The sequence below is a fragment of the Equus asinus genome, chromosome 18 (assembly GCF_041296235.1).
Source record: "Equus asinus isolate D_3611 breed Donkey chromosome 18, EquAss-T2T_v2, whole genome shotgun sequence".
NCBI classification, from domain to species: Eukaryota; Metazoa; Chordata; class Mammalia; order Perissodactyla; family Equidae; genus Equus; species Equus asinus.
In genome coordinates, this window is record NC_091807.1 from 23,699,811 (window position 1) to 23,751,833 (window position 52,023).

A 52,023-nucleotide genomic window follows, 5' to 3' on the forward strand; every position below is an offset into this window, starting at 1 on the left:
ACCAAGGATGTGGCTGAACTATCATTTGATAAAAAGTTAAAGGGACTGTACAAGCAAAAGCACTGCTAGTCTGAACTGAAAAGGACAGAGACGGGATGAAATGAAGGAAGGCCATTGCACTCATTGGATTTGAGAGGACAGGACAATACAGCCATTTGACTACTCTTTCAAGAAGAGAGGAAAATGACCCCAAAGGCAATTCAGAGATCATCACCGCCTCTGCCTGAAGTCTTGGGGGCTGAACTGCTGACAGAGCCTTGGAGGCAAGGTCGCCCAGAGCCTTGGGGGCAGGACCCCTGCCCCACAGAGCTTCGGGGGTAGGGCCCCACCCAGAGCCAAAGGGGTGACACTACCACCCCAGTGGACCTGGAAGGCAGAGCACTGAACCACAGAGGATTATTCTTGAGCCTTAAGCTCTAGCAGAATTTGCTTTCCTAAGTTCTGGGCTTGCTTGCGACCCCCTCCTTCTCTCCTCTTTCTCCCGATGGCAGTGGGAATGTCTGTCCTATGCCAGCCCCACCATTGTATTTCAGAAGCACATAACTTGTCTGGTTTCACAGGTTCACAGTTGGAGAGGAATTTTGCCTCAAGATGAGTCTTACCTTAACTCTCATCTATACCCGAATCCAGCAATATTTAGATGAGACTTTGGACTTTAGACTTAAGAGTTGATGCTGGAATGAATTAAGACTTTTGGGGCTATTGGGATAGAATGAATATATTTTGCATGGGAGAAAGATATGAATTTTGGAGGGTCAGAGATGGAACACCATGGAATGAATTCTGTCCCCCCAAAATTCATATGTTGAAGACTGAATCACCAAAGTGATTGTATTTGGAGAGAGGGCTTTTAAGAGAGAACTAAGGTTAAAGGAGGTCATAAGGGTAGGATCCGAATGCGACAGGATTGGTGGTCTCATAAGAAGAGGAAGAGAGATCTCGCTCTCTCTTTCTCCAGGTCCATGCACTGGGGAAGGGCCATGTGAGGACACAGCAAGAAAGCAGCCGCCCGCAAGTCAGGAAGAGTCCCGCCAGGAACCAAATTGGCTGGCACCCTGATCTTGGACTTGCCAGCCTCCAGAACTATAAGAAATCGGTGTCTGTTGTTCAAGCCCCCAGTGTATGGTATGCATAGCATGGCAGTTATGGCAGCCCCAGCTGACTAAGACAGTGAGCCACATCAGAGGAGCACTGAGTTTGCAGAACGATTTTAGGTGCCTTGTTTATACACGTTGGTCTTCAGGCAGAAACAACCCAAAAACAGCGCCGGTGCTCAGAGAAGTCTCCCTGGTCATTTCAGGGAGGAAATAAAAAAAAGAAAACAGAGTGGAGAGTAATTTACTACGAGTGACTCATCAATTCACCAACTGAAGCTGAGAACACCGGCCAGGCCAGTAGAGATAAGAACCAGGCTGAGGTCAGATGCTCAGGGAAGTGAGTCCCAGCGGGTGGCGGAGGAATTTTCTCTACAAGTGGTGACCGTAGACAGGGAAGCAGAACAGGTCCCTACCCACAGTGTTCATGAACCAAAGTATTTTCAGAATCTCAGTTTGGTCTCAAGACCCTAACTCTTCCTCCCTTATGTGAAATTTTCCAACACACTTTGACAACCCGGCTTCCCAAAACACAAAAAAAGAAGAAGTGGGCCAAGAGCAAAAAATTTTCATTACCAAAAGGTTTAAACATTAAAGTTATGAAATTAGTTATCTATAGATAGAAGGCATTGTATATACAGACAAAAGGATTCTCCTGAGACAAACTGGTGCATATATATGATTAGACACTTAGAGCAGAGCTAATCGGAAGCTGTAACTCATTGCAATAAACACGACTCTCGTATACAGAAGTTTCACTTCGTTCCACCGTACTTTGGGAGGGAGTGAATGGCAAAGATAAAGTTGAAAGGTTAATTCTCTGTAATTTGTAAACTTCATCTCTTTTGCAAAAGGAGATTTAAAAAAAAAAAAAGCCACTCCTTTATCCTCTAAAGGAAAAAAGTCTCCCAGTATTTAAGAGCGTCGAGTAACATTCTAAACCAGTAACCCATTTCCAAGGAAATGTGGGTGAGAAAGACATTGACTTCAGATTTGAGCTTGCAAGATGTTATAAACATTGAAAGGAATAAAAATTAAATCATAGCAGGGAAAAAAAAACTTCTGATGCTTTGTGTATGAAAAATAAAAACAAACGCTATTTATTAAGTTTAACATCTTATGGAAGCAACATTTTTTGCCTCAGGCATTAATTATGGTTACACCGCTGATGGAGTCTAGAGGAAGCCCATTCAACCCGCTTCACCCCCAGGGACAGAGAGCGTCCGAAAGTTCTCGGAGTAATGAATTATTTTCATTTTATTGTCCAACAGAGGAAAGAGTGAACGGAGACCTTGAGCTACATGAAATAAGCTGGTCAAGCTTGAAATCTCAGTCTGTTTCTTCATCCACCATCTAAAGAGCCTTAGCCGCTCTGGGAAACGTCTCTCTCTTATATTCTTCCAAAGGGCTGAGCTTCAAGACGGGATTAGTTCTAAACCTCCAGGAATTATTTTTTCCATGATTAGTTGTTTAAGGAGAGAGATTGTAGGCTGGTTCCTCATCATTCCCTGTGATTATTGTGATTTCCGCAGAATTTCATGAACTTGTGGTGTGTTTAGTGAGACTTCTTCATTGGTATGTAGTGTGCTGTTGCCACAATCTAGTCATCGTGTCTATAATACGTAATATCAAGAAGTAGCAGTCTTCCTTGGGAGGTCACTGGTCTGACCTGCTCGGCCACTCGTGGGCATGAGGAGTCATGAGGAGGGCTAAGGCCAAATCAGCCCTGGATTAGCTGGCCAGGGCTGCCATAGCAAAGTACCACCAACCGGCTAGTTGAAGCAACAGAAACTTATTGTCTCACAGTTCTCGAGGCTAGAAGTCCAAAATCAATGTATCCACAGGGTTGGTTTCTTCTGAGGGTTGTGATGGAAGGATCTGGTTCATGCCTCTGCCCCCGGCAGATAGATGGCCAGCATCTCTTCACATCAGCTTCCCTCTATGCATGTCTCTTCCCGCACACATGGCTTTTTGTTTTAATAAGGACACCAGTCATATTGGATTAGAGACCCACTCTACTCCAGTATGAGTTCATCTTGTCTAATTACATCTGCCGTGACCCTATTTCCAAATAAGGTCACAATCTAAGGGACTAGGGGCTGGGACTTCAACATGTGAATCTGGGGGAGATGGAATTCAATCAGTAACAATATCCATGGGACAATACCTGGGCCAGCAAATGGCCCTTACTCTCTGAAGCTTTCATTCGGAGCAAGCGTTTGTATCCATCATCCTATATCCCTATCTTGTTCCGATAAGGCTGCCATAACAAAACGCCATAGATGGGTCACCTAAGTAACTATTTTCTCACAGTTCTGTAGGTTGGAAAGTCCAAGATCAAGGTTGAGCAGGATTTGGTTTCTGTGAGGACTCTCTTCCTGGCTGTGGCAACCACCATATGTGCTCACATGACCTCTTCTGTGTACAAATGTGGAAAGAGAGAGTTCTAGAGTCTCCTCCTCTTCTTATAAGGGCACCAGAACTGTCAGATTAAGGCCCCACTCTGATGACCTCCTTTAACCTTTATCACCTCATCATAGGCCCTATTTCTTAATACAGTCCCATTAGGGGTTAGGATTTCAACATATGAATTCAGGGGGACAAAATTCACTCCATAGAAATCCCTAAGGGGGGCTGGCCCAGTGGTGCAGCGGTTAAGTTCCCATGTTCTGCTTTGGCGGCCCAGGCTTCACCGGTTTGGATCCCAGGTGTGCACCTATGCACTGCTTATCAAGCCATGCTGTGGCAGGCATCCCACATATAAAGCAGAGAAAGATGGGCATGGATGTTAGCTCAGGGCCAGTCTTCCTCAGCAAAAAGAGGAGGATTTGCAGGAGATGTTAGCTCAGGGCTAACCTTCCTCAAAAAAAAAAAAAATCCCTAATAGAAGATATTATTATCCTCATTCTACAGATGAGGAAACTGAGGCACAGCGAGCTTAACTCCTACGTCCCACTACTAGAACTAGTATAAAATGCAAGTTACTGTGACTCCAAAAAACCATTTATCTGTCCACCATCAATGGGTGTCCCCAACTAGGGCCTAATATGAGAGAAGGGAAATTGGAAAGGCTTTGCAGGGGTCTATAACCAGCAAAGGGGTATCACCCGCCCTGGTAGAGGTCATGATTCCTTCCCCCGCTGCACGCTGCATTGCTCTTCTCCAGCTCCCGGATGTGACATGGATTCAGCAAGCAGCGAGAGTGGATCATGGAGCCATAGGCCTGGGGGCAGAACTGGGTTTGAATCCCAGTTTGACTTCTTACTATGACGTGGGTGAGAGTTTAATCTCTCTCTGCCTCGGTGTCCCTCCCCCTAATGATCAGAGTGTGGACTGAAAGAGTTAATATATGTAAGGGGTTTTAGACCTGGGCCTGGCACATGGTAAATGCTTTATAAATGTTACTTGTTATCATGACGGTCATTCTTCTTTGAATTATAAGAAGAGGAAAAATATAAGCCTTAAAAATAGACCTTTAAAATGCTCCCAAGTTCTTTAACCAACATGGGCCATCTACAGACTAAGGACTATGTGCTCTGACATGCATTCAGGGGTTCTAGAAACTAATTTTCTGACATGGGCTTAATACAGACTATTCTAAAATGTCTTCTGCCCTTGAGATGGAGATCCAAGTTTAGGAGATGAGCTGGAAACCAGCAGTTGCCCTGTCTTATCTAGAAAAAGGCATGAGTCACACGGTGATGAGGCTAAGTCCATTCCTGACTTCCCTCCTCCTCCTCCCGCCCCCTCATTTCTTCCTTCTTCCTCAAGGCCTACAGGTTCATTGAACTGAGGTTCAAGAATGAGTTACTCGACTAGGCTTGTAGTAGACGCATGCTATGTTTTAGACCTATTTTATTCATTTCTATCCAATGTGTCAAAGGACCTGCTCCAGGAAAATGCTCCCCTTTTGGCAGGATGGGGGAGAGTAAAGAGGGAGGCGATGAGACCAAAATTAAAACGACTGAAGTCTATACGCTCCAGGAAGACATCCTGGGGCGTGGGAAGGGAGTGAGGAGGGAATGATAGTGAGGCCAGAATTAAAGAAGATTCAAGCCCCGTATGCTAGCATCCCCAAGGATAAATGTGAGTAAGAGGCAAGGCGCGAATGCCCTCAAATCCGAGGTGCACATCTCACACCAAACACTGACTCCTGAAGGGGACTGAGGGGAGGGGTCACGTGGAGGAGTCACTTGACCGTTTCTTCCTCCGTTAGGGACCCGCTTGCCTCCAGCTGATTCCGTGGGGGAGGGAAAGCCTTCCCCCTGCTTCTCTCCGGCTCCGTTTTCTTTCTCATCTGCATGGATTTTGTCAAGACACCCCCACGACCCAGTTGCAACAAGTAGCAACTTCCCCTCGGGCCGCCGGAGCGCCCGGGCGACACGTCTGGGGCCGTCGTCATTTGAATGCGTTTCCTTTTCATGCAGAACAAAGGTTGGAGCCCGAGCCTGGCAGCGCGGGGGCAGGAAAGTACACGGCGTGTGTGGAGCGAAACACACACACACACACACACACACACAATGACCCACGAGAAAGGGAAAGGGGAAAACACCAATCCTCGGGGCGCTGGGCTTTTTCGACTTTTCCTTTAAAAAGAAAAAAAAAGTTTTTCAAGCTGTAGGTTCCAAGAACAGGCGGGAGGGGGGCGAGGCGGGGGGTTTTACAGAAAAGGCGCCTGGTCGGTTATGAGTCACAAGTGGGTTATAAAAGGGTCGCCGGTTCGCAGGCGCGGGCTTCCTGTGCGCGGCCGGCCACGTCGGGCCGCCTGCAGCCGGGATCGCGGACCGCGGAGGAGCCCAGCCGCGCGGCGCCGGAGGGACCGGAGGCCGCGCCGCCCGCAGGTACGCCGACTTTGCCCTCGGCCTCCGCCCGCCGGTCCTGCTCTCCGACGAGCCCGGGCTTGGCGGCGGGGCCACCGTCCCCCCGCCGGCGACAGGGGCGGGGGCGGCGCGCACGTGGCACCGAGCACCCGTCGGGGGGCGCCGTCCGCGGGCCCTCCCGGGACCCGGGGTCGGTGGGGATGGATCCCTGGGGGAAAGCGGCAAAGGGAAGGAGAGGCGCTGAAGGCCTGGCACAGCCTCTCCGCAGTGTCCTTACCTGTGACACGGCCCTGGACGCGCTTAGCTATGGCAGCGGCCAGGCGAGTGTGCCAAACACACTCGAGGGACAGGGTGGGTCAGAAGGGACGGCCTTCAAGACACGTGTCTTTTCTGTTTTCTTTTGAAAAGTAATAATAGGCCTTAATTTTATAAAAGAATCGTAACTTATTAGATGATCAACGTCTTCATTTAATAGACGTGAGGACTGAGCGACGGTTCGGGGAGCTGCTGTGTTCCTTTGCTCCCTTCGTGCCGGGGTGCGTTCTGGCCCAGCACGTTGGTTTTCTTTATTCTCAAAATCCTCTGTGGGTGTCTGCCCTCCACAGTTTACAGCTCCCAAACGCAGACCAGGTCTTTTAAATTTTATATCATCTAAAGCAGGCATATTGAGCTGATGATGAATAAAATTTAACGTGGAATTACTGAAGTTGACAGCTGATGAAGATATAAGCAGAGAATCCAATCTTAAAAGTGAGGGAACCGAGGCCGGGGGAGGTGAAGCTACTCTCCAACATCACACAGCAGATCCAGGATCCCGTGTGATTTGAAGAGGCCATGGGTATCTAATGATGTTCATAATTTGGTTTATATCTTGCATCAAGTAGATGAGGTCAAGTGGAGATAGACTTTCTACATGACCTTATGTAGCTATTTCAAAGCCATCGTTATTCCTTTTCATCTCCACTCATCTCTCTGAAGTAGTGCCTCTTTTATATATGGCTTTAACATAAAGTATAATCTAAGTGAACAAGAGCAGTTGAACTTTTAAAAACCATAGGACTGAGCTTTTAAAAAATGGGTACATATAAAGTATTTAATTGCTTATCTATGTGAACAGTAATATAAGCTATAAAGTTGTCAAGGCAATTTTCTGCTTATTGTCTAATTTGATAGTCACAATGATAGGAAACTGGCAGGGTAGGTGGTGGTATCCCCATTTGCCCATGAGGACTTGTGGCTCAGACAATTTGTGTTTTCTCTCTTAAGGTCACTAGGTCCTTAGCATAAAGCCTGCTTTTAGGCACGGATGTGGGATGTGGGATGTGGGATGAGGGGTGCAGACCGCGGGCCTTTGACGCAGTTCAGGCTCATTGCCATCACAGTTTGCTGCCTCCCTGATTTCTCTCAGAGGACCGGAGCACATTTGGTAATCCCTTCTGCTGCGTGGACTCCTCGGTAATGGCCTGTAATAACCGAGTTCCCTCACACGGTGGGTCAGCTCGCCCTGGCACAGGACCAAGCTTCCTAACCACGCATATTAAGAAAGAGAAGTGTGAGCGCTGGCTGAGCCCTACACTGTTTCAAGGCAGAACAGGGTGGCATTTGCACAAATTTCCACTCTTGTTTTTACCTGAGTAATCATGTATAAAATGCATAACTTGTTGGTCTTTAAAAAAAAAACAAAATCCCTGAGTGCCATGCTCTCTTTATGGGAAGGCCATCATCACATTCTATCTGTACCAGATACTACGCTAGATGCTGGAGAGGACGCACAAGTGAGCAAGACGGGCACGGCCCTACCCTCGTGAATCTTAAAAGCGAGAGGAAAGGCCAAGAGAACTTGCTAGGCAATTTGATATCATTTCCATTACAGTAACATAAATACTTAAACTAGTTAGATTGTGCTGTGAATTTTGCCATTCTTTACAATGGCAAACATGGAAAATTAGCAGCCTTCATCTTTCTTCATATCTCATCCAGTCTTCTGTGAATCAAAAAATCCACCCAAAAAAGCCCTAGGTTTTAACTTTTGAAAAGTTTTTTCATCAGCTATTTTATGCCATGACTAAGATCTACCATTCAATTTAAAGGAGGTTTTTCATTTTACAGTAATTCTTAAAAACCTTTAAGTTTAAATTCTTTAAAAAAAAAAGGCTTAAACTTCTTTTTTCCTACCTCAAATTTAATGGAAGTTATGTATGTGTTTCCGTTTCCCAGAAATTTAAAAAAGAAAAAGCATACATCCTCACACACAATTTTGCATTCATGTTAGTCGCTCCACGCTTCCTTGAATCTCTGCCAGGAGCTGCCTGGGGGTGGACGTTCATAATTCCTATTCTAAACCCAGTAGACTAAATCACTGGAACGGTGGAGAGTGGTGTGTGGCCTCTTTACCTTGCACCTAGACTGAGCACCTCTGTCCTTGACTAGTTGGCATCATCTTCGTTTTTGTGAGTCATTCGCTATGAATCATAACTGAAGCTATTGATTTTAACAGCTTTATTGCTTTGATGTGAGGCCTCCAGCCCGCAGCGCAGATGCCTGGTATTGTGGAAAGAGCACCAGCCTGAGAACCATGGCAGGTTTCTAGTCCCAACTCTGTGCAAATGTGCCTCATTGTTCTCATCTCTAAAATGGGTGACTGGGTCTGAGTCATTTGTAAAGTCCCTTAAACTGATGAAATTCTATGATTCCAGCATGACTACCACTTCACTTCACTTTCTTGTATGTTCTAAGACATGGCTGGACTCAGTGAATTCATCTCCTCTATGTCCAAAGGGAGTCAGAGAAAGTAAGTACGAGTATAATTGACTGGAGAATGTGTGTTTGTCTTTCACCGATCTTACTGGCTTCAAAACTGTCACATTTGCTGAAATTGGATAGAATAAGAAAATTGTGAAACAGTTTTTCTCAAGGAAAAATACTAAAATTTTAAAAGCCTCTCTTTTTCCCACCTTTTGACTAACCACATCTTTCTTATATATATATATATCCCTTTTATCTCAGACTCTTAAGGAAATACAACACTTTTAATGTGATCACTGCTGTGTAATTCTCACCTGCCATGAAACACTTAAGCTCTGTCCATCAATCCTGTCTTTGGGTTTACAATATTCATGGCCTCGAGCAAAACCTCCCAAAAGCACATATATCCTCAGATTAGCACATCATGTGTCTGAGCAGTTCACTCACAACTCCAAGACTCTCAGCAATGTAGAAGAACGCTTTGAACAAAAGGCACAATTCTCACCCTTACACGCGATGTCACACTCACCAGAAAATGAGGCTCAACATCGATCAAGTGGTGTGGTTCACGACAGACTGTGAATACCTGTGCTAATTCTGCAAATAGTACCCGTGTGTGGGTAGATGGGGTTAAGGCACTGGCGGGAGGAAAGATGAGTGAAGAATATCAAACAGCTGATTTAATGAAATTGTGAAGCTGATGTTTGGATAAGGGGAAATGACATCCAGTGACGTTTGTGCCATTTCTCCATAAATGAGAATGTTCTACACACAGTATAGGTTCCTGGCTGTCTTAACAAAATGCTGTGTGCCTTCTTGTTGCTTGTCCACCATAAGGCAGGCCAGCGTAGTGGTTCAGAGCATGGACGCTGGTGCCTACCCACTGTTGAATAACCTTGGGCCAGTCACTTCACCTGTCTGAGCCTCCGTGCCCCCGGACGTAAATGGGGAGGATGACAATACTCATTCCTAAGGTCATTATGAGGAATCAGTGAGTTAGTGTATGTCAAACAGTCAAACTAGTGCCTGGCCCTCGGGGTGCCCTGTATAAGTGTTTGCACTATAGATTCACTTATGTTTATGCATACATTTATGATCTTGTACATTTCAAGAAACCAATTTGGAAAGTGAGATATGAAAACAGTCTGAGAAAGTAGAGTATCTATGTACCAAGAAGCCTCAAAATTCTTGACACAGTAAAAAGTTTGGTTTTAAAGAGTTTGAACAGTTTCAAAATGCATTTTTCTCCTTAACCCAAAGAAAAACTAATAAACATGTTAGAAAATTATTTCCAAGGAAATATTTTGGTGCACCTGTTAGCCATTACTCATGACTTAGCGATTAGGATGTCAAAGAATTATTTTGATTTGCCTTGTACTGTTTTTCGATAACCTCTAATTTATATAATGACTCAATTATACAGTAGTAAATGCATCTGGACTTGTACTTTTAAAACGACAAGTGCAAGATGTGACAGATGTACAGATACTTACAGGTACTCAGCAAGTATTCATACTGATGTGAGTACCTGGCTACCATCCACTGAGCCCTGATTATGAGCCTACCCTCCACTAAAATGCTTTACATTCGTTGTATCGCTCCATCTTCACGGAGACCTTTTGAGTAGCTTCTATCATTATCTCCATTTTTAGAGAAGCAGCTAAGACTTAACGAGTTCAAATTGCCAAGTATCACACAGCTAGTAACATTGCTGGGGTTGGGAATGGAACCCAGGCAAGTTGAAAACTACAGAACAATAACACCCTTGGACCTTTCCCTTAGATTCACTGATTCTTAACATTTGTCACATTTGCTTTATTTCTCTCTGCCCCTATCCATCGCTCGCTCTTTGTCTGTATCTATACACAGACCTGGCATCTTACCTCTAAATGCTTTGGCATGTATCTTCTAAGCATAAGGACATGCTCCTACACAGTGAAAATACAGGATTATGACATCCAAATGTGGTTTTAAAAAACAGGAATGGAACCTAGTTTTTATCCACAGCTTCAGATGATTATTTCTGGTCATATTCTCCAGCTTTATCCTATAACGATTATACTTTGTGGACTGAGGTCCAAGCCTGGGATCCCCTAGATGTAAATTGTCCATTACTAATCTGGAATACCAACAAACCTCATTAATATATTTCCACATCTATAAGATGCTGCTACAATAATTCTCCAAGAATCTGCATATTATTTAAATCTTACTGAAACACTGCAGTGCCAAATCCAAGCCAGTTGCGCAGATGGAAATGCCTCTGGAGTGTCTCGAGCAAGTATTCCGAGCGTTTACTGAGTGTCAGCTATTAGCAAGCACTGAGGTGAGACCCGGCTGGTCTCTGCCCCCAGGTACATCTCCACACTAGAGGAGAGACACAGGAAGTAATCACTGTGCATTGTGAGGCGTGCTCTGACAGAGGATGGAGAGAGGACTAACCACCTTCGGGGAGGCAGAGACGGAGGGTCACACCAGGAGCAGAAGAGAACCCCGCCTCCAGGAGTTTGCTATCTGAGAGGGAGAGAGAAGGCAAGGCGGGCAACTCCATAGTTGAGGAGTGATTGGAAGTAGGTCTGCTGGAGCCTAAGAGTATGTATGAAGTTATGTCTAGAGATGACATCTTGAGGAATACCAAACATAAGCCTCATTTGCTGTGTTACGGCATGGAGTGAAATGCTGTGGGGTGTACAAAGAAACAGTATGGTCTTTGCCTTGTAACACAGGGTATCCCATACATGTGGCATCGTAAGAAAACTCAGTTTTAAACAGGCAAAATGAAACCTCTTGTTCCCAGAACTTGCACATTTTGTCTAACATAGTTCTCAGTACACAAATTCTTCCTTGCTTGGAACTATTATGGTGTGCAGAAATAGAAATATATGAACTGTGGCTGGTAGAAATAGAAGAGAGGATTTTTCCTCTGATGCCAGACATATGGGACCCTGTACATATAGCCAACAAAGAGCACACACAGTAAGTTCCAAAGGAGGCATTTTATTGAAATTCAGTGTTGAGAATAAACACTGTGAACTCAAGTACACAGAGGTCATCTCCTAGAAGAGGTGACTCTTAAAGGATAACAAAGCACCCTAGAGTTGACAACTGCCATCACGTTTCCTTTTTACCAAGGTGAGGTGTGGAGGCGGCGGGGGGGAGGAAGAATATTACAAATAAATTATAAACGAGAAAGATAAAACTATTATTCAAATTCTCTTATGGAAGTATAACAGTAAAAGTTTTAAGTTATTGGGCACCTGGAAAACCTTTTGTGTAAATATGAAATAAGAATGAACGGCCATGATTTAAAGCAATAGAATGCACCTCCCCGCTGAGCTGTCCCCTTCCACCCCTTGTTTGTTATCCATGTTTGTCTGATAGCATTGCCCCAAAGTTTGGGGCCTGAAGCTGAGCCAGTGTGAGGTCCAAGTGTTGAGAAAGCGCCCCTTCCACAATGAGCTGGTCCAGGAGCGGGAGCTGGACGCGGGCTGCTCTCCGTCGACTTCTCCTGCTTACTCTGCAGAATGACTCTGGGGGAAATATTTCTAACCTGTTTTTTCCACATCCTTATCTGAAAAGTGAAGGTATTAATCACCGTCCATAATAAAACTATTGGGAAGATTACTTCGCTTGTAAATAAGTTCCACAAGTCGGTTCAGTAAAAACTTCCTGGTTTTAAAATTGGGAAAAGCAGAATAATCCTCCAAGGCTAATATTCTTTCTCATTTGTGAGTTCACAATTAAATGGTCACTCAATATAATGTTGCCATCTGATCCTGTGATGTCCACATTGTCTGTCTTTTGAGACAGTTCAAAAGCATGTTATGTTGAGTTTTATGTGTTAATATCATTCCTGGCATATATCTTTGAAAACACCTATTTTCTGAATTTCAAAATATAGAAACATATGTATTAGAGCTGTTTCATGTGCAAACCAGTCTTTTCAATAAGGAGCTCTTAATTTAGAAATAGTAGGTATTTTCATTAAAGAATTCTTAATTAGATCAAGAGAAGATTTTTGTGGAAGTAAATGAAAGACAATATCATGACATAGTGAGTTCCTAATTTTTTTCCCAGCAATGGCTTATACAGGGAATTTTTCTTAAATGTAAGGTTAATGCTATGAAAAGTTTCTTATTCTTCACCAAGAGGTCAGGATATGGGTTATTCCTACGGAACAATCTATTTTACTTGTAGAAGATGCATTTGTATGCTTCTGAAGATGTAACCCATTAGTTTTGGCCTCAGTCAGTAGCAGGTCACCCCATCAATCGCTTTTTGATGATGGAACTCATGTGAATTCAAGAGGAAACATATTTCTCTTTGCCCCATTTCCTGACAGCACAGGAGTTGACTTGTAAAATCAGTTACTGAGATGTAACAGAATAATACTCTACAGAAAATGTGATAAAAAACTTCATAGAAATAAACACACTTTAGAAAGCCAGTCCCTTGAATGTTCCTTTTTGTCACAGAATATTAAAGGTCTTTATGAAGAATTACTGAGAAATTAAACACTTTTTATGACATTTTATACCATGTAGAGAGGTTCAAATACAGAGAACGAAACTAAAATTCAGGGCATGCTGTTTTAAATACTTAATTTGTGGCTGTTTTATGCTGGACATGAAAAGGATGAGCTCTCACCCTATTTTGGGCACATCCTCATCTTTCCTCTAAATCTCTCTTTATCCCCATTAAAATTTACCCACCCTGGGTCCTCTCTCCTCAGTCCTTCATGTCTGCTTTCAGAGACGACGAGCTAACTTACCTAATAAACCAGTCTAAGTTGAAATGTCAATGAGAGAGGCTTCAACCCCATCCTTTCCTTCCTTCTCCAGATAATTTATTTGTGTTTCAAGAACAGCTTACCTGAAACCTCACCTGCCACCTTGGTTCCCCCACCCAAAGGAGATGGTTCTAATGGTAAGAAATTCTGACTGAGTGGAAGAGAAGGGAAGATGCAGAGTTTTTAGAGGGGCAGGTCCTTGGGGCATCATGTTTGCAGCCACCTTCATCTTTTGATCTTGGGTCAAAAGGTAATCAAGGAACTGTTATTCCAAAGATTAACTATGACAGGTCCAAATTGTCTCAGGATGTTGATTTGTACATCCCTGTGTTCATTGTCACTGCTTACTCTCATGACCTAAACCAAGACCAGGATATAGGGAATCAGAATAAGTTCCAGTGGAAAAGCCAGCTACTAGCTTTCTTATGCAATTATGCACTAGTTACATTTAGTGAATGGATCCAAATAGGAATCAACATTGAAGTCCATTTTAATGATTATTTTTTTGATGGGTACATAAGAAAATTAAATAAAAATGGGAAAACACTTAAAAGAAATCATCTAAACTTAATCATCTTCATTTTCAAAAGCATAATTACATTACTTTTCACCTAAGTAAAATGGCTTTGGGCCAGGAATTTGTATTGCTGTATCAATATAGGATGACGACTTTGAGTAGAAATAGGTGTCCATTCACTTTGTAACAACAAATTAATAGTTTCCAAATATTTGTACATTTCAGGATGAATAAAGTCAGGGTATCTCATGATGGCTTGGTTGTGAAATTCAACCATTGTGACTCTTTTTTAAAGAAAACTTTATGGCATGCAGTTCTTGCAGTATGCAGATATTAAGTGGCTAGTACTGAGAGTAAGCAGCAAAATAAGAAAATATAGAATATAGAAAATTGTGGAAGGATATAACTTATGATTCATATATGAAGAGATACTCAGTGGCAAACTTAGGACATATTTTGCTCTGAATATATAACTGATACCATCTTTCATAGCAAATCAATAAGAATAAAAGGATATATTGAAATCATATGGTCCCCTTCAAAAAAAAATCATCCTTCAGAAAAGCATAATTTAAGGGAAATTTTCACAGAATGCTGCCTTCAGTTTGGTCCTCACTACCCGAGGAAGAATAGGGCTGCCATACAATGAAAGATAGCGGTATTATTATTTATCTAGTATATATCTAGTGCTTCATCTTGGTAATTTTTATCCAAGGTGAGAAGGAAAGGTTTTGACACTCAATTACTGAGTAACAAATTCTTTCAAGTACCAGATTTAATTTGGAACTCAGCTACTAAAAAGAACTGTGCTATATAGTAAAGCTTATATTGACAATGGATATTTCGTGTTGTGGGCCTAAATGTATTGCGGAATGAGGAGGTTTGAAGGATGTCTTTACAACTACCCTAGTCAAGATCCCCACTCTAATTTATATGGTATAATCCATATAAATTTCTCTTGTATTGCAAATTTTGCTTGTTACATTCTCATCAAATCGTTAGCAGCTGTCACTGTTGATGGCTGGGTCTGTACTTGTGCCTAATTCTTCTGCCACTCTACCAGCTGGTTGGCTATCCTGATTCCAGAAAGAGCCACTTCATTTCTTATTACCTCATGACATCCTCCTCTGCCCAATGCCTTGGATAGACTAGGCTTTGTTGTCTTGATCACTAATTTCCACTCAGACACACTAGCAGTTCTCTTGTTGGTTAGCTGGGGTCCTCCTTGCAAGCCCAGTCAAAAACACTGGAAGTGAGCACAGCTTCCACACAAATGGGTGAATGATTGTCTAGTCACCCTAATGTCTAAAAGTCTACTGAATATACTTTTTAAAAAGCTATTCTGGGATATTTTCTCCTTCATTCTGTTTATCAGGGTTAATGGTGTTCACCTCTCATTATGTTTTAAGTGAGATTTCATATTGTGCAGTATGTTTATATAAACTGCTCTTCTCTGCAGTTTTAGGAACTCATCATGGAATTCATCATGCCCGAGAAGTCTTGTCTAGATAACACGGTGGCACAGTTTCTGTTTGAGCATTGAGAACGAAAGGGTACCTGTGTGACGATTTTTATTTCAGCATACCTTTAGAGTGTGAACCAATAAAGACATAAAAGCTGTTAGAATTTTTAATATAGTATAGGATATTTGTCATTTTTCTAAGCACATTTGTCACTTTTCTAAGCACTCTAATTGGGCAATTTGTGAAAAAAGATGAAAGATAAAAAGTCCAATTATTATATTAAATGTATTTCTTTTAGTACCTGTGATCAGATGTCACCTTTAAAGAACAGGAGTAAAATTTATGGGTAGAACTGTATGCGCGCAGTTCACCTTAAACATGAATTAGACATAGCTCTTTAAGATAAGGTTGAAGTATATTGATTGAGGAGGAACAAACAATAGGATATAATTGTGTATTTATTGAGCATTTATTGTGTCCAAGGGACTGTGAAAGGGAAAAAAAACCTTTGTTTTCATAATCTTTATTGACTGAAAATCTGTAACATGAACTAAAATGCTGAATTGACATCATTTAATTTAAAGCTTTTCATCACTGAACTAATTCATCTCAGGAAACAGCAAAGTTAAAAAAAAAAATCACTATCAGTAAGAATGATATATTTCCTTGGTCTGGAAATTTCCAAACCACCATATTCTGCCCTGTCAAAACATATTCATTGGGGAATTTTTAACTTTATACACTTCTTTTGAACTTAATCACAATTTTACATCTAGCTGGTTTCATGATTAAATAAAAGAGAAGGTGATTCCCCTTTTGTACTGAAGGAGACCACACACTTCAATGATAGTCTAACTTCTAGGTTCTGCTGTAGTAACACCGAAACCAGAAGCTTGTGGGAGAAATGTCACTTTATCTGAGAGAGTAAAATCAGACTCTAACCGGAAGTAGCAAATTCATCTTTTTCTTTTTTCAATCCACTCCTTGCTGAAGAGAAGTAGTTTGAGACCCAGTTTAAGTCATACTTCCTTTATGTAGATCAAAACCAAAGCCACTGGGTAATGCTCTCCCCAGAGAATCTCTAAATAGCAGATGGGGACATTTCATGATGGATTCATCTGTGGGTGAGAGCTCCGTTGCCTGTGTCATATCTCCTAAAGAAATAAAGGTGAAACCTCAACTATTTATTACAGAATGAAAATCTAGCCAAAACTCAACCTTTGTAAAACAGGCTAACTCAATTTTAATTTTCATAAATCATAAAATACTATTATGACTATTTTGACCTTTCACTTAAGTTGTCTAGTTCCCAGATGAGATGTAAATCAGAAGATAGCAGTGTGTCAGAACTCAAGATTCCCCCTTTGCATTTTAGCATTTAGGGACTGAAGAGTGGTTCTGTTTTTGTTTTAAAGAAAATGGCACATATGTGTAAATAATTCAAAACTACAGAATAGAATTTAAAACATAAATTTAAAAATAGTCTTCCAATACACGTAAAGGTGAAAGTATCTAATTGCCAATGTATCTTCCTTTTCAACCAATTCCTTCCTAGGATTTAATGAGCTCTTTCCTTTAAAAAGAAAACAAAGAGGACTTTTGCTTTCAGATTTATATTCTGTCACTCCAACCTTATAACTGCCTGTGCATATACAACCATTTCTCTCTCTCTTGCAGGTGGCGCAAACCAGGAAGGGGAAATCTGTGGTTTAAATTCTTTATGCCTCATCCTCTGAATGCTGGAGGCTTGCTGTGGGCCGTATGCTGTTAATGCTAATCGTGATAGGGGTTTTTACCTCGGACTGACTCCTACATGTTAGCATTAACAGGGTATGATGCCTGTTACTAGCATTCACATGGAACAGATTGCTGCCGTGGGAGGATGACAAAGAAGCATGAGTCACCCTGTTGGATAAACTTAGACTTCAGGCTTTATTATTTTTTTAATTTGTTAATCATAATCTGGTCACTGGGATGTTCCGCCTTAAATTAAGTTTTAAGTGTAAGGTCATTTAAAAGATTTATCAGCAGTATTCTGAATGCAAACATTTTTACTTTAATCTTCAAGCCCACATCTTTGTTTTTATCTTTAATGGAAAATGTATTCGTGTCACTTTTAATTCAAAGTTATGGTTTGTTCATTATAACTGTTCATAAGCACTTTTAATAATTCAACCGGAAGAAATATGGACTAAACATATTCTGAAGTTTCTAGAACATCTTTATAGTTAAAAATTAGGACTACTGTCCTCCAGTTACATGATGGATTGTTGGGCAATATTTTTTTAAAAGATTTAGAAATTGGTATTTCCCCCCATGTAACAATTTTCTATTTAGACTTTAGTTTAAAATTAATACTTTTATTTGAATATTAAGGGGGAATTGAAAGGCTATGGCAGTGAATTTGTTTCTTAAAAATGAAAGATTTTTAACAGCATGGTAAATGAAGTTTGAGAGCTAACCCATTTTTTCCCTACAAGAGACAAAGATTTAATCAAAAAATTTCATATTTGAAATTTAAGTCCTAAACCTAGGTTCAAGTTCAATAGCTTAGCCACATAATATAATGTCGTGGGGTCAGAGAATCCACTTTTCCTAAGTCTGTTTCTTCATCCACAGAATGGGGCTAGTACTTTACAAGGTTGGTGTGAGGCTTACATGAGATAGAGAACTATTTTGTAAAATATAAAGTGCTACGTTAATGTCACAGTGAAATTAATCCAAGAACCAGTCCTCTCACTTTGTTAGAGAAGAGAAAAGCTAATGATTTGATTTGCAGAATTTTTAAGGTTTGGATTTCTAGGAAGTTTTTCTCCATAATTAACTATATCACTTACAAATAAATAGCCAATTGTAATTGTTAGCACATTTAATGTATGCTTGCATTAGCAACTCTTTTCAACATTTTGTTGAACAATTATACACTGTAACCAAATAAATCTCTTTAGTCTTTAGTTGATTTAAAATAATTTTTTGTTATGGCCTTTTTTCTTTTGCAAAGTACAAACTGTAATTTCGGAAGTTATTTACACGAAAAAAGACAATGGGAAAAATTATGAGAATACTAAGGGGAACATTCCTGACTCCTAGGACACAGTATTCTCATCTGAGGGCAACCCCTTGGCCTGGTCTTCGTTTCTGTTCAAGTTGTGTGTGCTGCCAAGATAAATTTCTCCTCTTAACCCTTGGAATGAACATTTGGCTCCCGGGAGCCCCCATGTAGGTACATCACATTCAAGGGTGTTTCTTCAGACTATTCATTTTATCTTCAGTGTTTATCTACAAGAGGAGTCCTTGTTTTGAATCCCAGTTCTTCAAACTCTGCTTGCTGCCTAGAGCCACAAAGTCCCAAAATGTTAGGCCTGGAATAAACTAATCTTCCTGCTGTTATAATGAAAGGCTGTGAACATGAAAAAGGCAGTTTAAGAAAAACCGTGCTGTGAAATGCCTTATTTGAAGAGCACTAGACTACACTACATGAAACTTAGGCAAGTTACTTAATCTCTCTAAGCTTCAGTTTCCTCATCAGTAAAATAATGAATATATTTGATAAGGATGGTAGGATTAAAGGAAAGAGTGCATGTAAAGAGCACAATGCTATTATGTATTAAGTGTTAAATAAACACTAGTATTAAAACTCGTAAATTTCAGTCATCTAAATCAAATGATCTACCATAGCAGATCTTTCCAAAGACAGAATAGCTCCAATCTAACAGTCCCATGATGACAACCCAGAGAACCTAGATACTGCAGGGTGCTGGGTTTTCTGATGCCCAACCCTCCTAGGCTCTAGTTCCTGATCTCCTGGTCTCAGATGGAGTCCTCCTACCAAGATATTCAGTCATTTAAAAAACTCTTGGAATGTGAGTAAGACTAGGTGTGTGTTTGGATTGGAGGAAGGGGTAAGTAGCAAGGAGTGTGTGTGTGTTTTGAAGTGACAAACTAGGAGTGGTTGAAGTGAAAGTGGGTTCTGTGATAGATGGAGAAGGAAAAAGGAACCCAATTTTGTCCGTAGAATACTGAATGGAATGAAGTACTAAGTTATGCTGGACATGGTTTCTTTAAAAAAAAAAAAATTAACGAATGACAAGAGGATTGTCTAGGTTCTGACCCACTTCCCCAGAAACTTGCCGAGTTAAAAACCAGGCCTTTCCTAGTCACTGTCAGCAACTAGATAGATCCAGCAGCTAAAAAATAAAGGAATAAAAACTAGAATAAGGGTGGTAAAGTGAAGTCTGGGGATCAAAGAATATATAGAAAACATGGAATATTCGAATTTTTCTGAAAATAAGAGGACCAGTACCTCAAAGAAAGTAGGAGCACTTGAAGAGAAAAAGGAACTTGAAGAAGATTAATAAAAAGAGTCCATAAATATTAAGCTGACTTTAAAAAAGCTGACCCATTATGTGGTTCTCCACTAATAATGACTAGAAAATGGTGAAACCGACAGGTAAAACTTGCTCATAAGGGTTCAGCTTTCCACTTTGGATTTCAAATTCTCTCACAGCAATAAGGATAAAGAAATAATGTTCACATAAAGGGATTTTTCTGTTACTATCGTGTTTTAACAAATCTAAGTGTTCCAGTATTACTCTTCACCTGGCTAACACATATATTCCTAAGCACTTAAGTTACAGATTTTTTTGAGGTGCATTTCTCAAATGTCATCCCAATGATGTCTCCTCTCTCTTTGGTCACTCTCACACCCTTCTCTTCAGTGCTCAGAGATTCCCCAGTTCACTAGCACTCAGGGCACTGTATCATAATGAGCTTGGTGTGGGAATGACTGCACTAGAGGACGTGATACTCTTGAGGGCTGATCCACCATCTTGCATATTCGTATCCCACTCAAATGTTTACTGACTTAATCACACCACTATTCTCCCAAGTCCAATTGTAAAAACAGAAATAAGTTTAAAGACAGTGAACATTTCACTTTAACTATACTGACAGGCTCAAAGAGGTGACTTTTGGTAAAAAAAAAGGTTCATGATAGCCGACAAATGACTGGAAAGTTCTACATGTAACTGAAGAGCTGGGGCAGTGACTCTCACTTTGGAAACTTGTCAAGGTGCAGGTTCCCAGGCTCCCACCCCGAAAGCTGCTGATTCTGTAATGGAGCCAAGGAAACTTCCTTTTACCAGGCTAACCAGGAGATCAGATGCAAGTGGTTCATAAACCAGCTTTGAGAACGAGTGGTTTATACCCAGTGCCACTGCTGATGTGGCAGCTGGGAATGGTGCTCAGCAGAACTGCAACACACAGAGCTACTGTGTTTCCACACTGTTCATGCTGTGTAGAGAGGTTCTGCAACAGGGTTGAGTGATGAGATGCTCTGTCATTGACATCTTTGGGAAATAAGCAGCAATTAAATTTGAAGTCCCATCATCCCTCCCCACCAAAAACACCCTAACCATCTCAATAAAATCCTCCTGACTTGAAAGTCGCCCACTGAAACCAGCTGCCCTGTGTTCTACCACCAGCTGCAAACAACCAACGGCCTGCCCTCTCTAGGCCCAAACTATCAGCTGCTGCTTGGAACAGCAGTAAGGAAAGGTCAGTGAGAAGGGATTGGGTGCCAGTTCCTGCCTTGCAAAGACTAGGTTGATTAATCAAACAGTCTCAAAATACCACTGCCATCCTTTTCACCCTCTCACCCCTGTGCTGCCAAAGCTTTAACAATCATTATACCCAGTCTCCACTTATGAAAATCAGACCCTTTCCTGAATGCTGACAGCTCAACAATTTCTCATCCCTTCGCCCATGCTCAGCACGTAGGAACAGACCTCTGAAAAGGGTTGTACCCAGAAGTGATCTTTCTCCTTGGTCCTCCCAAAGTACAGTTTGTAGCCCTCCTATAAAAGTACTGCATGTTGTGCCCCGCGTTTGTTATTTGTGTACGTGTTGTCCTCTCTTCTAGATCATGAGCTCCTGTAGGAAAGAAAGAATCATTTTAAACTTTTCTGTATTCCACTGTGCTAAGGGCCTTGCTCACAGTTGCTTAAGTGGAATGGGGAAATGCATCCAAGTCTCCACTGCCTTTGGAAATACAGCTTGTTCTGATGTTGGAGACTATCTGTACCTGGCAAATGTGTGTCCAGATTTGAGGGACTGTTTTTCAGGTTGACCTGCATGGACTCATTATAGACAGCTCAAACGTCAATTTGGCTTTTCCTAAATTCTGCAGATCACGAAAGCAGACTCCATATCCATTTGAAGAAATTCCGTTATTGAAAATATATATATGAAAATTTGTCCTTGGTATTTTTCTCCCTACAGGCAGCCTGACATAACAGTACCCAACTTTGAGATCTCTTAGAAATAAACTTGCAGTAGTAGACTCAAATATTTTCCTTTCTTTTAATATATTTAACCACGTACAAATCTAAAATCTGCTTATTGGATAAATTTATCTTTAAAAGGATGTTACCATATTTATCAAAACTTAAAATGCACAGACTCTTTAATCTATGGGATCACCTATAAGAATTTATATTACAGATCCACTAGAACACATGTAGAATCATATATACAAGGTGACTAATTAAAACATTTTAATAGCAAAAATTAAAAATCAATCAACAGGGGACCGAATAAATAATGGTTCGCCTATAAATGGAAAATTATATACTGAAGGAATAGAAACAGAATGTGTAACTTCTAAAATAGAAAGCAAAAAGGAAGAGAAAATAAGGAAGATTGGATCAATCCAATATATGGCAAGAAAGGAGAAAAAAATGCACAGAAATGGTAATCACAGTAGATTGTATATAAATTAAAACTTATCTATTATAAAAGACCATAGTTCCAAGACTAGATTAAAAAGAAAATAACAGTTTTATGCTGTTTACAAAAGGTAAACTTAAAATATAATGACATAAAAAACGTTGAAAGTAAAGGGACAGAAAAACAGATACCAGCTAAATACTAACAAAAACAGTGTAATGACAGAACCAGATTAAAGGAAAAATAGATTAAGGAAACCAGATTAAGATGGAAAAAAACCACTTTGAGGGCTAGAGACAATCTGTATTTAATGATAAAAAGAACAATTAACCAGCAAGTTATAAAAACCTCAAACCAGAACACATAGTGCTAACAAAACAGTCTCAAAATATAACGAGCAAATACTAATTTAATTACAAGGAAAAATTATCAAATCCACAATCATTCGAAGAGAACAGGTTTAAGAAAAAAAAAGATTCCTATGCTTTTTTAAAGAGAATACCTAAAACGTAATGACATGAAAAGTTGAAAGGAATGGAAAAATATTTACCACTAACCTAGAAACCTCATGTAGAAATATCAGTATCAGAAAAACAAATTTTAAGACAAGTTGCTCAGAAGTTGACAAGCTGATCCTACAATAACCATGACAATTTTGAAAAAGAAAAATAAGGACTCATCATACCAGACATTAAAACATGTTATAAAGCTACAGTAACTAAAACCGTGGGACAGTGGTGCAGCGGTAGACACACGGAGCAGTGGAGCTGACCCCGGCATTGAGAGGAGTCAGATACCTGACAGTGCAGTATAACCACTAAGAGCGGGAGAGAATAAACGTTCCAGGTAACTGACTACCCATGGGGGGAGCGGATGGCTCAAAATAAGATCCCGTCCTTCACTCCATCTGCAAACTTAAACTTCGAATATATCATTCAATTGGATATGAAAAGCAATATCATATATACATATATATATATATATATACCTTATAACTTCAAGTCAGGAAAGGCTTTCTTAAATTCCTTAAAACAAATATAAATCATAAAGGAAAAGATGGATAATTCTGACATTAAGATTAAAGACAGCATAAACAAAGGGCCAAGACAGAGAAGATATTTGCAGTGACAAAGGTTTAACTTTCTGAATATATAAAGAACTCCTATTAATATAAAAGGACCAAAGACCCCATAAAAAAATGCACAAAGTTTGTAAACTGGTAACTCACAGAAGAAACCTTATTGGATAATAAACAAACGACGAGATGCTCACTGTTGCTATATACTCAGTATTAAACAAATTAAATGAGATAGGATCACACATATCCAAGCGAGCAAATGTTTGAATGTCTCACAATGATAAACATTTTTGAGGGAGTGGAGAAACAGGAACTATCCCACTGCTGATAGGGAGTAATCTAGTACGACGATTGTGGTGGCTGACAAATAACATTTAGTGAAGTTGAAGGTGCACGCTCCACTTCTAAGTACATATTCTAGACATACTGTCAAATGTGTACAGAAGGAAACATACACAAGACTATTCTCTGCAGTACTGTTTCCAATACTAAAAAGTCAATACCATCCTCACTGGTCATCGCTGAAAACAAATGAATCACAGGACTAATCATACAGTATATGGTGTAGGGAGTACTCCATAGCCCTACATGTATAAACCAGCTCTGCACACAGACTAGGCTCTACACATATCAACATGCTACATGGGAAAACCTAAGGCTGAGCAATAACAGCAAATTGCAAAATAATATGCATAAACCCAATTATGTTTAGTTTTAAAACCTAGAGAATACCATACATTGTAAATCATAAAGGGTAGAGATATGCAAAAACAGGATAGTGGTTCTTCTTGGAAGGAAATGACGTGAGGAAGACTTTCAGTGGATAGGTAGCTTGTTCTTTATTTAAAAACAAAAGGAGGGGCCAGCCTAATGGCTTAGTGGTTAGGTTTGCACACTCCCGGTTTGGCGGCCTGAGGTTCGAAGGTTCAGATGCAGGGATCGGACCTACACACCACTCATCAAGCTATGCTGTGACGGCATCCCACATACAAAAGAGAGGAAGATTGGCACAGATGTTAGCTCAGCAGCAATCTTCCTCATGTGAAAAAAAAAAAAGAAAGATTGGCAACAGATGTTAGCTCAGGGACAATCTTCCTCACAAAAAAAAAAGGGGGATCTGAAGTAAATAAGGGAAAGGTTAACAATGGTTAAATTTTGGTAGTGGCTATATGTCTACATTCTTGGTTGCAAACAACAGGATCTGCTCTAGCTAGTTTAAGTTAAAAAAGGAATGGCTAACAAGTCTCAGGCTGAGATCAGAGTGCACGGCTTGGAAAAATCCCCCTTATTACACCAGAGAGCAGCTGCAGGGGAAAAACTGCTGAGCACAGCCCCACACCTTGCACCAGGACATGGGACCTCTGCCACTGTTGCCTTGAAAGCCACATGTCACCACTCCCCTCAACAAAATGGATCTCACGTTCCACTATGTCTTCACAGCGGTGCTTCCCAGTTTCACACAGGTGTGTCTAATTGGTGAGCCGGGGACACCTGTCTGAGCCTTAGCTGCAGGGAAAGTTAGGAAATTAAGTTTCACTCTTGGTGAGATAAGATCCACAAAGTGGGAAGTCGCCAAACTGGGTGTTCATGCAGTGCTAGGTGCCCAAAAAGCATGAAAGATGTCCACTCAAATAGGGATTTGTTAAATTATTTTCTGTACTTTTCTGTATGCCCAAAATACTTAATCATTTTTTAAAGAAAAAACATTTCAAAGTATAAACCCACAAACAACAAAGGGAATCGGAGAGGAAATGAGCAGCAAACAAGAAACTTTATCAGTTTCTAAAAGATGGAAAGTGAATGACTAATACAGCAGTCGAGGCTGGCGCTGCCTAGAACTCATGTGGAAGGAGTCCATCAGAAGGGAGCCCACCTCCCACCTGGGCCTGGAGAAGCTCAGAGACGGCAGAAGGCAGAGAGGGGCCAAAAGGAAAGGTGTTTATTAAAGGTCCATATACAAACCATATATAATATTTGGAATACCTGAATCCAGGTATCTGGCCCCAGGTAAAATATTGGTGGCATCTCATAAAATAAGTAAAAGAGCTATCTGGGAAGAACGAGGGCAGTCAGTATAGAAATCAGTTGCCAAGACTGAAGATCTCTTCATTCTAGCAGTTAGAAAATCTCCATCAAAACAGCCAGCCTCACCTAGTGTTCCTCAGAGAAGCCAAACCCCACCCATAAAACAGAGCTGCCACTCAAATCTCCTGACAGCACATTTTCAACCATAATGACCAACAATCACTTTTTTCTAATCACTAATTTGAAAAAAAGTCTGAAACATGAAAGACTGATATCAGCAAAAGATCTGCCACTAGAGGAAGGAGATAACTCAGGGACTAGGGAATAAATGAATGAATGAACAAATGAATGAATATAACTCTATTAGTATCTTCAGAAAGATTCACAGAGATACACCGTATCTGATAAACATGAACATGTGGTTAAGTTCGGTGGCCCAGGATTTCGCTGGTTCAGATCCTGGGCGTGGATATGGCACTGCTCATCAGGCCATGCTGAGGCTTCGTCCCACATGCCACGACTAGAAGGACCCACAACTAAAATATACAATTAAGTACCGGGGGGATCTGGGGAGAAAAAGAAAAAACAAGAAGATTGGCAACAGTTGTTGGTTCAGGTGCCAATCTTTAAAAAAAAAATTTAAAAGAAACAAAGAAAAGTTTAATTGAAAAGGTGAGAATATAAATGCAAGAAAAATGAGAAGAGAAAAATACAGAAGACCAATACAGAAGACCCAAAATGCAACTAAAAGGTGTTACAAAAACAGAGAAAGGAAAATGGAATAAGATTTAAAAAAAGAAAAAGAAAAATTTCCTAGAGCTCAAAAGGGATGTTAAACTTAAAAGTACCAAGGAGAATAACTGATTAAAGATCTAGGTACAGATATGAAATTTTAGCACTTTGACACCAAGAGTATTAAGGTCCTAAAAGTGTCTCGGGGGAGGAGGGTGGGCAGCAGGGGAAGTGAAGAGAAAGGCAGGGTTGCAGAGAAGAGATTACATAAAAAGCAACAAAATCAGACTGCTATCAGACTCCTCATTAGCAACATCAGATGCCAGAAGATGACTGAGTTGCTTTCAAAGTCTTGATAGGAAATTATTTTTAATCTAGAATTCTATACCTAGCCAAATCGTTGATCAAATGTCTGTTGCAAAACAAAGCCACTTTAGACATGCAAGCGCTCACCTCTCAGACACTTTTTTTTAGGCTGGAACCTACTACGCACTCCAATACAATGAGAAAGTTAATCAAGAAAGAGGAAGATTTGGACTCTAGGAAAAAGTAGATCCTACCCAGGGAAGAAATAAGATCTTCAGATGAAACCTGTGCAGCAAGCATGGAAAGCAAAGTGCTGAGACTGGGATGGGAAGAAATTTTTTGGCAACATATTTTTACCAGACCGGTAATCAAGACTTGCCCAAGGCCTGGGCAACGGGCACTCAGACACTGCTGTTGAGACTGTCATTTGGCAAACCCCTTTGGAGGCAAGGATCTGGGAGCATCTGTCAGTAATTCCCTACCAGATATCTATTCCTACAAAATTACTTACATGGGGGGCAGTGCAGAGTCTATAAGAGCATGTGAGTGAAACTACCTGGGTCCAAATTCCAGTTCTGCTATTTGTCAGTTCCCTGCTCTCTCAGTTTCCTCCTTTATAAAATGGAAACTCCTTCTCAACTGGTTGCTGTGAGGATTAAATAAGAAGTTCCATGTGAAAGGCTCAGTACAATGACCAGTGTGTAGGAAATAGTTAAATGAGCAAATACTAAGTTAATCTGTCTATCCAGAAAACACTTGCCATTTTGCACAAGGATGTTTACTGTACTGTTTAAAATAGGGAAAAATGGAAACAACCAGTACCATCCTATTTATGTTTTTAAAAGATTACATTTGTATTTGTACATATATGTTTATACATATTGAAAAAAGAACTGAAACAAGAAAACACACCAAAGTATTACATCCGGGGAGAAAGGAGGAGAGGGCTGTTTCTGTGTGAAATTTTTATTGTGAACAACCTAAGTTGTTTTATCCTTTAGAGAACAGAAAAAGTAAACATCAGTATAAATCCTAGGGAGAAAAAGAGAGTTAATCTTTATAAGCACATACAAACATTTCATAGAAAACTTTTATTTTAATTCACTATACATATTTAAATTTCAGGAAGTTACTAGGGAGATGTACTTTCCTCTGTAGGTTTAGTTTGATCTTCAGTTACCTGTAAAAACATGAATAGCTTTACTTTTCTAATAAACACTTTCAACTTTACCCTTCACCCGCCATTTAAAATCATTCCACAGTCCTTCTCTTATAATGACCCTCTGTCTTCTCCTTCAATAATAATTAGTATAGAAAGTTAAGTAGAAAGAGAAGAAAACTTAGAAGGCCAAGTTCTCAATAGAAATTGTCAAGTAAAGTACAACAATTACATTAAAAATACAATCTGAGGCATATATCTAGGCTTCTCAAGTTCGTCATTTTATTTTCCATTTATAAAATGAAATCATTAATACAAGAAGAATACCAGCGGTGCTGCAACAAGCCATTTTAAATGAGTCTATGGTGTTGGGAGAGAGAAATCCATTTTGAACATAGCATATTACAGGTTTAGTAGAAATAGGTATCTGTATGTCCATATTTCTATGCTAGGTCACTCAGAACACATCAAACAAACACAGCTCAACTGTATTCCTCACCACCCCAAAACCTGCCCCATCTCCTGCATTATCTATTCAGTGAAGGGTTCTGCTCAGCTGCCCAAACTCGGCATTAGAGAATCCACAGTTCTTGACCTGCATATTCAATCAACAGTGCTGTTAAGTCTGCCTAAGTAACTCTCACAGCCATCCCCCATGCCATGCCTGAACTGTAGGATCTCACCACTGGCAATCCCCCTAGTAGGATTGCTGGTTTAAGTTGCAGCTATCTTCCACGCTGCCCACAAAATGCGCTTTTAAACAGGAATAGGTTACCAACAGGTCACTTCCTTGTTCAAATTCTCCAGTTACCTCCAATCACCTTCAGGAGGGGAATGCAAACTCCACATGATGGAAGACAAGCCCCTCATATTCTATTTACAACAAACTTATTTGGATTCATCAGCCACACTGTATGTGACTGCACATTCACATTCATCTTACATCCACCATGCTCTCCACTCCTCCACACCTCTAGGCAAACAGCTTCCTCTGAGATAACCCCCAATCCATCCCCAAGCAATTTATCTGCCTGGCCTATTTTTATTAAAACCATCTTAAGAAATACCAATTCCTGGGAACCTTCCTTAACCAACCCCCCAGCTTGGTTTGGGCCCTTCTCTCCTGTGTGCCAGAGCCCCACACGCACATTTGAGCTGTCTGCTTTTAAGTCCAGTTATCCCTTAAAGTAACTTCCCTGAGGGCAGCAAGTAGGTTTTGCTCGTATTTGTACCTAAAGTTCCTGGCATAGAACAAACACTCAGTAAGTCTGCGTTAGCTGAATCAATGAACCAGGTTTAACCTACTCCCTTTGGACAAGCGAAATGGATAGTGGAAGAAGGAAACTGAACTAGAAAAAAATGTTACAAAAACAGTGACTCACTGATTTCTAATAGATTCTCTAGGTTATTGTCTTTACTTCATTTCTTCTCTAGTTTCTTAATCTAAAATGATTACTGTGACCAAGCAAAGAGACAAAGTTATCCTATCCATTCAAAAATACTTTCATCTCACGAGAAAAAGAAAATGACATAACCTTTACATAAGAACATTATGGCTAAGTGCCTAAACAATAAATTCTATCTGTAAATTCATTAATAAAGACTAGGTTTATGCATCATCATGAAAAATAATCAATAAATATTTATTGGGTAACCCCCAAATGTGCCAAATGTTGGGTAAAATTTTGGGTTACACATATACAACAAACCCTGAATGGATTAACAGATCGAATGTAAATGTACTAGCAAAAACAATCAGAAAATATGAGGAGGTACATAATCAAACAGAAATTATAGGAATGGATATTTGTTCAGAGATTACTGAGAATGTTTCACGGAGAAGCTAAGACTTGGGCGAGGTATTGAAGAATGAGTAGGACGTAAATTGACAAAAGGAGAAGGGGAAACGGAGCCTAGACAGAAGAACTGTCATGAAGAAAGAAACAGACTTGAAAATAAGTTTGAGTTAATAATACTGTATTGTATATCTGAAAGTTGCTATCAGAGTAGATTTTACAATTTCTCACCACAAAAAAGAAATTGTAACTGTGAGGTAATGTACGTAGTAACTAACCTTATTGCAACTAGCAAGGGTTTATGAGGCCAGATTACACAGGATAGTTATCAGATAATGTAAGTAAAAGATGAACATTTGGCCTATGAAAGAGAGACCAGGAATAGTCGTGGTCAAGAAATCTAATCATTTCTACTTGTGAAACCTAAATGCTAATGACAGAGAATAAACTACACCAGCACTCAAAATTTGGTTTTTCAGGACATTTGCACATTTAATCTGTCAAGAGTCAAGACAGGTTTAAAATATATCTGACAAATCTTAATCTTTAAATGTTCATTAAGTTTACAAACAAATCATCATAAGACTTAATTACCATCATTACAACCATTAGGGACTATTACTACTATATAGCAATACTCTTATTTCTCTTCAAGTTCTACAGTATCATTTCCAAGATATTAACAAATAACAAAGAGAAGTGCCAAATTACAACTTTTCTCTTACCAAAATACTACTGGGGTCAACAACCACAACATTGCTTTAGCTATTGAGACAACTAATTTACTCTTTTTCTTCCTTTCTTTCTCTCTTTTTTTTTTTTTGGTGTTGCTTAATTTCAATGAAAATTTCTTCATAAACGAGTACTCATTAGCTATCAAAAACACTTACCATTTTCCGAGATCTTTCCAATAGCTTATCCCATATCGTAAAATGTGCCTTGAAAAGAAAAGATTTACTATCAATTAAATACAGCAGTAAGGTTAAAATAAAAGAGGCTGAGTCTTTATATAGTTCTTAACCAAAACAAATACATAAAAAGCTAGGCAGTACTAATGAGGCTAAGTGGTTACAAAGTGGATTAGAGTAGGAGAAAAAGGTACTCTGTGGAACAGCTGCCTTGTTTGGTATTTAAGAAAAAAAGACAAGTACTGAATATGCCATTCTTCCTCTTTTGTCCTTCTTAATCATTACCATCGTAGAAAGCATTCCTTCTAATGAGAAGCAAAAACCTACCCCACTTTCTCGTAGATTTCAGTTTTTGCCTTAAATAACCAAATCCTCAAATCCTAAGTAATCACAGGAAGTTCATTAAGAACCAACTGTGACACCTTCACACTGAAATGACAGACCTAAACGATTTAGAAAATTACTCTAAAGAACAAGTAAAAACGAATGAAGACAAAAGTAAAATTATAGAACCAATTTCCTTAATCTCTAACAATCTTATATAGCAGAGGATTATCATAATGCATAAAGGAAAACTGTGTGAAGCGCATAATGACAATAACAACTTTATTAGGGGCTGGCCCGGTGGTGCAGCAGTTAGGTTCGCATGTTCCGCTTCTCGGTGGCCTGGAGTTCGCCAGTTTGGATCCCGGGTGCAGACTTGGCACCGCTTGGCACCCCATGCTGCGGTAGGCATCCCACATATAAAGTAGAGGAAGATGGACACAGATGTTAGCTCAGGGCCAGGCTTCCTCAGCAAAAAAAAAAAAGAGGAGGACTGGCAGTAGTTAGCTCAGGGCTAATCTTCCTCAAAAAAAAAAAGCAATTTTATTAAGTCAGCTGAAGGTGATACTGAGGGATGTGGGCGGGCCATTGACTATTTCACACTGAATTAGCTCGTAAACCCTAAAATAAAAAGCAAAATTACTAAATATGCACACACAAACCCTTCGGGAGAAAGAGCAGCAGGGTATGTTTGAAGGGAAAACTATACCTGACGCAGGTAGAATGAACAGGTAGTGCAGAGACCTTAAGATATGGCTGGAATATAATGGGTGATGGAGAAAGCAGTACGAGATGAAGTCAGAGAGGCAGGCAGGGGCCAGATAATGTAGGGCTTTGGGAGAAGGGTCAAGGGTTGGGGTTTGTTTACAAAAAGCCACCGGAAATTTTGGGACAGAAGAATTACATGATCTGATTTGTGTATTAAAAAGATCATTTTGGCTACTAAGTAGAGAATGTGCTGTGGGGGGCAAGAATGAAAGCAAGGGAGGGGAGTGAAAGAGGGAGTTGAATGAGGGAAGTAGTAGTAGACGAGATGCTATGCCGTGGATGGATTTGTGACATGTTTTAGAGTTAAGAGTTGAAAGGACTTGCTGATGGATGGCATGGGGATGGCCATCAGGGAAAAAGAATCGAGGATTACCTCAACCATCAAGGCAGATGATGGTGCTACTTACTGAAATGGAGAAAGCTAGGAAAGGAAACAGGTATGTGGAGAAAAATCAGACATGTAAAGGACACATATGCTAAAAATTACAAAATGCTCATGAAAGAGATGAAAGAAGATTCAAATAAATGAAAAGATACACTGTGTTCATAGATTAGAAGACTCAACATGTTAAAGATGTTCATTCTCTCCAAATTGATATACAGGTTTAATAAAATTCCTATCAAATTCCCAACAAGATTTGTTGATATAGAAAAGATTACCCTAAAATTAAATGGAAAAGCAAAGGACCTAGAATAGCTAAAACAATTTTTTTAAAGAATAATAACATGGAAGGAATTATTCTATCTGATTTCAAGAACTATTTATAGCTACAGTAATCAAGACTGTGTGATATTGGCAGGGGAACAGACACATAAATCAATGGAACAGAATAGAGAACCCAGAAATAGACTCACACAAATATGACCAACTGATGTTTAACAAGGGTGCAGAGGCAATTAATAGAGGAAGGACAGCCTTTTCAACAATGTTACTGGAGCAATTTGACATGTACAGGCAAAAAAAAAATGTCTCAACCTAAATCTCACAGTTTATACAAAATTTAACTCAAAATGGACCACAATGTAAAAATAAAACTATAAAACTTCAAGGAAAAATAACAGGAGAAAATTTTTAGCATTTAGGGCTAGGCAAAGAACTCTTAGAATTGACACCAAAAGTATGATCTATAGAGGCAAAAACTGATAAACTGGACCTCATCAAAATTAAAAATTGCTGATCTGCAAAAGCCTGTTAAGCGGATGAAAAGACAGGCAACAGACAGAGAAAATATTTGCAAATTATGTATTTAACAAAGGACTTGCATCTAGACTATTAAAAAACTCTCAAAATTCAACAGTAAAAAAGTAAACAATCCAATCAGAACATGGGCAGAAGACATGAACAGACATTTCACCAAGATACACAGGTGACAAGCACAAGAAAAGATGTTCAAACAATTGGCCAATAGGGAAATGCAAATTAAAACTACAATGAGAAGTCACTACAAACCTATCAGAATGGCTAACATAAAAAATAGTGACAACATCAAATGCTGGCAAGGATTAGAAAAACTGATTACTCCCACGTTGCTGATGGGAATGTAAAATAGAACTCAGTTTGGTAGTTTCTTAAAAAACTAAACATGTGCTTACTATTTGACCTAGCAATTTGCATCCCCGGGCATTTATCCAAGAGAAACGAGAACATATATTCACAAAAACCTGTACACAAATGCTCATAGCAGCTTTACTCATAACAGCCAAAAAACTAAAACAACCCAAATATCCTTTAACAAGTGAATGGTTAAGTAAACCATGGTATATCCACACAAAGAAATGACACTCAGCAATAAAAAGGAAGGAACTATGGGGCCAGCCCCATGGCATAATGGTTGAGTTCGGCACACTCTGCTTCAGTGGCCCAGGTTCGCAGGTTCAGATCCGAGGCGAGGAACGACACCACTTGTCAGCCATGCTGCGGCAGTGACCCACATATAAAGTGGAGGACAACTGGCAGAGGGGTTAGGTCAGGGCTAATCTTCCTCAAGCCAAAAAAAAAAAAAAAAGGAGCTGGGGGAAGACTGGCAACAGATAGCTCAGGGCTAATGTTCCTCAGCAAAAAAAAAGGAAGGAACTACTGATATACTGACACATGCAACAACTTGGATGAATCTCCAGAGAATTATGCTAAATGAAAAAAAACAATCCCAAAAGATTACATAGTGTATGATCCCATCCATATAACATTCTTGAGATGACAAAATTATAGAAATGGAAAACACATTAGTAGTTGTCAGGGGTAAGGAGGTGGGGGTAGGTCAGAGGGGAGCGGGTGTGAGTGAGTGTGGCTATAAAAGGCCAACATGAGGGATCCTTGTGAAGGAATTGTTCTGTATCTTCACTGGGTTGATGTCCATACTCTGGTTGTAATATTGTACTACAATTGGGAAGATGTTACCATTGCAGAAACTGGATAAAGATACTACGGATCTCTCTGTGTTATACCCTATAACTTCTTGTAAATCTACAATTATCTCAAAATCAAAAGTTTAATTAAAAAAAGAAAGGATTAGCAAGGGGTGGAAATATGGAAAATGACAGGCTTTGTCATTTTTTCTTTTGATGAAAGGATGATCAAAATTAGGGAGAACAACATGCCAAATGTAAGGCCAGAAGGCATTCCAGAAGGGCTTATCAACATGCACTCCAACACTCCTCAATGCACTCTCCACTAAACTAATTTGAAAAATTAAAAATGCTATCTCAATTTGATTTAATTTTTTCAACTAATGTCTCTTTTGTGAATTATCTGTTTACACCCTGGGAAAAATTGTTTTTAATCACAAACCTGAGTTTTACAAAATATTACTGTCACACAACTTAATGAAAATTAAGACATATATCCTTCAAATTGGTATAAAATCAAGACCAGAATCACACCCACACCCAAACTTGGATGCCCTGAAACTTTAAGCTTTACTTACTCTTAAGTGAACAGGTAAAGAGAGACCCTGGAATCTTCGTACAAGACTCGACTGGGTGGCTTGAAGATTGTGAACCGCTGACACTTCATACTGGAAACAAATACTCGTTCTTGGAATGAGAGGGCCCTCACTGACATCAATGAAGTCACCAAATCTAATTTGATTTGAAAAATAAACAAATAAAACCTCAAAATCGAATCATTTACAATAGTGTGGGAAAAAAAATCTATTCTTTCTCTTTGCTGCTACATCCCTGACATATGTCCCTACGTAGTCCCTAATCTACATCCCTACATGGATCAGTTCAGTCTCTAATAGCCCCGCATAACGGTCTCAAGTGAAGAGGCTAAAACTTGAAAATTAAAATCAAGTGAACCATTTTCTTAATTAGCATTGATACAGCGTGAAAGACGTTTAAGATCACTGAACACATCATGCTGTCAAGTGGATCCAATGTCCACACTGCTAACCAACACCTTTACAATAACCCACTGCAGCAGAGTTTAGAATTCAGCATGGAGGACAGATTGTGTCCAAAGAGCAGCTTTCTGGGGAAAAAAGCTAAGTCTGAGTCAAGGAAACATGAAGTTGAGAAGAGAGACACAGGCCACGAAGTCATTTTTGCATAATGCATTGTCCTACCTCTGCTCCCTGTGTCAGAAAGCACATTCAGATATAACTCACTTATATGTAAACGCAGGCAGTAACGAATTAGTCAGTATTCATATTTCTGTATACATGAATTATACTCAATTCACAGCAATGAATATTTTGCCCAATTTCAAAATTAACTCTTAAAAATTATTTTTAAACAATGGTTTTCAACTCGTGAAATGCAGAAATAAAAATAACAAACAGTAAAATGAGGAACAGAAACCACAACTGTTCCTGAAGGTAATTTAAAGCTTCCAATTACCACCATTATCAAAACAAGGAACAAAGCAGTAGAAAATAAGGTAATAAGAATAACAAGGTACAAATTCATCTTTTTCAGTCGTACACTACACTCAGGTAACAAACAATAAGGCTAAGCCTTCCTATAAATTAGCATAGAATCCAATATTTTTATTTTTACACACCTGTGTAGCTTGATTATTCTCTCAGGGTTCTGAGATGCCTTCTCTTCTATGAAATCTATTTTGTACCTAAAAAGCAGCAAAGAAAAAAAAGTTTAATTCTAAATATACAAAAAGGTGTTTAAAGACACATTCCCTTTCTCTTCCTCGTCAGCCAGAGTTGTTTAAAGAAGGGTCTGCACTTGGAGCCTCTCCTTCGTCACCTCCCAATCACCCCTCACCTCCTTCAATCTGCCACAGCCTCACGACCCCACCCAACTGTTCTCACCTAACCCACAGGGACCTCCTTGGTGCAAGCCTAACGGACACTTTCAGTCCCTATTTCCATTGCTCACCTCCAGTTCTCAAAGTGCCCTTTCCCACCAGCTTTTGTGGCATTCCTTACTGCATGCTATTTTAACTCTCTGGCCACTCTTGTCTTTCTCTGCCCTTCGAGGGTGCTGTCCTAGACTTCCACTCTGAGCATCCTCCCTGGGCGAGCTGCTTGACAGGCACAGCTTTAATTATCACTTCCGCATCTATATCTTTCACATCTCTGCTTCTAATTCACATACCTCTTCTGAGCCCAAAACTGTATATCCAAAACCCTTCTGCACATCCACTAGGGTGTTCCACAAGCAACTTAGACTCCCAAATTGTCAAACTAAACAAAAACTTATCCCCTCTTTTCCCACCAAACTTTTTCTTATTTCTGAATTTCCTAGCTTAGTAAATGATGCCACCACCTACCCACGTGTCCAGGTGAAAAACTTCAGAGATTTCCTTGATTCCTGCTTCTCCCACGACAGCCTTCCATCCAATCTATTACCAAGTCATGTCAATTCCAATGCCTAAATCTCTCTCAAATCTACACAATTCTGTGAGTATAGCTAATAGCACAAATGGAACTGCACAGCCCAGGTTTAAATCATGACTTTACGACTTACTACCAAGAGCTTTGTCTATTGACCCCAGAGTGCCAAACAAGTATTACCTGTAAGTGGTGCAAGGTTGGGAAGGATTCGTTTATGCAAAAACATCCACTTACTGCCACATCCCTTCTCCTAGAGCCCCCCCATGCATTAGTGAGGGAGCCGATTTTCCCTTGAATACTTGTCTCTCTTGACCCACCTCTAAGAGATGCTCCTGTCCCCTGGGAGCCAAATCACTGAAAGTTCCCCCTGCAGCAGAAAGGTCAATCACTGATCCACCTTCAACCATCCAAAACTCTCTGTTCCCTCAAACTTGCCCCAGAACTATCCCTACCTTCCCCCACACATTCAATTGAGTTATCCAAGTTCTAGAAGCCTCTACTAGACTTTGACATTTCAGTGGGAAAAGGGACATCTCAGTGAATGTGGAATGAAAGTCTGCAGTACACTGTCCAGTATGGTAGCTATGGAGCACTTAAATGCAATCAGTCCTCACTGAAAAGTGTCTGACATGGAAAACACACAGTAGATTCTGAAGATTCAGTATGAAAAAGAGAATAGAAAATATCATTACTTTTTTAAATATTGACCACATGTTGAAATAACATTTTAGATATGTTGTTTAAATAAAATGTCTTATTAAAATTAATTTCACCTTTTCTTTTAACTTTTGTTAATGTAGCTACTAGAAAATTTAGTTATATAGATGGCTCACATTATATTTCTAGTGAACAGCATGACCCTAGAATTTTGGCACAGCAGGTGACTTGCTATGTTCTGATAATCCAAGGAATTTTCTTGTAGAATTAATGGTGGTCTGGTTCTATAGAACTATTTGCACTCTAGTTCAGTTAAAGGAGTATATTCCTACTACTTTCTAAGTACACTGGTTCCAGGATATGCTAAATATTATAAATTATCCCCATGAGAATTTGTGCCTCAATTTATAAATACTTAAAGAAATTGCAATCTATAACCTTTAACAATTTGCAGGTGCATATTTTGGCATCAGAATCTAGTATTTTTAATTTTTGGAACACAGATTTCCCTTTCTAATTAGTTCTAATTTCAATTACATTAATATTAAAATTTAGCTTATGGTCTTACAATTTGTAAAATAAGGTAAACTGATAGTTTTCTGAGAAAGAGAACTGAGAAGCCAGGCAGCAGCTAAAATGTTGGCAGAGAAAATCCATCAAATGGATAATTCCCGTGCAGAAGACTATGGCCTGGCTGTGTAAACATTTTACTCAGTGCTTAGCTCCCTCCAAACCCCTGGCGTTTTCTCTCTTACCTTTTTCATTTAAAGAGTGGAAGGAGTAGAAGGAAAGGCTGCCAAATGCACAAAATAATAGTTTCTTAACGTATGCTATCACTCTACAGTGTAAGGAAAAAGGGGAAACATACGATTACGTTGATATAAAGAAGACTGGCCGAAGACACAGAGAGGTAAAACGGTGAGAAAACTATGCGGGGGGCGCAGGGAGTGAAGGGGCGGGGATGGACTTTTTCTCAGGGAAATGATGACATGAACAAAAGTAAACAGGCTAGTGCAGAAAGAGAGATCTTAGAGCTAAAAATAAAATGGTGTCCTAGATAAAAATTCTCAGGAGTTGAATTTTCTTCATTACATATAACTTTGGGAGGTTCAATCTTGCTTTAAAAGAAGCCAACACTTACTTGTTGTGTTGAAATATTTCTAATGCTACTTTTGCGTCAACTTCCAGAGGTTCAAACGGAAGATCTTTATAAATTAAAGCACGAGCATCTTTTGTGAAGGAACGCAGGTTCTCCTTAAAAATGAAAGTATTAACCTTTTGCAACAACTTATTTAAAAGTATTTCTCCATAAGGCAGATAAGATAAAATTGTATGCTTAATATTACAAATCCAACTAAAACAAAAAGCAAGAGCAAATTTCTTAGCAAAGTTACTAATTTGCAACAATTAAATATTTGGACCATAAAATGTAGGGTTAGCAATTTCTCCCAACTCTACAAACTATAAAACTTGTAATTTACCTGTAATTATAAGATATAAGCCTGTTTGAATAATAATTAAAGATAATCCTACAAAGAAATGTTAATAAACATTTCATTCAAATTATACAACCTCATGTTTATTAAAATGATGATGCAACAAGTCGAAATGTTAAAAAACAAACAGTAAGATACAAAAATTTGTTTACACTATGAATAAAACTAAGTTTATTAAATGCATGGGGAGAAAACTATTGTTTATGTGATTCAGAAAGTTTCACTAGGAATGTAATATCATCATTGGCCCTGTCCAAACATAGCATATATCCAACATAAGTTTCTGTTTAATGAAAATGTCAATTTTACACAATTAAAATAATTGATTAATAATACACATTAACAATGCTTATGAAATTTTTTAATAAAAATAATTGAGTTTTCATACTATAAATCATTACTAATACAGAAAGGATCAAGCACTATTACGCACATAATTTTTGTAATAAAATTCTTTCCATAAATTTCCTATTACACTTTTTTGCATGAAATGACACTTCTCCATTCTTAAAGGGATAATTTACTGCACAGCAAATCTACATTCATGGTTTAATATAGCTGATACTTGAATCTAACTCCTCCCCACTTTCTCTAAGCCATCCACCCAACCACAGTGCCTTCAATTAGCTAGTAAATCTCTTTTTTAAAGTTTTATCTTTGAAAAAAGGAAAAGGAGACAGCAAGTTTCATAGATAATGAGAGTTAAATCTCGATCTCATTAGTTTTTAATTAACTCCCCCAATCAAGTTAAAAATCTCTTCTTAAATTTGGGGACATATTTGAAAAAGAAGAAATTACATTGACACGAGTCCGGAGACCATGAAGAACAGTTCCAACTCTTTCCCTGGCCCTCCTCCTCAGCTCTCTCTCTCTCTCTTCCCTCTCTCTCTCTCTTCCTTCCTTCCTGTCTCCCTCTTCTCTTCCTCTCAATATTAAGCAATATGGGCAGGATTATACAAGAAATAACTTCTCAAGCCAGAATTTAAACCTGGATGTGTCCTGACTCCAAAATTTTTGCTTTTTTATTTCACTAAATCTGAGATGTACCACTAGCAAAGCCCTGGTGGTCTAGTGGTTAAGACTCGGTGGTCTCACCGCCACAGCCCAGGTTAATCTCTAGTCAGGAAACCACACCACCCATCTGTCAGTTGTCAGACTGTGGCAGCAGCATGTTGCTGTGATGCTGAAAGCTAGGCTACCAGTATTTACCAGCCGGGTCACCCATGGTGTACAGGTTTCAGCGGAGCTTCCAGACTAAGACAGACTAGGAGGAAGTACCTGGCCACCTACTTCTGAAAAAAATTGGCCATGAAAACTCTATGAACAGCAGGAGAGCATTGTCTGATATAGTGCAGGAAGGTGAGAGGATGGCACAGAAAGACCAGGCAGGGTTCTGCTCTGCTGTCCACAGGGTCGCTAGAAGTCAGAATCAACTCGATGGCACCAACAACAAAAGATGTACCACTAAGGAAAAAATACTACCAATCATAAGATCCTATCTACTGTAAGACACATTTGTTTTCAGAGATATTAAAACATGAGAAAAGCATACATGGTGGAACTGATAAAATGGTATGCTATACCACCTCCCCTTTTCTGATCTCGACTTCCGGTCTGTAGAAAATACAGTTTTGCTTAATTAAGAATTAGGCATTTGCCTATTCTCCCCAGTCTAAGTCGCTAGGCTTGACTTGTGAAAGCTGTCAGCACCCCCTATCTACAGAGCACCTGATCTAGATCATCCTTGTCGGCCAAGCTCCTGTGGTTACTCACGTCCCAAACCAGCAAGGAGCACCCTCATTATGAAGGCAGAACATTCATAAAGAGTCTAGTTTGTTGCTGTCTAGTTTGTGGCTATCTGGGTTAGCTTTGTCAAAGTCTGATTCTTTAATTCACAAACGACCCCCCGCCCCCTCTCTCAAAGTAACCCTTGTATATAGTGAGATCTTACAGTATGCAACAGGATAAAATGGTTTAGGGCACTGGTTTTCAAATTGTGCTCTGGGGATCGAAGGAGTTAGGCTCCAGGGCCCCCACCCCAACATCAACCGAGACAGTTAAGCTTCTATATCTTATATTCTGGGCATCTTGACCACTAATTAAGGAACAGTACAAGGAAGAAAGTACGTCAAGAAAAGTTCAAGCAGGACGTAAAGTTTCCATACAACTGACCACACTGTTGTGAATACCCTCATTCATATGCCTCTATCTTAAATATACTGAAAAAGTAACAAGAAAGATGGATAAAGAGACAGACAGATAGACGGAGATTCTTTTAAATTTCCTCAACGTGCAGTATCAATCAAGAATACTAACACAGGAATCATTCTAACAAAGAAAGGCACAGACCCTAAAATTAACACTCCAAAGAGTGTACTTACTTTTGTTGGCACCCACTCATCAAGTCTCTTATCCAAAACGACATCATAGCAGAAGGCTCCAGCTATTACTGGAAATACAAGCAAAACAAAAAGCCACATCAAATCTGTTCAAGTAGAAAGCGACTAACTCGCAACAAATGAATATTTTGACCATAAAATGAAGGGTTAGTAACCTGTCCTAACTCCACAAATTATAAAACTGTAGCTGTCATCCCAGCTGCTTGCTAGAGCTCTACCAACCTTCCCCATCCAAAAAATTAACTCACCTTTTGTTAACCCAAAATCACTAGTATTTTTGAACTCTTCAAATTTTCTTTGGAAATATTATTACTATAGAGATTTCAAATAGTTACTAGATAGAAAAAGTCCAAAAGAACAAGATATTTAATAAGGAAATGAATGACTAAATGGATATGAAATGTTGAATTTCTTTTTTAGTATCTCCTACATATCCTTATTTCTGTTGTTTGTTCTTAGAATCATTTATTGAGCTTTTCAAATATTTTTGGTGTATATACCCTTACCTTTTACAAAAAAATACAAATGTGATCCTACCACATATATTGTTGAAAATCTTAGTTTTAGCAAAATTACAAAAAGTAATTCCATTTCCCCAAAATGGTGTCCCTCTCCAGAATCATGGTTATTTATGGTGAAATGGTACTAAGTATAGCTTTCTCCAGAAGTCTATTTATACTCCCACTTCCTCCTCCTCCACACATTCAATTTGGAAATAAAAGCTTAAAGTGGTAAGAAATAAACAGTGACACAATGAATTTACATGAAACTCACATTCAAGAGAAACATTCTCCTCTAATTCTACTAAGTATTGACCTCTAATAGTCAAATACAATGGATTCTGTTAGCCATACATAATAAGTGGAATGTATGGATGGTGGTAATTTAGATTAGATTAGAAACGAACTCTATACATCAAAAATAGGTACCAAAATATTCAAGAATTACAAAAAGTACATATATATATTTAAACGTGATGTATATATACATATATATATATTAATATGTATACATTACCAGGAACTTCTGGAGCTCTGACCAAACTGACCACATATTCATCTTTGAATGCCCTCTCTATCACACAGCCCATCATCATGGCACAAGAACGCCAATAAGCCTAGAAAAATAAAATGCACACAAACATAATACACACCAAGATTCACTGAAGTTTCTTCAACATTAAAAGTTAGGTTGCCTTTTGACTTAGGAAATATTTCTCAAATATCTCTCCATCCTCAGCGCATAGTAATAGTTACCACCAGGCCACGACATTAACCCTGCCAAGTAAAACCCATGAAATGAAACACCAACTCTGTGTTGTCAGCAATGTTTCTGTGCAAGGTATCAGACACTATAATGTTTATCAACCAATAGATAGTTTTACTATCTGGTAGCAACTTTATTTTTAACCAGGACAAAGTTAACTTGTTAACAAACTTGTGCTAAAGTAAAATAAATATATTAATATATAGCTGTTTATATCATATATAAATATGGAGGACAAACTCAACTTTTAAGGATTATTTATACTGCTATCCCATACCTAACATCACATACATCCACATACATCACTCAAATTATTCTTATTTATAGCAAAGCAACTTCACCATTAACTGGGCTTTCAATTTATTAGCACATTTTTAACCATGGACACGCCTTACACGGGTATCCATGCAATGACCTTATCAGAGTCATAAAGAGAAACAGACGTCCTGCACCATACCTGCCCATCTTATGCCCTGTACTGGCCCTACTATAACTGAGCACTTGACCTTCATAAGCTCTTCTCCACATCGGAGGGCTAAAAGAGTGGGCTCACTTGGTTGACAAGTGGCAGAGACTGCTCCAGAATGTATTCTATAAAACTACATAGCACGCACTAAAAATAAATCCAAACCTAGGCCTCAGAGGCAAGTAGCAAAATGTACTTCTTCATCTACTTAAATGTTTTCAATGTCTATCGCACTCCAGAGTCAGAATGCCTACGTTTAAATCCACCCTCCACCTCTTCCTAAACCAGTAACCAGTTGAGTCAAGCTTCTGAACCTCTTTTTGCCTCGGTTTATTTATCTGGAAAATGGGGATACTAGCACCTATTTTATGGGATTTCTATGAGGATTAACTGAGTTAATACCTGTAAACCACTTTAAGACAGTGTCTGGATACAGAATAAATACTCAATGTTAGCTACGACTATATCAAGTCTATCATTTTCTTGTTTAAGTATTTCATTTCAACAAATATTTATTAAACACTTACTCTATGTAAGTCAAGGACTGGGTTCAATAAGGGACATGATCCCTGTCTTCACAGAGCCAAGAATCCAATGCATTCAACAATTCATAGTACAAGGCAAAACTAAAATATTCTATCTAGAGACACCAGCCAAGTGTTGTGAAGCCCTAAAGAAAACAGGGATTCATTCCGACCAAAAGAAACCGAAAAGGTTCCACAGAGCATACGGCATTTTAATTGAACTATGAAAGATAAGAAGGATTTTAATAGGAGGAAAGAAAATACTCAGAGTTGAAGGACGAGCATCAACAAAAGCAAGGAGGATAACACAGCATAAACCATCAGTGACCAAGTCCACTAGCGCGGCCGGAGCAAAGAGGAAGTGGAAAGATGCAGTAGGAGGTGAAGCTCGAAAGGCAGCCTGGGGTCAGATCATGCAGGGTCTGGAAGGTTATGTGAACAGTTATCAGGTAGGCAAGTTCGTGAGGGGCAAGTGACTATGGAAGACTTCAGTATTAAAAAAGGGGGGGTGGAAGACAGAGTTGAAAAGTGATTGAAATAATCCAGAGAAGATGGTCAAAGGCAGAATTCAAGCAGCAGCAGTGGGAATGAAATCACCCACAATATAGACAGTGATCAATAAACGTAAGGTGAACCAAGATATGAATGTAGAAGTCACATAACTTCTCAAACCAAAATACAGAGAAATGGATGCCGCTGGTGGTTTTTGGACTATGAAAATGCCTAACTTAACAAGTAAAACATTGCCCCTCTAGCACCGTACGACAATTGACATTGGCCATATCTACACATTTCATACTCCGAAGACAACAGATTTTAATAAAAAGGAGGAAAAAAAAGCTGGAGTTGGGGGAGGAGAACGTAAAGACAGAAATACCTTATTCACTTCTCCTGGATCACGATCTTTGAAGGTAAGGAACTGAATCTCACAGGACTTGGTCAAAGGCTTATACATGTCCCAAGGCTGCCCGTCCACGAGAGCCAGAATGGACTTCCTGCAGTACCACTCACTCAAATCTAGGAATTTCAAAGAGATTGAAAGTCTAAACCAAACGAAACTCAAAGTGAAAAAGGTTACATGTTTAAATGATACATGAAGAAATAAAACATTAGAAAGGCAACATTCTGCAAGCTGTCTTTTTTTAGGAGAAAAAGTACTACATATTACATCTGTAACCAGTAAAAAAAATAATTCCCAACACACCTAACGTATTGCTGATTATTAACAAAGTTACCCAAACCATTTACAAAAATCATTAGGGCTAAGTCTAATTTGAAATTAATTTGTCAATTATTAAGTAATAAAACAATTTCCAAGAGCTACATTTAAATATTCAGAGAGCAGTATCATAGACATATTTGGATATATGTACACACAACTTAGAAGAAAATGGAAAATATACACCCACAGTAAATCTGTTCTAGATGGGTTCATGGTCTTCCTCCCAAACCATCTCTTACTTTTCCATGGGGACTCTTCAAGTTAAATACTGTAGCTACCAGTTTTTAATCATTAGAAGAATTCACATATAAGCCAATCAGCTCATCTGTTCTACGATCCCAGAATGCACCTCCAACCATGATTAGTGGTTTTTCAATTACACAGCTACTCACAGAAGTGAACTACAGGGTCTAATTATCAGCGACTACATAAGTTACAGCAAGGCAGGGACCATGTGTATTTCATGTGTATATCCAGAGCCTACTACAAAGCCTGAAATACAGTAGGTATTCAATAAAAGTTGAGTGAATCATGAGCAAGTCTCGGGGCGGGGGTCATGCTGAGGGTGGTTCAGAAGCTTCAACTCTACACGTAATGTGTATAAAGCTCCCGAAGGGCCTGAGCTTTGTCTTATCTTCCTCTGTAACCCTAACACCTATCATATGGCAGAGGGTCAAGAAATGCTTACAAAACAAATAAGTAAACAATTATTGTAAGCACTAATTCAAGTGCTAGAGTAAAGGAAGACTGAGCGTGTACATTCTATAGGCCAGCTGAAGCTGATGACCAAAGTTGTTAACTTCTTAAATGGAACCATTACTGAGTTTTCCAGAAGTTTAAACAATGCAGCTACTCATACATACGAGTGAGCACGAGGGTGTACATATCTATTTGGAGGTCTTTCTAAATTTAAATGTTACCAGTTCTATCAAAGCTACCATAAAAGCATTTTGATCACAAATAATACAGAGAGGCCCTGTTCGCTTCATTTCCACACCAAATCACACACGGGGTGCAGTTATCTCTCTCAAGATAGGAACAAAACAAACATTTTTGCCCAAATCACATTCACCCCATTGTACATTTCCACTCACACATTTACCACATGTACGCGTAAATGTAAACAGAAACACAACACACGCACAAAGAGGCAAGTGAAAAGCAGAGAAATGATTTCAGTTACGCTAGAAAGAGCTAGAAAGGAAAAGAGGTCCCAAAAAGCTGGGCATCTGTGCCAGAGCCATCCCTTTGTCCCCAAATCCTTTAAATCCTGCACGCTGACTGCTCCCATTACAGCAGACTGCGGCCTACCAGCGAGCCCACTGGTAACGATGCTTTCAGGTCGGCTGCTCCTACCAGAAACAGAGAACCCACAACTTAGCCAGATTCAGGCAAGTCCCAGAACAACCTGTGCTTTACAGGGCCAAGCTTGCAAGACCCACAGCACCCTCAGGAGCTAAAGCCAGTGAACACACAGTAAGATGCCCGATAACGGAGAATTTCTGCCAAGTTTAGGAAGCGATCACAGCGCCTTGTCTCCTCTGCCCCTGTTCTCCTGCACAACTTGTGTACAACAGTCAAAACAGCGTCCCGATTTGTTACTTACGCATGGCACAACTATAGGGAGTTGAAACGTTTTTATTCATCACAAAGACAGTGCCGGGGTCAGTTTTCCCAACATGCTTAACTTCGATCTTCTCTGTGCGGGGCGTTAATGATAACTGCCTGTTTTTCTCTTTATTAAAGACATCATTCCGCATTTCTATCAGTTCGGTCGGTGACAGCTGAGAAGCTGGCGATGTTGCTATAAATCCTGTGTAGAAGTCACAACAAATAGGACTGAAAAAATGAGTAACATACTGCCGATCCCATCCTGTTCCACTCCCGCATCGTCATCCTTCCACAAGGAAAGAACAGGAGGAAAAGAACTTTAAAAGTCATTCTCCAAACTTAAAATAACGCTTTCTCATATTAACCATTAAAACGCCAACGGAAGGAAACTACGGCTGTCCCAGATCCGCACCGTTACTTCAACTTTGCTCTTTCACCATCAGATCCCTATTTCCCATCGATTTCCTCTGCCATATTCCACTCTGTGCTTTCCAACAAGGGGCAAAAAATAACCAGGAAGTGGGGTCAAAACTAGAACAGTCATTGGGAAGGTGAGCAGAGTCGTCGCTGGGCAATGTCTTGGGGAGGACAAGAAAGCTCCAGGAGACTGGGGGTCCCACGTCAAAACTACCAATATCCAGGGCGAGAAATGCGAGCTTATTTCACACCCCAAATCAGAGGATTTGGCAAGGACGGGTATTCCAATGGGAAGATGGGAACATCTCAGCACCTGGACGCAGGCTCCTTCCCAGAGGCGTCCCCCGCTCCTCCCCGACCCCCGCGCCCCCAGATCGGTCCCCCAGGCCGGGAAGGGGCGGCCGCCCCGGGGGCACTGGGGGACCCTCCTCCGCCTTCGGCCCCACGGGACCTCCCAGGCCCCGCCTCGGACCCAATCTGGACAGACACCATCCTCGAGGCCTCGCTCCCCATCCCCACGGCCCCTGAAACTCACTCCAGCCGGGCCCGCCACCGGGGGCGGCCCGACAGAGCCGCAGCCCCCAGGCCCCCACGGCCATGGCCTCCCTCTCGGCCGCAGGAACCGCCGCGCGCAGGTCCTTCTCCGTCCTCCTTCCCGGAAACCGAGCCCGCGCGCTGGGTTCCGTGGCACAGGTCCGTTCCGGACCCTGCGCTCGGGCTGCGCGCCGCCGCCAGGGGGCGCCTTGGCGCCTCGCTGAGGGTTAGTGGCCGGAGGGGCGGCGTCCCCGAGCAGCCACATCTTCCGGGGACGCGGGGGGTGAACCGGAGGGCACCTCGTGGGCTCCGCAGGGAAACAAGCATCTCTCCTGGAGGGGCAGAGTGCGACACACGCATCCCGCTCCGCGAATTCGAGCCCAGGCGGCTGTGCGAAGCCCGTACTTCACGCAAAGAGTATCTTGGGGAGAAAAATAGGGAAAGACGGCTTCTGTTCACTTTCGTTTTCAGGGTGAGCCCGGCTGACCGTGCCAACGACGTGGTCTAGGTCGTGGCTTAACTCTCGGTTTTGCAAGGATGGGTTCTTAGGTCTGCTGGAGTGGGTCTGCGCCCAAGTTCCCCATTTAATTGGTCATATTAATATGGACCTCGAAACACGTCCTGTTGACCTTGGAGGGAACTTTGTAATCCGTAGGGCTCTTTACAAATTATCTAGATTCGTTTATATAGTATAAAGAGAGAGCATAGTAAAGGCATCCTGGGACTGAATTTTTGTCTGTTGTTCGCTGATGGATCCCGAGGGCCCAGAACAGTGCCAGGCACACAGTAGGCTCTCAGGAGATATTCGTTGAATGAATGAATGTCCTTGCAAAAAAATTCCAGAGCCATGTCTAATTCCTTTGTGTACCAGGATGTTATTGCTATTGTAGTGTGGAGACCTGAAATTGGCCACCCCAAGATATGTCTCTTTGGCATCAGGATTATTTGAGGCTGATTGCTTTTGATAAACTGGGACAGGGAAGGAGGAATAGAACTTGCCCTTTGTTAGGACACGTTTACGTTTGTAAGGTAAATCTCTATCTGTAAAAGGTGCCTCCCTCTCTGTACCAGGAAGAAGAAAGGCAATGACCTTCTCTCTAGAAACTCTTAGTCAATACCAAAGGAAAGGACTTAAATCTGCATTTTATTGTGCTTCTCTGGTAACCTCCTGTAACTGACTTCCCTCCCCCTCCCAAAGTTGGCATTTCTTTAAGGATTAAGCATCTTTCCTTAGGCTAGGAACTGATGGCTGCGCTCACCTGTGACCGCCCAGCTCCAGACAATCGACTTGCCTCCTGCTACGCCCTCTGAGACAGCAGACCACTACCTGCCGTGTCCATCAAACGCTGTGCCGACAGGCAATCTTGTGACTATTGTGGGAGGGACATTTCAATCACATGTGAAACACCCTGTTTGGGGGTATATAACCACTCTGTGCACCCCACTTCTTCAGTGTCCTTTCTTCCTTCGGGAAGAAAGGCCCCGGGCCATGGTTCCTCATAAAGCTTTGTTTAATTTTCTCTTGCTGTTCTGTCTCATGTGAATTTAATTCGTTCTCCGGCCAGACAAACCCACATTTGGGAAGAGGAAATGTCTTCCTCCCCTACAGTAGTAAGCATTCCATAGGTGAAGTATGGAAAAGGCTTTTATTCAGAGTTGTTTAATGCTGTGGCTTTACTCAGGTTGTGTAAATTTACAAATTCCGCCCACGGCCTTTTCTCCCTAAGCTCTTTGACTTGCAATGGGAATACACCACCACCAGGTGGAAGTACCTGCTAAGGAACAAATGCTATGATAAGCCGACTGTCTCCTTGGCCCAAATTTTACATTCACAACTACACAGGAAAACTTAATTATCTTCACTTTTAAAATGAGACGCGTACCTTAGTGGCCTAGTTTGGATTTAACCCCAGTCTACATTTCACTAGGCCACCTCACATTTAAGATCCTAATGCAGGGGGGCTTGGGGGAGGGCACAAAGGGTCAAGTGGTGTGCCTACAACGTGACTAACAATAATGTACAACTGAATTTTCACAAGGTTGTGAACTATCATAATCTTAATAAAAAAAAAGATCCTAATACAAACCATGAAATATACATACATATGCATATATGTGTGATGTGTATGTATGGTGTGTATCTTTTGCTTCCTCCTTAGATGTGCATACAATTATTTCCTTGAAAGCTCTTTGTTTCACCGGTCTTTTAGAGTCTGTCCCCATTTAACCCCATCTAGTTGCTTTCAGAACATTTTAGAGCAATATTTAAACAAAGCCTTGGAACATAAATTTAAGGGTGTTTAATCATAAATCTCATTGGGAGCAGTAATTGGAAGTCATAAGTATCACAGAAATTAACTTGGTTGGAAGGATGTTAGTAATGATATTGTCCAATAAATATTAAGCATATGCCAGTCATATTGAACTTATGCAATCAATCAGGTTTATTAATTCTCACAACCTACTCATGCAACAGGCATCACAATCTTCATTTTCCAGGGAAGGAAATTCAGGTTTGAAGAGCTTGAGGGACCTACCCAAGGTAGATCTCTGGCCAAGAATTCCCCCAAATATTTCTTTACTCCAAATCTCCTTTCTTGGGGCCAGCCCTGTGGTGCAGCGGTTAAGTGTGCACGTTCTGCTTCTCAGTGGCCTGGGGTTCGCTGGTTCGGACCTCGGGTGCGGACATGGCACTGCTTGGCAAAAGCCACGCTGTGGTAGGCGTCCCACGTATAAAGTAGAGGAAGATGAGCATGGATGTTAGCTCAGGGCCAATCTTCCTCAGCAAAAGAGGAGGATTGGCAGTAGTTAGCTCAGGGCTAATCTTCCCCCAAAAAATAAAAAATAAAAAATAAATCTCCTTTCTTGCTTCCTTCTTTATCAACCTTCTTCCCAAATTTTAGTCTCACACCCTCTCAATCTCTCTCCCAAATAAAAATAATCAGGTCTGTGGCAGTAAATATCTAAGGTAGCCTGAAGCATCTTATTGTGCCAGAAAGCAAGAAGATACTCAAAGACAACAGAAACGCATTATAAGGACATAGGATCCAGCTTGAAGTGGACTCCCATTGTACAAGTTTAAGAGTTTAAATAGCAAAAAGAATAATGACCAAGGACTATAACATTATATATGTTAAAAAAATCCATGAGTCCATAGTGATACTCAACGTATCAAAATAACTGAAAGCGAAGAGTGGAGAAGTTTTCTTCCAAAAGAATGCCAGATAATACATAGAGTAGGGGAATGGAGTAGTAGTAACAGACTGGGGAAAATCACCATTCTTCAGCTACTAATGTAATAATTGATTCTGGAAGGGATCATCTGTGAATACCAAAACTAAGGGCAAAAGTTTTTTGGGGATCAAGATATTCACATCGTACCTGAGTATCACCCCACAAATTACTGACAAAACACAAAAGGGTAAAGGAAAAGTTTCACTGGACACATCTGATGGATACCACCTTAACACAGGGTCAAATTTACCATCCCCAATATGGGATAATCTGACATAATTTGTGCCTCCCAGTTGTAATATAAACAACGTCACCCATGTAGTATTCCTACCATAAACATTTAACCTGAATCTTAAGAATTATGAGGCAGAGAAATCAGATATATCTAGAAAATTATACATTTGGCAAAGCAACTGACCTGAACTCTTCAAATATATCAGTTTCATGAAAGATGGACCCAAAAAAGTCAGGAAACTGTTCTAAATTAAAGGAGACTAAAGAGACATACAACTAATAGCTGCATATGTTTCCCACGTGGATCTGGGATCAGAAAAAAAAAATTACAAAGGACATTATTATGACAGAAATTTGCACATGAACTGTATACTAAATAATATTATCGTATCAAAGCTGTATTTCCTGGATATGATAATAGTATTGTAGTCATATAGGAGAAAGTCCTTGTTCTCAGGATATAATGTTGAAATATTTAGGGATGCAGTCTCATTATGCCTATAATTAACTCTCAGATGGTTCAATAAAAATAGTGGCTCTCTATCCAGAGAGGGAGCAAGAGAAATTAAGTAAATGTGGCAAAATGTTCACAACTGGTGAAGCTAAGGGAGGTGTTGATTGTACTCCCCTTTCAACTTCATTCTGAAATTTTTCAAAATAAAAAGTTGGGGGAATAATCGCAGTGTTTTCAATCACAAAAGTTTGCGTTGCTCCCATCGCACGCATGTCAGTGGCAGCAGCTACGGGCCAGCTGTGACTCAGCAACTTTATTCTAGAATCCACGCTGTGGAAGAGGCTCCTACCTGGAACTTGTGCTTCTGTGGGGGAGGGAAAGAGAGCAAGGGCTACTCCTTGCACTGGCTCTTTAGAGCTTCTGGTCAGACTCACCTAGTCCTGTCTCACAGCCCCCAGGTTCCAGCAAGTCCCATTGGCTGCAGGCGGGAAGTTGACTCCTTCTGCAGGGAGCCAGTGAATGAGGGTATAGAATTCTTCAAGGACGAAATCGAGAATCCAATAGTACAGTAACTTTCCCAAGATTACAAAGATGAGCTGGGACTCAAACTCAGATGTCCAAAGCCTATGCTTTCTTTTTTCTCAAACTCATATTTTTTTTAACTTAAATATTTGACTACATCTTCAAATTATTTTACATTTCCTTGCTTAGAAAATCAGGAAAAAAACAATTAGGAGGGAAACGGTGAAAAGTTTCCCTCGGGGCTCTTTGCCCCATTTACAAGTTCTTACCCAAACCTCACATGGGATACCACTGTTACTAATTTCTTGTGTATCCTTGAGAGTTCTTGATGCCTCTCTGAGCTAACCCAAATATATATTCTTATTTCCCCCCTTTTGGACCCAAAATGCAACATATCAATCACAGGGTTCTTTGCCTTGCAAAGCTGTGTTTTTAATCAGTTTGTATTAGTCCAGGGTCCCCTGAGGAAGAGATGCCAAGATAGAGTTAAATATGCAAGGGTTTTATTAAGGGAACTCTCCGTGAGAGAACAGGGGAAGGAGCCAAATAGGCTGAGCCCACGGGAAGCAGAGAAGAAAGGAAGAGAGAGTGGAGGCATTCTTGACTGTCCACACAGCCTAAAGAATCTTCATCAAGGCCGTGGGAAAAGGGAGGTTCTTGAGCCAAAGGCCATCATCAGAGGGGTCCCAGTCTCCCAGAAGTGGCTGCCTTAATATCCCCACCATGCTCGGTCTTTGGCTGGGAATAGTGGGTGGGAAGCAAGAGGTGTGGCCTCAGAGCAAAGATGGCCATGGGTTTCAGAGCTCAGCAGCTGGGGGTCTCGGTCAACAAGGCTCCCTGGAATTGGAAGTGTATGAAGTAAGTGGCATTTAAGAAATCAAATAATTAAAGAAGCACTTGCCATGCAATTTACATTTCCTATATAATAAACACACACACATACA

The 52,023-nt window shown here is 40.2% G+C and overlaps 1 protein-coding gene across 1 annotated transcript; it reads right to left on the minus strand.

Moving 5' to 3' along the window:
- Positions 1 to 27,371: 27,371 nt before the first annotated feature.
- On the minus strand, positions 27,372 to 46,830 carry MRPL39 (mitochondrial ribosomal protein L39). Its single transcript, XM_044750693.2, has 10 exons — positions 46,637 to 46,830; positions 45,680 to 45,886; positions 43,729 to 43,868; positions 41,613 to 41,712; positions 40,578 to 40,645; positions 37,842 to 37,954; positions 35,254 to 35,319; positions 34,175 to 34,328; positions 30,141 to 30,188; positions 27,372 to 27,475 (listed from the first exon to the last, which is right to left on the minus strand). Exons 1-10 carry the CDS (start codon positions 46,698 to 46,700, stop codon positions 27,428 to 27,430), a joined length of 1,008 nt encoding a protein of 335 aa, XP_044606628.2. The 5' UTR covers positions 46,701 to 46,830; the 3' UTR covers positions 27,372 to 27,427.
- Positions 46,831 to 52,023: the final 5,193 nt, after the last annotated feature.

Coding starts and splice junctions, on each gene's coding strand:
- MRPL39 (XM_044750693.2), bottom strand. CDS start 46,700: ATGGCCGTGGGGGCCTGGGGGCTGCGGCTCTGTCGGGCCGCCCCCGGT. Junction 34,329..35,253: donor AGAATAATCAAGCTACACAG/GTGTGTAAAAAT, acceptor AAATCAAATTAG/ATTTGGTGACTTCATTGATG. Junction 30,189..34,174: donor CTTTACCTGTTCACTTAAGA/GTAAGTAAAGCT, acceptor TTTCTTTTCAAG/GCACATTTTACGATATGGGA.